The 72089-nt window shown below is 29.9% G+C and overlaps 7 protein-coding genes across 10 annotated transcripts; 3 read left to right on the top strand and 4 right to left on the bottom strand.

Annotated features, from left to right (window-relative positions):
• Positions 1 to 14739: 14739 nt before the first annotated feature.
• LOC112712788 (dehydration-responsive element-binding protein 3) lies at positions 14740 to 15835 on the bottom strand. Its single transcript, XM_025765706.2, has one exon. It carries the CDS (start codon positions 15776 to 15778, stop codon positions 14999 to 15001), a length of 780 nt encoding a protein of 259 aa, XP_025621491.2. The 5' UTR covers positions 15779 to 15835; the 3' UTR covers positions 14740 to 14998.
• A 23360-nt stretch (positions 15836 to 39195) lies between these two features.
• On the top strand, positions 39196 to 42822 carry LOC112709924 (uncharacterized). 2 transcript variants are annotated; one of them, XM_025761923.3, is made up of 9 exons: positions 39196 to 39474; positions 40100 to 40176; positions 40500 to 40728; positions 40839 to 40993; positions 41135 to 41180; positions 41287 to 41378; positions 41539 to 41635; positions 41874 to 41930; positions 42419 to 42822. In XM_025761923.3, the coding sequence occupies exons 1-9, from the start codon at positions 39328 to 39330 to the stop codon at positions 42590 to 42592; spliced, it is 1074 nt and encodes a 357-aa protein (XP_025617708.1). In that variant the 5' UTR covers positions 39196 to 39327; the 3' UTR covers positions 42593 to 42822. The 2 variants fall into 2 exon arrangements, with proteins under 2 accessions (XP_025617708.1, XP_072059898.1); XM_072203797.1 differs by having other exon boundaries at positions 39211 to 39474; positions 40095 to 40176.
• On the bottom strand, positions 42760 to 44511 carry LOC112709923 (pentatricopeptide repeat-containing protein At2g13420, mitochondrial). Its single transcript, XM_025761922.3, has one exon. The coding sequence runs from the start codon at positions 44429 to 44431 to the stop codon at positions 42878 to 42880; it is 1554 nt and encodes a 517-aa protein (XP_025617707.1). The 5' UTR covers positions 44432 to 44511; the 3' UTR covers positions 42760 to 42877.
• A 324-nt stretch (positions 44512 to 44835) lies between these two features.
• On the top strand, positions 44836 to 47104 carry LOC112709922 (uncharacterized). Its single transcript, XM_025761920.3, has 4 exons — positions 44836 to 45020; positions 45241 to 45329; positions 45638 to 45735; positions 46552 to 47104. Exons 1-4 carry the CDS (start codon positions 45011 to 45013, stop codon positions 46646 to 46648), a joined length of 294 nt encoding a protein of 97 aa, XP_025617705.1. The 5' UTR covers positions 44836 to 45010; the 3' UTR covers positions 46649 to 47104.
• A 671-nt stretch (positions 47105 to 47775) lies between these two features.
• Positions 47776 to 52073, top strand: LOC112709921 (uncharacterized). Of its 3 annotated transcripts, XM_025761918.2 has the most exons (14): positions 47776 to 47964; positions 48200 to 48602; positions 48683 to 48774; positions 48866 to 49024; positions 49124 to 49457; positions 49844 to 49962; positions 50050 to 50122; positions 50197 to 50417; positions 50564 to 50620; positions 50712 to 50886; positions 51138 to 51260; positions 51337 to 51507; positions 51594 to 51653; positions 51741 to 52073. In XM_025761918.2, the coding sequence occupies exons 1-14, from the start codon at positions 47921 to 47923 to the stop codon at positions 51864 to 51866; spliced, it is 2157 nt and encodes a 718-aa protein (XP_025617703.1). In that variant the 5' UTR covers positions 47776 to 47920; the 3' UTR covers positions 51867 to 52073. The 3 variants fall into 3 exon arrangements, with proteins under 3 accessions (XP_025617703.1, XP_025617702.1, XP_025617704.1); XM_025761917.2 differs by lacking the exon at positions 47776 to 47964 and having other exon boundaries at positions 47994 to 48602; XM_025761919.2 differs by lacking the exons at positions 47776 to 47964; positions 50564 to 50620 and having other exon boundaries at positions 47994 to 48602.
• A 564-nt stretch (positions 52074 to 52637) lies between these two features.
• Positions 52638 to 57672, bottom strand: LOC112709920 (protein MODIFIED TRANSPORT TO THE VACUOLE 1). Its single transcript, XM_025761916.3, has 5 exons — positions 56867 to 57672; positions 55437 to 56183; positions 55047 to 55202; positions 53599 to 54552; positions 52638 to 53090 (listed from the first exon to the last, which is right to left on the bottom strand). Exons 1-5 carry the CDS (start codon positions 57071 to 57073, stop codon positions 53049 to 53051), a joined length of 2106 nt encoding a protein of 701 aa, XP_025617701.1. The 5' UTR covers positions 57074 to 57672; the 3' UTR covers positions 52638 to 53048.
• Positions 57673 to 63301: 5629 nt separating this feature from the next.
• Positions 63302 to 64480, bottom strand: LOC112712787 (F-box/kelch-repeat protein At3g23880). Its single transcript, XM_025765705.1, has one exon. It carries the CDS (start codon positions 64478 to 64480, stop codon positions 63302 to 63304), a length of 1179 nt encoding a protein of 392 aa, XP_025621490.1.
• Positions 64481 to 72089: the final 7609 nt, after the last annotated feature.

The following is a 72089-nucleotide window of genomic DNA, read 5'->3' as shown; positions in this document are numbered from 1 at the left end:
TAGCACTACAACTACCAATTAATTACACGAATTCCTCATGCTATAAACAAATACTACCATGGTAGGGTATGAAACTATGAATCAGGAAGCTTTTTCCTAATTTATTTCACAACACAAATTATTGAGATTCAGAATCCGTATATATGTATAAGGAATTCCTTTACTATTATGTGTCTCATCCTTTCTTTTTTTTTTTTTTCCTTTTAACAAGATACTAACTTCATAAAAGATTTTTTCTTCAGTTATAGGAAATGGATTCTCTCTATTTTTTTTGTTATTGAAGAGAATAAAATGTAATCTTCCACCTTTAATTCTACAAGTGAGACAAAAAATAAATGAAAGAGAAAAAATGATAATAAAAAATAAAATCTTTCACCGAATACTATTCAATTTTTTTCTCACTAGAAAAGATCCACTCCCTCATTTATATACTTATATTTGTGTTGCTTTTTGTAATGTCTAGATCAATGGTTAAAAAATTAAACTAGTTAATCAACTTTCACCGTTGGATGCATTTAATAATATTGGAGTATAATTAGAATTAATTAACATTATTTAATATTGTAATATTCATGAGTAGTGACAAATTAACATGACATCATATGTTTAGATTATATATTTAGTTCTGGATTTTCCTGTATACATACATATCTAACAAAAAGTTAAAATTAAATTGACATGTGAATCTTATTTTTTAATTTTAACCCTCTCAATATCTTACTTATCTAGTTTATTTGTAAGTTTGTATATATGTGATCTTTTATTAATCTGACCTTAATATCTTTTAACTATTTTATGATCATATATACTATAAATAATATTAATTGATTTAATTGATTTTAATTGTATTTTAATAAATACAATATTAAAGATATAATTATTTATATTATTTTTTATTGATTTAAATTAAAAAAATATTTTGTGATATAATATTATAACTTTATCCTAAAGATTTAGAGTTTATCTTTGGTGAATACTAAAAAATAAAAAAATAGTATAAAATAAATAAAAAAAGATTTATGTAAAAATTAAATAATTTAATGTATTATAATTTGATATAGATAATTATATTTTTAATAGTCTAATACATAAATTATATTAATGTAGTTCAAAATTAATTTAGTGTATTCCAATTTTTCATATATAACTATAAATTCTCAAAAAAAAAAAAAGATAATGCCGTTTTAATTTGAAACGTGTTGAGATTCGGTCATCTAACCAATGAGTAGTGCACTAGTTTACAGTTTTACACTTTTCAAATTTTAAATGGTCCGTTATTTTTGTATAAAGTTGATATTTAAAAATTATTAGATAATTTAATAAGTTTAATTAAATTATTATCTAATAATTTTTATTTATAAATTTTATATAAAAACAACTTGTATTATTATTTTCAACATCTAGTGAAGTTTTTGTTTGCATGTTGTTGGATTTGGACAGCTCGATGAAGACATCAGACACAACAAATTTGAGGGGGAAATAAATAAATAAATTAAAATATTACTATAAGTGACTATTCTAGTGGAAAATTTTCACTTCTGTTTAATATAATTAAACTAAAATTTGATCTCCGAAAAAAAAATAGAGAGATAAAGTTGGTTAAATACTTAAGTTTGGATTACAAAATTTCCAGATCGAATTGGCTTTCATTCTCGTGGGTTGAAAAATTAATTATCTATAGTCAACGATAATTTTAAACTTTGTAAGCTTATTGACTTGAAGAAGTATTTACCAATCAAATTTCTTTTGGTTTATTTTAAAAAATACTAATTTAACAAATCAGTCTAGCACATGACCGTGCCATCTTTGCTTATTTCTTAAATTTTGATTAGTTTGATAGTTTAAACTAATCATATTTTTTTAATATATTGTACATTCATATAGAATAATTTTAAATTTATTAATTTATTCAAAGTTGAATTAAAGGAATAATTATATGTTATTGTGTATTAATATAATCATACATTGATCTTTTTTGTGACAAAAAACATTTTATGGATAATAAATAAAAAAATCATTTTTAATTTCTTAATCGATCTTGTGAAGATATTTCTTGCTAAACTCTTATTATAAATATCCTTTTAAATTTACATTTTGTTTACATTTTTTCGAAGATTCACTTAAATTGATTGTTCATGAATTTTAATAAGATAATTTTAACTCTAATAATTTTTTATTACTTTAGAACTTATCAAGAACTATTTTTGTTAGACAAATTAATTCTTTATATATCAACATTTAATAAAACTTTTAATATACATGTTAACTAAACAAATTTTTAGCAAATTTATTATAAAAATATTATTTTTAAAAAATGTTATTATAAAAAATTTTTACTCCTTTAATATAAAATCAATTTACATAAAAAATTATAAAATAATAAAAATTTGTTAAAAATTAAAATATTACATTCAAAATTTATTTTAAGTGTTTTTAAAACACGAATATTCTAATAATTTTAATTAATATTATATATTTTATAATTAAGATTAATAATTTAAATTATTAAAATATTAGTATTTTAAAAACACTTAAAATTCTTTTTAAAATTTATTGAAAACTTCAATTTCTCATGTTCTAGAATTCAGTGAAGTGTTCCAAATCTACGAGCTCTATCTAACCCATTTATTTATTTATTTTTATTTAAATTTAATTTTCTTTGTTAGGAGTGTTGTCATAAAGAATTTCGAAACATGATTACAACGGCATATTCCGATTGGGACATGCGAGTATGTGACAAATATTCATATTCAAATCCATAAAAAACCCAACGGCTCATTTTCCGAAACATAATCCCTTTTATAATTTTTTGGGGTTAGCTTTTCTGTCTTTGAATTTTGTGACATGCTTTTCTTTTTTCTTTATCTTTCTGTCAATCCTTTCAACCGAGCGTTAAAAAATTGTATTGGAATTTGTAGAAGAGTTGTAACGAGGCAATTAATTAGTCAAATATTGTGAATTGATTTGAAAAGGAAAATGATTGAATTAGCCAAATGCATCAGTTAAGAAAATTGGGAGAGATTAGAGATACGAACGTTATTGTTAATCACGTTATTAATCAATTAACAAGTAATATGGTGCCACGTGTATGTATATATAACACACATTACAAATATCTATATCTATATCATATCAAATCCATGAGAGAGGGAAATAGGAGCTAATAAATTATATACCCATTAATGATATATATGGAAATGATTTATACACATTAACGGACATATAACAATTAATTAATCATTTAATCATCATCACCAACATACTATAACTTAAATAGTATAATTTTTATTATACTCATTTAAAAATTATGAATTCAAATTTCACTCTTAATCCTAAAAAAAATATTATTCAATCTTCGTATATTTATATGTAAATATGTATTTAAATTATAATATATATTTTATATAAATAACTGATTTTTAATATACATATAATATAATTCTCCATATAATATAACAATAATCTAATAAAAATGAGTACATTTGAATAATAAGTCGTCTAATATATTAAAATTTTTAAATTAACTAATTTATTTAAAATTACAGTATACAAAATTTTAAAAATTAATATAGATACATAAATTGGTAAAAAAGATTTATGTGTAAACAATCTTAATATAAATAAGATATATAATAGAATATAATAATTTTGTTTAATTCATTTAGCCTATCCTATTTAGTGAAATAACGTTTTATGTTATGTTGTTGTAACGTAGAAGATAAAACATTCAAATAAACCAAAACCTTTTAAATATTACATAGGTCATCCAAATAAAAAGTCTGGTGTAAATGTCCCCATGCATGTCATCGAATGAGTTAAATTCAATTTGCAAATTACAATAGTAAATCAAAATGGAATGATTCGATTTACATAAAAATGTTGTCTTCGCTATAAATTGAATGAAACATATTCGAATTAGAAAAAATCAGAGTAAATCAAATTAAACCTATTTGATTTATATGGTACAAGAATAAAATAAACTATACAAATTCGATTTATAAATATTTGATGGCAATGGTAAATCGAATCGACCATTGTCGATTTATTATGCATTGAGCTATATGTATAAAACAAATTTGAAGATTCGATTTAGTATGAGACCAACGTATATAAATAGGAGCTGAATGTGAAATATTGATGATAGTGTAAGTCACAATGGTTAGTGATGATAATTTTTTAGTTTTGGTGCATTTTAGAGGATCGATTAAGAAAAAAACACGTTTTGAATTAAATTTACTAATAAGGATCCGCTTAGTATTTTTCTCAAAATTTCAACGAGTTTCACCAAATTTCAGAATACTATAATTCAAAAACTGGGGATACAAGGCGTGAAATGGGTAGAGAAATTATTCTACATAATTTTGATTTTTGTGTTGCGAGATGACATGAAGTACGATTCTTTCGTCATAGGCAACAATGAAGATTTGCAACTTCTGCTCCATTGTCATTCGCAATTTTTTGAGGTGAGGACCCCTGAGTTGTTGACCAAGCGTGTAGATGTGGTCTCTAGTTTAGGAGGTTCGAACCAAAATCCTCAGCTTTCAACCACGGTAGCGTGCTCTAGTTCGATGCCTATTGGTGCCTCTTCATATGTGCTCATGATTGAGCCTGAGATGGTTTTGATTGCCTCTCCTTCCTTCGTGATTGATTTAAACCGCACTCATGATGGAGAAGTAGGCGATACTGAACCCTTCGGTGATGTTACAATTGTGATGATCGGTACTCCTAATGTGGTACCGGATTTCCGACAGGGTGGAGCACCGGATGGTATGAAAGGTGTACTATAGGATGATGATGATAATGATGTGGAGCCCGTCACGATTGACGATGATAGCGATGAAGACATAGCAAGTAGTACTCCAACTGGGGTTGGTGGAGCGGCTAGTTCAGGAACTCAGCAATATTCCTCTCACTTTACAACTTTGGACTTGGATGCCATGAGACAAAAGGGGATAACTGGCGTGCTTGTCGGATTTGGGACCAGAGACACACAGGATACAGGAGGACTAGTTGAGTTTTTAGTCGGTCAGCAGTTTTAGGATAAAGAGGAGATACGCTAACCATGAAGACTTATAGCATCCGACGTGGGATTGATTATAAAGTGTTGGAATCTGATTATCGTAAGTACCATAGGAAGTATAAGGAATTCGACAATGGGTGCACAAGGTAGATTTTTATCAGTCTCTGCCAGTGTAGAGGTATTTGGGATGTAAAATGGTACAATAGACTGCATCCTTGTCTGGCCACTTCGATATCCAGTGATCATAGGAGACTTGATTACCATGTGATATCGACCTTCATACTGCCTATGATTAGAGCTGATGTTGCGGTGTTGATCAAGGTACTGCTGAATGCGACAGAGGTCCATTTTGGTTTTAAACTGACTTACAGGAGAGTTTGGTTAGCTAAGCAGAAAGCCATAGCTCAGATTTAAGGAGACTGAGAATAGTCATATAATGAGTTGCTGCGATGAGTGCTAAGTGTACAAATGACAATGCCAGGTAGTGTTGTAATGTTGAGAACGAGTCATGTGCAAGTGGGTAGGCAAGTTGATGAGTCGCATGCTTATTTCCACTATCTTTTTTGAATATTTCCACTTTGTATCCAGGCCTTCTGTCATTGCAAGCCATTGGTTAGTGTTGACAAAACCCACTTGCACGGCAAATACGGTGGTACACTGCTCATTGTGATTGCTTAGGACGGAAATTCTATTATCATTTCTGTCACATTCGCACTTGTGGAGGGTGAGAATGCGGAGTCGTAATCATTCTTCTTATCCCACCTTCGGCAACATGTAACGCCTCAACCGGCTATTATAGTTATATCGGATGGATACAACGGGATCAAGACTGCACTAGAGGCTCTTGATAGGGGTTGGCTTCTACCTACTGCATACCGGGCATTTTGTATCCAACACGTGGCGGTAAATTTCGCCCAGAGATTTAAGGGCAAGGATGCTAGGACGTTTCTAGTAAATATTGCTTATGCGAAGACTGAGGTCGAGTTTGACTACCGGCTTGACATCCTCTGCTCTGAAGACCATGCAATGTGTGATTGGCTAATCGGATTGACTATGTGAAGTAGACTCAACATCGAGATGAAGGTCGGAGGTTCGGGTATATGACTACGACGGTTGTCCAGAACATCAGGCACCTGATCCATATGTGGAGCCTGTCTTAGACCTCTTTGCAACGCCTCGGCTGGGATTGCGTTTGCTTTGTGGTCTCCGAAGAATAGCTCAGGCAACAAGAATTGCCTACCATACTGATGCCACGACTCTAAGCATGCATGAGAGGGACCTGGATCAGGAACAACACAAACCGTAAGACATGTTGCGCCCTGTTGGTCCAATGAGTGTGCCAACTCTGCAAGGTAATGAAAAACCACCGATCGCCACCTCTACCATCCTTTGACATAAAAAAATCAATGTTCAGTGCGGGTCGTGGCCGATGTTGTACTCCTCGAAGTTGTGGTAGAATTCGATCCACCAGATGCCACTCTATGATCAATGCCGTCACAGACCTCCATAACGCTGTGTGTCATGGCTCTAGTATCTCGGGATGCATTACCTATACAACATTCGGTGACTTGTACAGCATCCAAGCGAACTAAAGAAGGAATATGGGTCCAAAATAAGGCTTCAAGACCAGTAACGACACAAAATAACTGAAAAATAAAATGCTTAAGTGTCTGAATCTCACATCGCCAGGATGAAATAAATATATCCTCAGTCCGCAGTGGGCGACTCGAGATCCCTTCTCATTCTATGTCGGCTGATAGCCTGACTACCTGCCACCCAAGATATGTTATCAACAAGTAAAAAAATCGGATAAATAGGAACACAAAAAAAACTAGTAATCAATTGAGTACCTCGTCGCCAAGGCCCAGTAAAAGGCGTCAAACTCATCCGGCCTAAAACTCGGACACCACCAGAAGATCCCTGACTAGAGGGGCTGTAGTGGACCTGCCAACTTAACCACGTGCTTGTTGGCCACACGGCATAAGCACCTGTATAACCAGATCCCTAACTATATTTGCACGTGTCCTCTAACCTCGCTACATACAACAGCCACCTGATATGCATGCAGGTACTAGACTTGTCACCGAAGAGTTGTGTCGATAATAGCATCATGATGTACGCTCTCACGTACCTCCTGGTTATCTCCTCGTTTGTGCTATCGAAAAGGTCATTGAATGTCTCCAGCATCCAAGTGCACTTCATAGTGAACTTGTCGATGCATTCTGGTGGCAGCAACACACCCAACAATTCCTTGAACCTAACTGGTAGGCTACATCTTATAGTATAATTGTACACTCACAAAATGGCTAGTGAAATGTATGCGTCTCTCAACGCTATCTCTCCACAAACGCACTCACTAATGGCTCATCCAACCTAACTTGAGGTCGTTGAGCCTCGCGAGATGGGCTAGGCCAGCCTTCTGCATGTACAATATGATCCTATCGTCTAACGGCATATCATGCTACCTCCTTATACTCGGGATAAAGCGGTGGGCTGCATGACATTAAAAAAATTCTCGAATCATAACACTTTAGAAAACAAAATCACCTAAAACGGATAATTTTAATCGAAAAATACTTTAACCAGAATTAAATTAAATTATAACGCAACATAGTTAACCTACTATTTGGGGCACACATCTAAACCCTTTAGTATATAACTAACATTGTAATGCCTCGCTAATCTAACCTTTGATAATTCAATTTTTTAAATAAATTGAATCATTTTATATTCTTACTAATCTTATGCTACCCATATAATCCAAAGTTTGAAATCTAGATTAACTTAAATTAAGTTATATTAAATTAAACTTCATAAAATTTCTAATCTCCTTAAACTTGTAACAATGGAAAACTAAAAACTCTAACCAAACCTATTAAATCTACTCATTAACACACTTAGTTACTCTTTATTCAATATACATTTGTGATTTCAATTTTCTAAGACACTACTATCTCTATATCAATACTCTTACTACTATTCAAGGTTTAAAGATTCTAATAATGATAATATTTATGTTTTAGACAGTTTAATATCACTATCAATCTTCTAACATACTACTAGTCCTAAATGAATACTACTTTAACTGCTACTTGAAGTTTAGATATTCTAATAATTCTAATAATCAAGTTCTAAGGATGTGTTTATTTTTAGAGACAGGACAGAACATGACACTGAGACAGAGACAATAGGACAGAGACACTAAAAATTATTATTTGTGTATTGTGTTTGGATACGATGTACAAGACACTAATATAATGTTCAGTATTATGTTTGGATACACATATGGACAGAACTAAAATATTATATGAAATGACTAAAATAACCATATGATTTCAAATTTTTTACATCAAATACAAACTAATTTAATAGAGAATGAGAATACAACCAAACTTGAAAAAATGTTTGAAGAGACCAAAAATTTTAATAAAAAGATATATAATAGAATTTATATTAAAATAAAAATTATAAATATATTTATTTTATTTTTAAATTTATTATTAATATGTAGGAATACATAGTTAAGATCAATAAAAAAAATAGCTATGAGTTTGATTAAGAAAAAATTTTGTTTAAGTTAATAAGCCAAATTAATTTAAAAAAAAATCACTTTCAAAAAAGAATCCGTTTTTATATGAAAAAAAATTAGTTTTGCATATAAAAATTTATTTTTATTTAGAAAACTAATTTTTTTTAATCTAAAAACTTATTTTTCTTTAAATTATATAAAATCAATTACAACTTATAAATTATTTTTTAGCATTTTAAAAGATTAATTTTACCTTTAATAATATTTATCTTTCAAAAATTTTAAGACTAATTATAGGAAAAATAAAAAGGGATAATAGTGGAATAATAAAAAATATCTATGGACAAAAAGAAAAACAAAATTTATAAAAAAGTCCGTGTCCACTTTTCCAAATTTCGTGTCCATCATGGTCCTTCGTAAAAGAGTGGACACAAAAATATAAAAAACTGTCTCGAAGACAATATGTTCCGTGTCCATGTCTCTGCTTCCAAACACAATTTAAACATGTACTGTCCATGTCTCTGTGTCTTGTCTCGAAAAATAAATGCTACCTTAGCGATTTAATATCACTAACAATTTTTAATTTCTTAAAAAAATAAAAAAATAATTTTGTTTACTAATCTCTTCATGCACGCTACTAGCAGATTTAATTTGGATCATCTTTCATTTTCGCAGTATCAATTTTATAGTATAATTTGTCTTACTTTTTCTGAATTTTCGACTTTGGTGGAGTATAGTATGATAAAAAATAATTTGAATCAAGTGAATTTAAATTCTATATATATGAGTTTAAGTGTAAATCGAATGAGTGAGTCAATTTACATTGAAGCATGTATATATATAAATCAAATTATGACTCATAAAATTACATGGAAAGCACGTGTATATATATAAATCAAATTACCATTTGTCGATTTATTATGAGTAATTCAAATTTACCTAATTCAATTTATCATGTACAAAAATTATAAACTAAATCGATATAACTTGTATATTTATTATGATGATCTCAAAACAATATGCTCCCTTAATAAATCGGAGCTACTTGCATCAATTTACCTAAATATTATTAAATTGATATAGGCTAATTTGATTACAATTCGTAATTTGACAATGTTTAATTTAATTTATATAATAGCATAAATAGGAATATTCACGTAACATTTTTAATTTTAGGTGATTTATATAATATTTGTATGGCTTTAATTTATTTGAGTGTTTTATCTTAATGTAGATTTTAATTATCTTTTTAGTAAGAATAGTGCTAGAGAGTCAATGGTCTAAGCGTACAATGTGTATAATAGGCTAAATTCTTGGTCCATGAATAAAATGAACATCACTCATACTATCCAGAATAACCATCCGAGTACCAGGGATAATAAACATCTCATGTCATAAAATTACTCATTCCAAAAACTTAAGTTGATTTTGGAGTTCATCAAAGATTAAACCCTTGACCTTTCGGATCTAGAACTCTAATACTATGTCATGAACTCACTAATTCCAAAAGTGTAACTTACAGGATAATGTAACACTAATGGTCATATCTCTAATACTTCCAAAACCTCTATTGTACACATTATACGCTTAGGTCATTGGCTCCCTATACTTTTCCTTTTAGTAATACAACCTACATATAATTTACTCTATAATTTAATTTCATTAATTTGAAATATAAAAATAGCTTGGAAAATATGTAATTGAAGGATACTAGCTAGCAACGATTGCAACAACAATTTTAAACCAATTAAAAAACCTACTTACACGAGGATGTGGACTATTTTGGCCCTCATATGAATGAGGAAAAGTTTCCATTATTTAGTACATATATATGGGGTAGGATGGGAGAATGAGATCCCCACTAAATAGCCATGAATATTAATTTACTTAAATACCTAAATAATTAATTTATAAAACATATATATAAGCTCGGCCACATACACACATTGTCATCCACCCCCCCCCCCCCTTCTTTTTTTTTTTCAAAAATGTGTTATTAAATTATATTATAATATACCGTGTTCTTTTTCCTTTACTTGCACTGTTTTGTGTTTTTTAATAAAATCCTGTGGGCGTCCTTGTAGATTTGAACCCCTGCGGGAAATAAGGAATGTGGACCCATAATGAGAATGAAAATGTGTTTGTGGGAAAAATTACATTTATAAATGATTTGTGAAAAAACAATAAAATAACAATTTTACTGATATGTATGGATGATATATAAAAGAATTTTATACTTATTTAATTAAATGTTATAATTTGTAAGATTTTTACAGATATACAATCTAATTTCTGAACTTAACCACATTATCTTTATTTGAGATATATTTGTTAGTATTATAAATTATAGAGGGTATAAAGGAAAGTCACATAAAGTGTTATATTAAAAGGAATAAAAATTATCTATATTCATGTAATTAAAAATAGGTTTAATTATTCTTTCGATTTTTATAATTTTATCAAATTTTTAGTTAAATTTTTATATTTTTTTAATTAAATTTTTATACCATATTAGATTTATAATTAAGTCTCTATCATTGTGATAAAAATATTAAAATTAATAAAATATTCTGTTAAATAAATTAAATATATCTAATATTTGATTGAATATTCTATTTTATTTAAAAAAATATTTTATTAAATTATAATTTTTTGTTATAGTAAAAATGTAGTTATAAAATTTAATATGATATAAAGATTTAATTAAAATGAAAAAAATATAAAAAATATAATTAAAAATTCAGTAAAATTATAAATAATTAAACGTTAAAAATATATATATATATATATATATATATATATATATATATATATATATATATATATATATATATATATATATATATATATAATATAACGGCGTTACAATTAGTGTATGTGAGGACTACTTGAAGTGGTCTAGTAGGTTACTTTACCAAGCCAAAGATTGAAAAGGTATCTAAATTTTAATATATTGAAAATTTAAGATTTTAGTTTTTTTTTTTGTTAAGAAATATTATCTGGCCAATATATATTTTTTCGCTTGTATTTAAATTTTTTATTTGAATTAACATTAGCCAACTCTGTATTTTTTTAACTAAAAATATTAGTCATCTAGTATTCTCTGAATTTTTTTTAATCAGAATATGTGACATATGTTTATTAAATTTTATATATAAATATTTGGCAATAGAAAGAAACAATAAATAATTCTGATATTATAATTTATTCAACAAGTTATATTTTATTAAAAGCTTAGTTTTTGGTATAATTGATTAGAAAATGTATTATTTAATTTAGATATACCATTATTTGATCCCAAATGTTCGTTAAAAAAGAGGTTTTGGTGACACAACTTAACTATAAATTAAAATTAATAAATAATACAGTTGTGATATCAATTTTATGCAAATAGCATATTACTATGTTAAGAATACCGGCCAGCATTTATATCAACATATATTAATTAAGCTTCTTCAATCAAAACAAATTAAACAAAATATATAAAAATGAAGTTAATTAGACATATATATAATAGGCACCAACTATAGTGCATTATTATTAGTTAAGATTTTAATTAATTAATGTTATAGAAAGGAGTATGTTACTGTTTTAAGATTATATGGACATATCAAATCATGCTCAACTGTAAAGACAAATGAAGAAAATATAAAGAGGGGGAACTTGTAGACAACCAACAACTATCGTACATTATTTAGAATGTCACATGAATCATGTCACGACAAACTTTATCATATTGTAAATTAATTATGGCTTATGGAATGGAAAAATGTTTATATTATTAGGAATCTTCCTCAATGTACCATATACTACCCTTACCCGTTGAATGGGGTAACTCTTTCTCTTTTTTTCCTACCAAATGAAAGAAATTAATTAAAGATGTGTATACCGTGAGAAGGGGTCAATGATCCTTTGCTTTCTAATACGTTCTAGGACTTGTTATTATTATATATATTAAAGTAAAACTTTTGTTTATTATTAGTGACAATTCTTTGTTTAATTAATACTTGAATAAAAGGATTAGTTACCAATTCTCAGTACTTTAATTTATTCATTTTAAATAGTCTCTTCATCAATAACAGACATAATATATAATATGTTGAAACTCAGGTCGACTTTATATGGAGTTGATAGTTGAGAGCTGTTAAAAAAAAATTTAGTCAAATAATTTAATAACTCTCAGTTATCAACTTCACGTGAAGTCGACTGCACCTGAATTTCTACCATATAATATTATGTGATATTTAATTTTTTTTATATAAATCTACAGTGAAAACTTATGCAGTCGACTTTGATAACTCAGAGCTGTTAGATAATTTGATTGATTTGACTATATTTTTATCTAATAACTCTCAATTATCAACTTTATGTGAAGTTAACTGCACCTGAATTTTCACCAATAATTATGTTAAAATAATAAGAGAAAGCGTACTCATAATTATTTAGTTAATTTAAGTCTTGTCTTGAGTGTAAATATTTTGAAAACGTTGTGAAAAATGAGAACTGAGTTTCTAAAAGGTATTTTTATAAGGATTTAACTAACAAAAGGATACTTGTTATAAGGTGTTAAATATAAAAAGTTTTTAATAAAAAATTGAAAATTTTAAAGTTTTCAATGTTTTTGTACATAGTGCATTTATTGAAGATAAAATTAAAAAATATCTACTTTTAAGTAACTTCATCAATAAAAGCCCCTTTTATAAATACAATAGATGAAAATTGTGTGTCTTGCCGTTAACTTTTTGTTTTCAATTTAAATTAGTTAAATACAGAAATATTTAATAACAAAAAATAATTAATAAAAAATAATTAAAATTTATTTTATTTAATATTTATTAATTCTAATAATAATTAAAAATATGAAATCAGATAAGTTTTTATTGTTTTTTTTTTCTAATATTACCAAATTGAATATATATGTCTAAAAAGACAAGTTTAAAATGATGGTGAATAAGCATTTACATCAAATTAAATTTTATACACTTAGTATGTTAGATATGTGCTATAGATACAACTATTTAATTTTAATTTAAGTTTTTTTAAAAAAAATAATTTTATAATATGATATTAAAATGTTTACAATTCAAAATATTTAGAGTTTAATTTTTTTTAAAAATAAAAAAAATCAAATTAAGACAAATAAAAAACGTCTATTATGCAAAAATAACTCCTGATGTATATATCTCCTTTTATTATTAGTTTAAGTTTTTAAGAGAAATAATTTTGTCACAATATGAAAGGATGGAATTCAACTTGATTTTTTTTTCTTTCTAAAATTCGTTTACAGATTTTAAATGCAAATCAACTTCTGATCCAAAACTGCAAAACAACTTGTTCTTAATGTCAGTTGCTAGTTTGATACACCAAAAAACTGAATCACTGGCCACCTATCCAGAATAAATATTTAATTATTTATTTTCTATTGGTGTATTAATTTCATAACTTGACATAGTCATTGTTGAATGATATTAATATTATTTTCACATTCAAGCCATGTCTACTTAAAATTAATTAGCCCAATTAATTATTTCACTAACCTTCACTTTCACAGGTGGCCATTTTTTTTTCCTTCTAATACAATAAATCTCATTAATTAATTTTGACCTAATTCCCCCTCAGGCAATGAAAACTGCAAAATCTTTAACTAAGTAAAAAAGAAGGAAGCATCAACCTCAAAATAAAATCTGTACAAATCAGTACTACCAAATGTAGTTAAAGTAACAATAATAATTTATCGAAAATATTTGATAATAAAAAAAGTTAACTAAAAATAGTCAAAATTTATTTTATTTAACATTTATAAATATTAAACAAAATAAGTTTTGATTGTTTTTTTTTTTTGTCTTTCTAGTATTTTTGTAATTTATTCACCATTCACATCTTTTTTACTAGTATATAATAAAAGAAGCTACCAAATAATTAAATACTCTAATACTGAAAGAGAGAATAATAAATAGTTGAATTCTTCAACATAAGTTGCTAGAGTAATAGCTGGTAAGTTATGTGATATGAATAATAGATATATTGAAGTATATATTCACAGCCATGGAAGTGACCCTCCCATCAAATGTAGCCAAACACACCATTGAAGATACCTATCTGTTAATAATGGAACCTTTCTAATAATTTAGAAAAGAAAAGGATTAAAAAAAAAACAAATATACTAACATTAGAATAGAAAAATTAGAAATAGGCACAAAATAGTCAATTTTATTAAAAGTTTATATATAATCCAATTTAATAATATATATATATATATATATATATATATATATATATATATATATTTGTATCTATTATTTTTTTTCTTCTTATCCACATGACATTATGACATGATCATATATATCATATGGTTAAGAAAAGAAAAAACAAGAGAGGACTTACTCTATAGTACAATGACAGTGCCAAAAGTGGTGAAGCAAAGTGAATATAAAAAAAGATCCAAATTTTCAATCATCCCAAATGGGTATCAAAGAGTTACTATCAGCAATGAAATTTGCGCAGAATTCAGCACCCTCTAACCCCATTGGAGGATCATACACCCAACCATTGCAGTTATCGACCATGTCGAACCACATGAACTCGCTCCTTGATGACTCAACCGAGTCAAACCCTTCATCATCTTCAATGTTCGGAAGCTCAACTATCTCGCTCAGTTCAGACGAATCCGTCTCTCTAGACATTGACAATGATGACGATGGTTCTGCCTCTTGCTGCTGCGAGCAAGTCTCAGCATCATCAGACGTGTCTGGGTGGTGCTGAGGCTGTTCCGCAGCAGCAATAGAGTCAAATTTGACCATGGAGGCTGCGGCTGTGGCTGCAGCCTGAATGTCACGTGGGGAACACGTGACGGAACGAGGGAGTGTCCCGGCGAGTTCGGGGAAATTGAGGATGGCGGACTGGCCTTTGATGGACAAGGCGGCGACGTCGTGTGCTCTGGCAGCCATCTCCGGCGTGGCGAAAGTTCCAAGCCAAATCCTAGATTTCTTGCGAGGCTCGCGGATTTCGGAGACCCATTTGCCCCAATTGCGCTTGCGGACGCCATGGTAGAGGGGGTGCTTGCTGCAGTCTCTTGGTCTCTTGGGGTCCTTGTTGGCATGCTCTGTTTTTTGCTTCTTGGAAGAAGAAGAAGATGAGGAGGGTGAAGGTGAGGGTGGTGGTGAAATGGTGCTGGTAGTAGATGTTTCTGAAGAAGAAGAAGATGAAGATGATGAAGTTGTTTGTGTCATTGTGGAACTAGAAGAAGAGAAGAGAAAGAGTAAACTGAAAAGAGAGAAGAAGAGAAGGGTATAAGTAGTAGAAGTGAATAAAGGAAGGATACGGTATACGCTCTCTCTCTATAGTGACACTTAACCTACCAAGTACCAATAATATGTTTTTCAATTACGGTTCCGCTACGTTACCAACAGCATATCTACCAATTTCTGCCAACTCTTATTTATAATTGTGTTTCATGGAAGTGTGTTTGTGGATGTGTCCAATAAAAATGTCTTTTTTATAGCTGTGTTTAATAGAAGTGTTTTTATAGATATATTTTCTGGATGTGTCTCTTTATATATGTATTTAAAATATATTAATTATTAGATACATCCACGAACACACTTTCATGAAATATAATTATAAATAAGAATTGGCAGAAGTTGGCAGATAATATGTTGGTACCCTATACTTTTTCTTTCAATTTTTATACTCTTTCAAAGATAATTCCTCTGTAAAAATTGACGAAAATTTAGTCAAATGAGTCAAATCATTTAACGACCATTAATTATCAACTTTATATGAAGTCGACTGTATCTAAATTTTTACCTAATTCGTTATAGTTTTCATACTCGTTATAGTTTTCATATTCACGAGTTTGAGTCTCACTTCTATATTTACAAAACAATAAATCAATAATTAGCTATTTTTTTTAATAAATACTTAATCTAACTGATGTTTATATATATTTAAAAATTAATTATTAAATTAATTATTTATATAAAATATATATTAAAAATTAATTAAATCATATGAATATATATATATATATATATATAAATTTTCTTCTCTTAAAATGACTATTGTTAATAAAAAAAATTATGAATTATCCAATCTCTTAAAATTATTTTGTTAAGAAGCTTTGTTATTTATTTTTCATAAAAAATTATGAGAATTTTTTGTTTTTTTACTGTATCTTTAATTTCAACATATTAAATATTAATTCGTTCCAAATTTAAATTTTATTTAAAAATATATCATTGGCCAATAAATTAAATTGTAGAGACTTTAATTCGGTAAAAATAAACATGAATAATATTTTTAAGATTAATTTTTTTTGTGATTTGATGAAATTTATAACAAAAGTATTATTGTGTGTATATAAGAAATTAATTATTATATAGTTATATATAAATATATATTATTTAATTTATTTTTAATATATTTTAGGTTTAATTACTTTGTTGGTCCCTATAGTTTTACCAAATTTTTAATTAGGTCTTTATACTTTTTTTTTCTTTTCAATTGAATCCCTACACTGCTTTTAATTTTATAATTACGTCTTTTTCATATTAAAAATGTTAAAATTAACATAATATTTTGACCAAAATACATGCAGTCAACTATTTAATTAAGTTTTTACTTATAAATACCTTTAATTTGTGAAAAAAATATTCAATTAACTCTAATATTTTTTACACTAGAAAAGACTTAATTATAAATTAAAGCAGTGCAGGGATCAATTGAAAAAAAAAAAAGTATAAAAACATAATTAAAAATATAGTTTCATATATTTAATTAAACCTATATTTTAATATACATTTCATACTAAATTATTTTAATAACTGATTTTTCATATAACCCTAACGTTTTTGAATTTATAAAGTGAGATTGAAATTGTGTATCTGAGTGACAAAGTCTGCAGTGGAAGTTTGTGTGCATGGACTTATGTGCAGAGTGGAAAGCGATTTTGATTGTCTCCCTCTTTTCTTTCTTTTTCTTAATTCAAATAATCATTACTATTTTCCGTACATTAAATATATAACTTAAGTTAATTAAGAAAATGCCAATGATAAAAAAGAAAGCAATAAAAATAGTGGGTGAAAGATGATATTAAATTTTGACAAGTAGTGTTTATATGAAAGGGTGTGATGAAGGAATGAGTCACTAAGAAGAAGAGGGCCCCACAAGAGAGAAAATAGCACTGACAACGTTCATTAAATGCCACCTCATCACTTATTTGCCTAAGTCCACATCTCACCTTTCTTGTGTCCGTTGCCGTTGGCCTCAACCCTCAAATTCTCTTTTTCTTTTTCTATATTTTATTTTGGTGAAAATTAAGATAATTTTATATAAAATTAATAGTTAAAATTATTAAATAATCAGATAAATTTAATTAAATTATTATCTAATAATTTTTAATTATTAATTTTTTATAAAATTAATTATAAATAAATTTTTATCTTTTATTAAAAATAAAAATTTACGTGAAATGTTTAACTTCATATAAAGTTATTAATTAAAAATTATTAAATAATAATTTAATTAAAAATATTAAATTATTTAATAATTATTAACTAATAATTTCATATAAAAATAATTATGTGTGAATCTATTCTCATTAAATTAGTTGATATTATTTTGATATTTATTTTTTTAAATGTATTTTATGTATAAATAATGTTATTTTAGAAAATATGCCAACTAAATGATTAATGAGAAATTAGTGTAGTAATAAGGGTCTTAATTTATGAATTAGCTAGTGGTCTTAATATTATCCATCTTCAATTTGCTAATTTTTAATTGTTGAATTTAATTGATTTAAATGTAGATAATTCTATTTAAAAAACAAAATACAACACCGAGTTAAAACTCAACATAATTATTGTAAATAATCAGACCCTTTCAAATATTTGATCAATTTTGAGATATGAAATAAAAGGAGTAGAAATAAGACTTTAGCCCCCAAAAAATTTAATTTTGGATGAAAGTTTTCTAAAAGGAAATACGTGAATTTTATCAATTTTCTTTTTAAAAAATAATATATAACTTATCCAAATGATATATTTTAATTTTTTATTAGTTAATATTTTAAAAATATTAACAAACAAATTTCTCCCCCAACATACATATGTCTTTCACACTTTAAACTTTCTTATGTTTTTAGCTTCGTTATTTTCAACGGCAATCTATTTCATTCTTAAAAGAGAAAAGCCCACATAAAAAATATATTATAATGTAAGTTATGGAAGAGTCAGTTTTTTCTTTATCTTTTTTATTACTGATATTTATATTTAAATCCTGATTTTGGATTCAATCTTGTTTACCACTGTAGTTAATTAAATATCTATATATCATGCCTAGCTTTTTGTTTTGTTTGATAGAAAAAAGATTTGAAAGAGAGAAATTTGTTTATTAATATTTTTAAAAATTATATAATAATCTATTATAATAAGTTAATTATAATTAATTCTATTATAGTTAAAATATCCATTTTAGTTAAATTTAAGCAACTCAAGTTATAAATATAGTTAATAATTAAATTAAAATATTAACTAATAAAAAATTGACGCATTATAAAAGATAAATTATACATTATTTTAGAGAAGATTGAATAGGATTTATAAAAAAATATTGTAATTTCTGAAAATTTTTTATTTTTTTTTATCAAAAATGCATATTTTAGGAATAATTTCGATGTGTCTTTAATTTTCGGATGAAACAAATTTTTGGAGAGCACGATGTTATTTTATATTTTTAGACAATTACTTTATAATAGTAGAAATCTAACGTTGATTTATTTGTTAAAAAAAATCAAGAAAACCATATTTACCTTAAGATGAAAATTTACGTGAAGTTGATAATAAAAAATTATTAGATAAAAATTTAGTCAAATCAATTAAATTATTTAATCACTTTCAATTATCAAGTTCATATGAAGTCAACTACACTTGAATTTTTACTTTCTTTTAATGTTCAAAAAGGTAATTACTCACTTTTGTTATTAGTTGTAATAAAACATCCACAGCCAATTGGTGTTCCACAAGCATGGACAAAGACTAATACACCATTTGTCCTTGTCTTTGGTTTTCCTTGTCTTCCTCTTAGGTTTATTTTCTTTTTTTTTTTGTTTGCATTAATGTTTTAGATAATAATGACTTGTTAGGATGATAATGAAGGAATTAGAATCTTATCCTATATTATGTCCTTCTTTCTTATGAGTAATGAGGAATGAACATATCTAATAATAGGCCATATCTCTACCATAGGTAGCAATAATACTAGGAATGAATTTGATTGTCCAACAGACCCATTATTATTAGGGTCTTAATTATAGTTTCTTATAAAAGATGAAGAAAATTTCTACCATTTTTCTTGCTTGCCTTGTTTAGTTGTGTCATGTGTGTATTAAGAATTAATTATCAACTCAAAATAAAGCATTAATGTAAATGCTCTAAAGAGGCTTAGGAGTTAGAATTTAGGAACATAGTTTAAGGCTGTTAAATTAGTGTGATTTATTTAGGTCTGGTCCGTTTAAATTTATTTTATTTACGGACTATAATTTTTTAATTTGGACCGTTTATAGTCAGTTCGATATGTTAAACAGGTCATTCCGTTTATTCTTTTATTTTATCTTTTAAAAAATATTTTAATAAAAAATATTACTTTTAAGTCAAAAACCTTAAAAAAAATTTAGTTGATGAGTCGAATTTTTGAATTGGACCAGGAAAAATATCGGCTAAAAGTACAACTTTTTTTAAAAAAATAAACAGACCACTTGTTTAATTCGCGGGCTAATATGTTTAACTCGTCATTTTTTTGAGTTAATTGAATTTAGTCTGTTTAGTCTAAAATTTAAACGAGTTTAATTTTAGAGACAAAATCTACCTATTTAAATAAATAAACAGACTGACTCGATAAGTTTAATCCATTTTAACGACCCTAATATAGTTCTTAAAATGTATTATTAGATGTGACACTTCAACGTGAATTATTGTTTTGGCATTCTTGTATATAATGGAAGTTAAAATATCAAATTCACTATTTAATTTTAACACAAATTGAAGTACTTTATAATTAGTGGTTTTTATATCGTTAATTATTCCAAATACGCCACACATATGCATTACCACTTTAATTAGTAAACACTATATATGGTACAATAATATTACAAAATAATGTTTTTTTTTAATGCTGTGATTCAACCACTGACACTGACATGAACCATTGGCTTGTGGAATGGAAGTCTTATTTAATTGCTATTTTAATTTGGGAAAAAAAAAGACAAGTATTAATAGTTGTTGGGAATAAGACACAATTCCCCCTTGAGAAAACACCTTTGACAGAGAAATAAAATAGACACAATCACAACACAAGAATTTAACGTGGAAACTCCAATTACCGGAGAAAAAACCACGGCCGTTGTCAAATGACAACCAGAGAATATCACTATGTGAAAATTGTTACAACACATAGACTTCTTTCTCTCACCGGCACCCCAGTACACCCACACTCTTTCAAAGCAAATATCTAACTACACCTCACAACACTCTCTAATCAAAGAGTACAGAGGAAAAGAAAAATCAGATACAAGCTTAAAGTGTTTCTGACTGGTGCAAAAACAAATGGAGAACTTAGCCTCATATTTATAGCCTAGGCCACCCACTCCATTTGCTATCCTAAGCAATGTGGGACTAATTCAACCAAATCCTAACAATAGTAATAACATTTTATAATGGACCCCGGGAATATAAATAATTAGTAATAGCAAGTTTTCATTATGATTAGCATTTGTCTCACATACACATAATCATTCTCACGCCTCGAAATTACAAAAGGTATAGGACAAATCAAGAAAACTAGGAAGTTGTTTAATTATGACCAAGCAAAAGATGGATCTTCTTAATTAAGTTTCTAATAAAATAAAATGGGTCTAAAGAAATCATGGTGGCTAACATAAGATTCCAATTTGGAAAGACGATTTATAAATATATTTTAAAAAAATACTTGTTGAATTTTGAGATACATCTTAATTTTGACGAATTGATGGGTACCAAATTTTCATGTACAGAAATTATTTTTAATAGATAGTGTTTTATTTGAATATTGACAAATAAAATGTATTATAATATTATAAAAAATTAGAATATTATCATGTGTTCAACACACAGAAATGTTATCACGTAAACAATACGTTTTTATATGTTGATTTTTTGCTTACAAAATTTACCTATTTATAATTATAAAAAATAATTTCATTTTTTACAAAAATAATAATATTTTTTATATAAAAACAAAAATTAGCCTCACATGTAAGGGTGTTTTTTTTATATTTTTTTTCCAATTTGTCACTACTCTTATACAGTATGACATGTTTACTTGCAAAAGAAAAATAATTGAGCTGGTTTCTTGAAAAGTCTTTTTTAAAAAAAAAAAATAAAGAACCATCCTCATGTTTGGTTTCCAAACTTTCCATTATGTACCAAGCAATTGGCATGTCTTGAATATAAAATAGAAAGTAACCAACAAAATTGTCAAAAACAGTTTGAATTTAATTTATTTAATATTTATTAATTATTAATGATTATAATAATTAACAAATATTAAATAAAATAAATTTTGTTTTTTTTTTATCTTTTTAGTATTAACAAAATAGAAAATACACATTTAATATATAATTTTTTCAAAAAAATATATAAAATAAATTTACATAATTTTATATTAAAATATTATATGCATCAATAGACGCTACTTATTAGCAAGACCATGGTACTCATAAAGAAATAATATTAAAGGTCGTTACTTGAAAAGTCTTATCTTTTTTATTTTATTTTTATTTTTAAGGGGTTGGTTTCCATAATGCATCAAACTAACGTGGACATAATTTAAGAAAAAAAGATGGAAGATTCGATAGCCATAAGGCCTTTAAAAAATGAGAATCCAACACTGTCTTGATCACATGATCGATCATTTAATTTGAGTTAGTAAATGGTTAACTTAGGCAAGGGATTTCGATATTCTAACAGTTTAGATCTTTCATATTATCACGTGGTTGATTATCTTAAATAGGTTTGTTATGCACTGAGATACATACTTTTTTTTTTAATGTAAACTTGATAATTAATGGAATAATCTTTACCGTAATTGTTTATTTCTTACTTATTGACTAATAATTACATCATCATAATAAATTAAAGTAGCATAGAGAAAATTAATTAATTAACGTGACTTTTTTTCCCATTCTTATTCAAGTAGTATTTTAGCACTTGTTATTCTTATTCAAGAGTCCTATGGATTATCTCACTAACACTACCCTATGGAAAAGTTATTATTATTATTATTATTATTATTATTATTATTATTATTATTATTAGTCACTAAAAAAATATTTTTTTTAAATTCATTCTTAAAAGATTTTATCAATTAAATTAGTCTTTTAAAAGTTATAAATTAATTACTTTTGTCCTTCAGTCACTCACATATCAATTTTTGTCAACAATTGATGATATAGACATACATAACACCTAGCATATCTAATTAGATATTGAACAAATATATTTATAAAAATATATTAATTTAGTATCGTTAGATTATATTAAGAATATAGTTTTTCAATAAAAAAAATAGACTAAATTAATAAATTTTTATAAAAATATTTATTTAACATTCAATTCGACATGTTAAATATTATGTATGTTATCAAATAATATTTTATATCATCAATCGTTAACGGAAACAATTAATTAAATGACTACAGAAGGACAAAAATAATTAATTTATAATTTTTGAAAAATTAATTTAATTGATAAAATTTTTCAAGAATAAAATTAAAAAATAACTCATCTTTCGAAAATTAATTTTACCATTAACTCATAATTACTAAGATTAACATTAATTGTCCGTTTAGATAAAAGATATTAGCAGAAATTAAGCTTAGCACATTAACCAATATAAATTGTAAGAACTTTGTAATCATTTTTATTAGTTTGTAATTTTATTATATGTCCTTGAGGCACATGTTAGCTAAACTTTAATAATAATAATAATAATAATAATAATAATAATAATAGCAACCACTAAAAAGTACACAAAATTAATTAATTAATTATAGCCAATGTGATATGAAGAATGTGACGTTATAAAATTAGTAATATTGTACATATGACCTAATTAAATTAACTACTACAAAAATGGTCAACTCTTCCCATAACCCTTTTGATCAATTCTCACAAGCCACATACATATGGCTTATTAATTAATCATAATCTTCCATATTCATCTCTGCTAAATTATTCTTCCAAATTATTAACTCATGATCACATTCATCGTTTTCTGAATGAAAATCATTTCACCCCGTTTTTCAATCTTATAATTATTGGAGTAGTAAGCAGTTGATTCAATTCATTGACACGTTTAAAATATAAGATGGAGAAGGTGCAAAGAACATAGATTTTGAGCAAGTTGGGACATGAAATAAATGTTTCAATTTCGAATCAAACATCTCCGATGACTTCATCATCATTAGTCTTTGTCTACACTCCATGCTACAACACACACCACCGTTTCTTGCTTCTACAAAACCCTACATGCACACCGTCTTCGATCTACTCATTCCAATATCTATTTTTTTATATCCATATTTAATTTTTAAATTACATATATTATGCTTGTTTTATTCCAACATGGATTTGATTCAATCTGACCTTTAATAGAGAGGCTCTAGTCTGGATAATTATTTATGGAAAAGTATAGATAGACAATGAAAATATTAAAAAATATGAACAATAATAAATATATCAGATGTTTATTTTATTAGATGTGCGGATGATTATTCTAATATTAAGATTTAGGTGGGTAATTTTGAGATATAGTGTATTTTTATTTGATTGGTGGTTATTTATGTTGTTCAAAAAAAATCATTAATTAACTAACATTACCTATTATTTATATACTTTATATAACTAACTTGAATATTTTAGATAATAACAATATATATTTGAGTAATATTACGGTAAAGAATGTTTTTGAATGAACAATTAACGATGTTATTTCTAGCAATGCAACTTGCTATTCAACACTCTGAAAAACTTTGAATCCCCTTTTCACTCTCTCTTAAACAACGCGTAATGAATATAATACGAGCAATATTAGGGGGACAGCAATTTTTATGATTGTTAGCCATCAACTAGTCATCAATAATGATTTGATGGTGTGAGATTGATGTGAAATTTTATCCAATAACTCACATTTCTCTGCTGATTACATGCTGGTTAAAATTCAATAGAATTGCTGGCCCACTAGACTTTCCCATGTAATACTTTGTGGATGCGTGAGTGCCAATTTTTTTTCCCTCTTCGTTGATATGAAATACAAAATCAAATAAATAATAAAATGTCATATACAAATGTGATATATATGTTCAAGTCACTCTCGTCTAGCATGCATGGAAATCTCATTATATCGACAAGGAAAAGGACCGCAAAAAATGGATGAGCATATAGTAAAAAAAAATTGATATAGGTGTAATATATATGAAACAATTTTTTAAAAAAATTTAAATTAATACAAAAATATATATAAATGAAAGAATTTATTTTCAGTAAACAAAAATTGAACAATAGATTTTTATATTATCAAAATTTGATACTAATAAAATTATTTTTTTAAAAAATTTAAACTGATAAAATAGGTACTTGAATTATTATATATCTAATAATTAATAAGGATTTTTTTCAATTATAAAATAAAAAATTATTATTTTTTCAAACATGATTTTTAAATTTTAATTATCTAAATATGGTTTTTTTTGGGTATTTAAACAAGTTTGTTGGACCTTAGATAAACTCTATAAAAATTAGTAAGTTTCTCTAACTCTCGGCTAATTCTACTTAAGTTTTTTTGAAATAAGCACTTTTATGTCTAGAAAATAGTATATAAATCTACAAATAGTATATAGGAGTACATAAAAATACATGTACAACAAATATAATTTTTTAAAGAATTTTTTTATTTATAAATTTAAAAAAAATAAGATATATTTAACAATAGTAATTATTATTATGTCTCTAAAAATATATAGATACACCAAAATAAGCTTGGTACCTAATTAATAATATAAATACTTTATTTGTAATAGATGGTTAGCTTGGTATAGATGCACATGTATAGTTTGTGGTCGTTTTATAATTGTTTTCTCTCTGAGGTGTGGTATATATATATACAAAGACAGCCTCTAACAACAAAAGTTAACAAAGACAAAGACTAAAACAATATCTCGATCATTAATATCTTAATAGTTCTGGCGGTGAGCAATATTGGAACTTACATATAGGATTCACGAAAATGATTGAATTGTCATAGTATTGAATTTTTTCTGATTGGTTAATTAGTTATTAATTACTTATTACTTATTAGTGCTGTTTTCCATTATAAAGTATGAATCTGAGAGTTACATACATACAAACATGTCTTTATCAAAATTTCAATTCTCAGCTTCCGATCCCCAGCTAATTGCACCATATTCAAATAATTAATATATTATTATTCGGAATAATCATTCGAATACTAGAGATAATAAATATATGATATTCTACTTAATCGAATATTCCTATATTTTTATTGTACATATTATATAGATATTCTATCGACTTTCTATATTTCTTCTTAATATATTTTCTTTTTAACATTCGCTAAATTATTGCGATTTTAACTTATTTTGCACAGGAAAAAAAAATTGTCTATTTCGCAATTTTTTTATTGCGAAACTTGAATTAATTTTCGCAAAACCGAGACCATTTAACAATATACGTTATTGCGAAGTGATATTTTTTCAAACTACTTCCATTTTATATGTTTAATCCAATAAATAATATTATTTATAAATATTATTAAATAATTAACTTAGGTCGATGGAGTGATTATTAACTCATTCATTTACTTACGTTATTGACTACTACAAGTTCATAAATAGAGCTCCTATCAATAATAAAATAATCATTAGCCGCGTTTAGCCTATTTGATAGGAGATACCATAAAAAAAATTAAAAATAAAAAACTATTAAATAATTTTCTAAATTCCAATGAGGACATTTGCTTTAATATATATATATATTGACTTACGAGAGTCCAATGGTCGTTGTTTGATAGATGTTAGTTCTAGTCTTTCTGAAATTAACAAATTTGAGCAACTATATCTTTATGGGGTGATTAGCTGTAGTTTTTTTTTAAAAAGAATCTTTTTCTTTTATATATGCTATAATATTATCATCTTTGACAAAATCATTTTATTAATCTGCACTTGTTCTAACTTCTAAATAATATTATATAATTGCAAAAGTTGCTCTAAATAAGTGGCTTGAAAATAGAATTTTTCTTTGCTACAAACATGTATATACTTCATCATTCACACAATTATAATTAGGAACTACTTAAATAAAGACACTTAAAACATCTTTTTTTAAAAATATTTTTTTAATAATTAAAATTCAATACATATAATTAATTAAATCGTATCATTTTTATCAAAATTATATCAGACAAATTGATTTGACAAAAAAATCGATGAATTACATCTTAAACCAGTATAAATTAATACTGTTTTTATAAAAAAATATTATAATATCTCTATTATAAAAAAATACTAAAATGCTTTTCATATTATTATTATTATTATTATTTTGATAACTTAAATCCTCCTAACCCTTCTTTTCTCTTTATGCTGTCATGAGATTATGATTTAGGATTCTCAAAATTATATATATATATATATATATATATATATATATATATATATAAAAGGATTATTTTATTTATTTTTTATAATAGAGTTATTGTAATTATTTTTTATAAAAAAATAATTAATTTAGACCAATCAAGATTTAGTTTATCGATTTTTCAGTCAAATTAATTTATCTGTTATAATTTTGACAAAAATAATACAGTTTAATTAATTATATATATTGAATTTTAATTATAAAAAATATCTTTAAAAAAATTATTTTAAACGTTTTTATTTGAGTGACTCACAAAATAATTTATTTAAATAATTATATATCATCAACAGTAATAAAATACTATTGCCAGCGAACCCAACACGTTCTCAATAAATGGTCATTTAATTAACAAGGTGCCATTTGCATTTTTAATGTTTAAAAGGTGTTATTAAAATAAAGGTTGTATTCGGTTGTGAGAATATATATTACAAAATTTATATTTCCAAAATTCAGTACAAATTATTTGGATTTGTCTCCTTTAAACCTTGTAGGTGTAAATTATTATAAAAACTTAAGATTCTTTGTTTGGGTCAGAGGGAGATATTAGGATTTTGCAACATCATAGATAGATAGCATTTCCAAGAATAAAGTGTGTTTCAAGAACTCTTAACTCTAAAAATTAAAGTTAATAAGTTCTAACATTTTTTTTTTTGGATTTTGACAGGATACTTTTGTTGTCTATGATATTCTTTAATTTGACAGATAAAAAATTCATCTATCGTAAATTTAAATTTTATTTAAAAATTTATTATTACTCAATAGATTACTGTATATGTAAAATAAGATTCTAACCCTCAAAATTTTTTTAAGCGATGAGTGAGTTGGGCGTTAGCTTATGCCAGATTTGTATATATGCATTCATTTCATAACAGAAATTGTTTGGCCCGTTATTATGAAACAAGGAATAAAGATGAAGGCCCATACAATAGGCCCAAGATAAAGGAAGGAGTAAAGAAAAATGGAAACCGTTTGGACAACAAGTCTATACCAACTACTTTCAAAACTTGAAACCATTCTGGCAACAACAAAAAAAAAAAATCTCCCTGCCTCCCCCCAAAATAAAAAAAATATTTCAGACCAAAAAAAAAATATTGAAATAATGATAAGAGGAAACAAAAGAAGTGGTGTGTCAGTAGGTTCTTGAATTTTCAAAGTTTTATAGTCTTTATTGGATATAATTATAGGGATTAATGGTCAAATTAGTCTCTGAAAAATTGCACGATCGTCATTTTTGTTCTCGAAATTTTTTTTAATCAAATTAGTTCTCAAAAGATTTGACATCAATCATGTTTGTCCTTCTGTTTATGGGCTCACAGATTCTATTAATGACAATACACATAAACCATTAAGTGACATGTATGTTAATAGTTGTGTACCTAGTTGAAAACTGATAAGATATGTTCACTTTATTATATCAAAATAGTTTATATTCCCATTTTATAAACCTTAATCCCCAAATTGAACAAAAGCATTAATCCATTTTAAGGAGTGGTATTGCAGTGGTGCAAAAACATCACCCAGGTTTAGAAGCCACGAGGCGGAGTGCTGGTGGAGGACGAAGTGGTGGATTATCACCGTGATCGCTGGGTAATTTCGGCTCTAGCTCTTCCATTCGAAAAAAAGAGGATAAACATGGATAGAACCTATTTTTGTGGGCTGAAAACTGTGATCAAGAAATATGACACACCAGAAAATTCAAAAAAATTTTATACACTTGTCCAAGATATCAAGTGAGTTTAAATTGGTATGAACCATAGTCTCTTGAACCCCCTTCCCCTTTCACTATTATTGTGAGATTTAATTTTTTCACTTGACATGTGTAGAAAGGCAACCACTATAACTACTTTAGTTAGGTAGATGATAATGAATATGAAGTTTTTGAAGTTGCAAATGGTAGGGCAGAAGCATAGTTTGAAGTTGAAAGTGATTATGAAGATTGGAAAATGAAACTAGGTTGAAGAATGCGTAGTTTGGAAGCTGAATTCAGAGTAGTTAAGATGTTGCTTATTTTCATGTTTGTCCTAGTAATAATGCTTATGTTAGTGGTTGGAACCCAGGTTAGTGGTGTACAATTGATGGGCATAATCCCAACTCAGACTATATTATGCAATCTCATCTCCTTCAACAACTTTCCTAACTTTTCTTAATGTCCTGGTGATACATGTACTATTTAACCGTATGCTACATTTTCTTATAAATCATGCATACATCTCTTTGTGCTTCATTGTCAGGTGTTTTCTTAGTTTATAAACAAACTTCTTCAAAGTCCACTCCTGAGTAGCAGTCCTATTACTCCTACTCTTAGCATATGTATGTTTATCCATTAAAGTCTTAATTTGCCAAGATATATCAGACTTCTTTAAAACACAATACACTACCCAAGGACAATTTTCTTCCATACAAACAATCTTAACCCGCACATTATCATTCTTCTTGAAAACAACATTCCTATTTCACTGTATAGTACAACCCCTAGTGCCATTCATAAATTCAAGTTTTGTCTTGAAGATCATACCTACTTTAACCTTCAACTCTCCAAACCTGACTTACTCGTCATACGGTGGAGAAACCACACAGTCTTTCTCATCAGAATTCAACGCTTGATTCATATCTTCTGAGCGTCAGGATCCACAATCAGATTCACTATTAGACTCTACAGCTCTTTCTGATCCTGAAAAATTGATAACAAAAGGTATTTACTAATCAATTTCATAAATAAAATTTGTAACACAACACTATAAATAATATAACAAAGTTCATTGCATGTCACCTGAATTCGATATCTCATTGTCTTCAATATCCTCATAATTAGAGTTATCCGTATCAATTGCCTTATCAGTGGATCTGTGAGATGCAGGCCTAGACTTCTCCTTATTTTCATGTTTCTTTGAATATGAATTCTTGATAGCAACAACCCCATTATCACTATCACTAGAACTCTTATATCCATTTCCCAAAATGTTTGGAGGCTTATAGAGACTATCTTCAGTACTCTCGTACGAATCATGAGAATCATTATCCTCCTGAAGTAGAGTTGGGATAACAACTCTACCAGTCCTTGTCACATTGATTTTTTCACTGATTCTTTTTTAATCTCTAACAACATACTTTTTGAAAGGTGAGATTTTGTGGGTTAGCTGTGAGTCTTCAGTAGTTGGGACTGAACTTTCAAGGGTTGGGTAAAAGACTTTGATGGTTGAGATGATAATTTTAGGGGTTGATTGTGAAGAATAAATTGTGTTTCAGGCAGTGATTTGGGCTGAGACATGAGTGGTGATTTGAATTGTGATTTGAGATGACACATGGACTGTGTTTTTGGGTGGAATTTTGGCTGTGGTGGTGTATTGTTGGGCTTAGACATGGGATGTGGTTTGGGTTGAGACAGTGGCTGTGATTTGGGCCTTAAATAGTATCTCTTATTGAACTGGAAAGTATTTGTGGCCTTGGGTTTACAAGTGCTTGATGATTGGATTTTTGATGGTATAGAATTTCACTAATGAAATCTCGTTGTAAAGTATAGTTTCTAAACCAAACAATAATCCTTTCATACAAAAATTTGTTTGTCACAAGTACAAACCCCTAAAATCTATAAACCGAAGTATTTAAACCTCGGGTCGTTCTCCCTAGGAATTACAATAAAGTGTCTTGTTATTGGTTGTGAATTATTTTGGGGTTTTGATAAGAAGTATGAAAGATAAATGGCAAGAAAGTAAACTAAGGCCTAAAAAGGTCTTGACAAGGGTTGGTGGTCAAGGATCTCTATCCTAATCACTAACCACAATATGAGAATTGGCAAGGATTAATCTCATTAAATCATCCTCTAACTAGTTAGTAAAGGAAAGTCAAATGAGCTATATCAATCCTAGTCCATAAGTCCTAACTCTCCACTAATTCAATTAGTGATAACTAGAGTCAATGGCTCCCAATCATCAATCACTTGGACATTAGTAACTCAAGAGGTCCTAAGTTACCTTTCCAAGCCAAGAGTATAAAATTCTACTTTAAAATCCAACCAAGCATTTCATCAAACACTTGGAAGGCATAAAAGGAAAGCATAGTAAATTGATAACAAGAATAGAATCTAACAACAATTATTGAAATGAATTAACAATAACAATCAAAAGAAACACATTTATTATGAATTACCTTGATTGAATTGAAAGAGAGTAGAAGAAACAAAAGTAGATCTACAACAAAACACAAGAACAACATAAAGGAAATTACAACAAAGGAATGGGAGAAGAATGAATGTAACTACAAGGAATTGAAAGGTAGAAGTAGAAGAAAGTGAATTGAAATCTAGATCTAAGAACTAAGCCTAATCCTAATCCTAATCCTAGAGAGAAGTGAGAGCTTCTCTCTCTAGAAACTACTTCTAACTACTAAACTATGACTAATGATAACTAACATGTGTTTCCCTCTTCATTCCTTGGGTTAAATAGCATCAGAAATTAGTTGGATTGGGCCCACAAGGCTTTAGAATTCGCTGGCCACGTTTTGCTTTAAGTGAACCAGGTGGCAGCAACGGCGCGTGCGCGTACTATGCGCGTCCGCGCCACCATACGTGTAGCAACTATGGCAAATCTTATATCGTTTCGAAGTCCCGGATGTTAGCTTTCTAACCCAACTGGAACCGCATCATTTGGACCTCTGTAGCTCAAGTTATGGTCGTTTAAGTGCGAAGAGGTCGGCTTGACAGCTTTCTGGTTCTTTCATTTCTTCACGAGTTCTCCAACTTTTCATGCTTCTTTCTTCATTCCCTTGATCCAATCTTTGCCTCCTAAACCTTAAATCACTTAACAAACATATCAAGGCATCTAATGGAATCAAGGAGAATTAGATTTAGTTATTTTAAGACCTAAAAAACATGTTTTCACTCTTAAGCACAATTAAAGGAGAAGTTATAAAACCATGCTATTTCAATGGATAAATGTGGGTAAAAGGTTATAAAATCCCCTAAAATCAATACAAGATAAACCCTACAAATGGAGTTTATCAGTGCTCTAGGGTTCTAATATAACTAACTCATCATCATCCTTACTCATACACTCCACCATGTGTGGCTCTGAAACTCTATGCACAAAATAAATGTTGATCGAATTGTGATGCCTTTTACAATCCTTCACCATTTTCAACAAATCAGCATATACTTCTAGCTTCCTCAACCCAACTTCAAGCGATATTTCGGGTACTTTCCAGCAACAACTATCTACCTTTGAATATCCTACCTTCTTGTAATATCCTTTTTCGAAGAAAACATCTAGCATATCCCCTTCAACTCCCGCTAACACCTTTGTATTGTCTGGTTCATAAATTTTTGATCCACTTTCATCATTTTTAAACTTTCCACCAGGATGGAAAACAAATGTCATTAGATAATTTTTCATCTACAAATTAAAAATAGCAACAGTGAATCATGAGAGTGAATTCTGTTTTTCATTATTTTTATTTTCTTGTTCAATTTATTTATGTTTCAGCAACAAAACTCCAATCACTGTTTTAATCTAAAATGAACACCATTTCACTAAACCCTGCTTTTTACATGAACTAAACAAAACAAAAATTTTCATCTATCCACACACATTATATTCGGCCATATCAAAACAAGCATCCAAAATCTTTCAACATACAAAACATCTGAACCATTGCAAAATTCTAGCAACAACTACCCCTAGCACAAAAATCCTAACCTAAAATAAACCAACATTCAAAATCAACGAATATGATTCATACAAAAAAAAGAAAAAAAAGAGAAGGAATTCGCCACGCAAGAGAACTTACCTCTCACCGAAGATGGTGCCTACCATCGCAGAAGACTAGTGACCTTCAGACCGTGATGAGGAGGAGCGATCACAATGTGAATGGCGTCGATGTTTATTGCTTCCACGACTGATCAGTGCAGTTTCTTCTTCTCACTCTGTTTTGGTGACTCTTCGTTAGTTTTGGGTGAAAAAGAGAAAATTGTAAGTAAAAGTGAAAGGGAGAAGGGGAATGGGAGAGTTACTTCAGTAATAAGGATTCTTGCAATACGGTGTCGTTTTGGACTTACTTAGGTGTCACTTAACAGTCCACGTGTATTGTCATTAATGAAATATGTGAGCCCATAAATGGAAGGGCAAATGTAATTGATGTCAAATCTTTCGATGACTAATTTGATTTAAAAATATTTTTGGGACAAAAATGGAGTTAATACTCAAAATGGCCCCTGAAATTTGAAGACAGATTCAATTTGACCCTCGAAATTTCAATTGACTGAATTTGAACCCCCAAATTTGAATAAGTGATTCACATTAGCCCTTCTGTTAATATCCGTTAACGGCACGCTTATCTGAAATGTTAAGTGACATGTGGACTTGACAGGTGGCCTAATTAAACGTTGCTGACATAGAAAAAAAAATTTTAGACTCAATTTAGCCCCCCTTTTAATGAATATAAAATCCTAACAAGTGACAAATTCTCAAGTTGATATCGTTCTTTGGGTTGGAGAAGATGATGAGGAGCACCAGCTAAGGTTCCGAAAGCTGCAACAGATCTCATTCACATGGAAGTTTGGACAGGAATCCAAATCGAGCTAGATCTGGAAAGGTTCCACACTGGTGTGGTTGTGGAATGCGTCCCATTCTTCGTTGGTCTGGAACAGAAGCAAATTCAGAGAGGCCATTTTTTGGAAGTCTAAACTATAATGTGAGTTCTTGAATTGCTTCCTTCTTGAATTTACATATTCTTTTTGTAATACATGCATAATTTATTTTGTGGTTCTTGTTGTGATAAACCTCTGGAAATAGATGGTGTGGACTTTTTGTGTGGACAAATAGCGTGGAAGAAGAAGACATGACTAGCAGACATGAAACTGAAAATAGCATTGAGTATTGGAAGATGAACGTGGGTTGGAAGATTAGTGCAATAGAAGCTGAAATTAGGATTTTAAAAGTATGAAATAGTATTTTGAGTTTTTTTCTTATTTTGTTTGTAGTTGTAGCCATTGGCTTGCCTTAGGTGTAGGAAAGTGATGAATAAAATTGAATTAATGTCACTACAATTATGTCTTTTTTAATACAAATCTGTTTTGTAAATTGTAGGTTTTGACTAAACCTACAAATTCAGTAAGGATATTACAAACAGGTATGATTCTGTAAATTAAAAATTGTGACTAAACATGTAAAAGTAAAATGGTAAGAATAAACAAGAGACAGATTACAAATCTGCAAATATCAATAATAAACTAACTTGTTATTTATCTACCAAATCTCTAAATTGTAAAATAAGTTATACTAATAAATCTTGAATATGATTTCATAGGTCAACCATAGTCATAACAATGACCATTGTAACACATGATAAACCAAAAATGATGTCTAGAATGTCATCATCACAGTCACAAAACAAAAAGACTATTTAAAAGGTTCCAAAATAAAGCGCTAAATAAGACATGACAAAAGGCATAAACAACCACTGATACAAATTTTAGCCACAAAACAGCCACAAAATAACCTCAAAACACACACTTTGGATTACATTTATCAATTTATCCACAAAAGACAATATAATTTAATCTCTATCTCGGAGGGGGACAAATTTCATAAATTCTGTAAACTTTGACGTTGTCCCAGAACTAGCTCCTTGCATTGGTTCCACACTAGGAGTTGCTACATGTAATTAGAAATATTTGATAGATGATGAATAAACACATAATATTTTCGTAAATGTAATTAATTAATGTGTTATATAATGGTACCTACTTTATAATTTGTGGCTGTGAAATAGTGGGTTGAGTGATGTCAATCTCCGAAGTCTATGGAGCATCCACGGTTTGTATACCATCATCGGGTGCATTTGCATTTGCATTAGCTCCTTGTAGTAATTCCTTAGTGAAAATACATCCAATCTATCTTCATTTAGTCCAGTTAATTCATCCGTATTGTCCGTTTCGTAAACTACATTGCCATCATTTTTTGTAACAAAGTTGCCTCCGTGATGATAGACAATGGTTATCAAATCACCCATCTACAGATATAATTCAAACAATTAACAAATTAACTTCAACATCCAAGACCTTTCATATCATGCATCAGATGATTCTACATTAACATGCTAATCAATATTTTTTCAGAACAGAAAATATAAAAATTCATATATAAAATTTATCCGTGTAACAACAGCTACACAATTTTTTGTTATCCATAATTAACAGCTCCGCATTATCACATTGACAAGCATAATCTATTTACTCATTCATGAATTTCTCATTTTATATTTTCAGAAAAAAAGCTCAACTATTGAAATTATCTATAGGCAGAAACGGATACATAAAGAAGTGGTAGATTTGACTAATTTAGATATCTTTTCTTCTTTTAACACAGTTAACGTTAATCATAAAATGCTTGCGTTACTAACATTTTTTGGAGAAACAGTGGTGCGCAGATTCTTCTTCCTCTGCTAGCAAATGAGAATGCGTGCGACAAGCTTTGCCAATGCCCTACACTAATAACGACATTGATCTTCCACAATATGGTGCATGCAAGAGAATGAAGAAGAAGAAGAGTTTTCCTGTTTTGAGTGGTTTGATCATTGGTGTTGTTGAATTTTAACCTCAGAATGGAAAACATTGTCATTTGAAGAGAGATTACGCGCCAAGGAGAAAACGACGTTGTTTAATAAGCTCACCTGTCAAACTCACGTGTCACCTAACGTTTCAAGTAAGCGTGCCATTAATGGAGATTAACAGAAGGGCTAACGTGAATAACTTATTTAAATTTGGGTGTTTTAAATGAAGTCAATTGAAATTTCGGGGATTAAATTGAGTCTGTTTCCAAATTTCAGGAGCCATTTTGAATATTAACTCATCGAGAATTAATTTGATTAAAAAAAAAATTTAGGACAAAAATAATGATCATACAATCTTTCGAAAATCAATTTAACAATTAATCTATAAATATAGGTTTAATTTATGCTTTATAATTATCATATATGCATGACATTCATTTACTTATCTGACTAAACTTGCAGGTCTAAAGTATAATAGATAAAACAATGTTTTAACACAAAAAAGGGGTAAAAAATATTTTCATCGTTTTCAGTTTTTTTTCCCACAAAATTCTATAAAAATATAAAATATTAAAATGAAAACAAAAACCGATTATAACCTATTTTTCTTATTTTATTTCCAAAGTTTAAGCAATCGTCGTTCGGTTGTTTCAAGCAATCTTTAGTAGTAGTGTTCAAAATAAAGAAATATTAATGAATTGAGCTTTGAAAACATTCTTTTTGTCCTTTTATCACTAACCGGAAATATGAGTTGAGATCAAGAAATTATTTTTTTATGCATAACGACAAATATATATATATATAAAAAAAGATGTTGATGAATTTAATTGAATAGGATGTAAAAGAAAGTAGTTTTGTTAGTGAGTTTGATTACCTAAAGTCTTTGTTTCTATTCTGATGACCATCTTCATCTACCGTTTTCAATCTTATTTTTGGTACATTCTAAACATTGCCCTTTTAAATTAAAAAAAAATCAATAAAAATAGTTCTTTTAACACATTAAATCAAAGTCAACATGGCGTTGCATAAAATTTGTAAATTAGTTGGTCAAATGCATTACCAACATCACTTCTTAGTTCTTTCTATAATGATTTGGTGACTATTCTAAATTCTCCCCCAACGGCTCAATGACACCTTTACTTTCCTTTTTTTTTCTTCTTTTAATTGTCACTAGTGGTATATTTTGGAAAACTTACTAATTTTAATTTAAGATAAGAAAAGGGGGGCAAGGAACTTTGTTTATGGTTAGTTGGTTACATGTTTAATCAATAATATAATTGGAAGTTCTACAAAATTAGATAGAGAAGAACTTTGAAGTGCCCTTCACGTCTTCTTCAACAAAAATATTGCCAAATAGTAATGCTATGAGTTATTGAACTATGAGTTTATTATTCTGGATTATGAATATTTTAAAGATAACTATTAAAATTTTAAAAATAATACGTGTTTGTGTAAAAATAAACTCTTTTAAGCGTGTAATATTTTTAATACATACAGAGAAGGGACAAAGACAATTATACTAGACAAATGTTAAAAATTTAGGGTTATTAAATGTTCTAAAACATTTATAAAGTAATTTTTATTATTACTAATTTTTAGTATTTATAAATATTTTTTTATTGAGTAATTCTTTTATCAGTCTCTTCACTAGAATGATATCACCTAAAGCTAAGGGGGAAGAAGGGAGAAAACATCAATTAGGAAAACTTGTAAGATTGAATGTGGATAATCTTTTGATGAGTGGTAGTATGAATAACAAAAATATTATGTCTATTAAGTTGTATTTGTTTTTTGAGGATGAAATATAAAATTTAGTTTTGAAACATAAAATTTTAGTTCTTTTAATATCTCTAAAAAGTAGAGATACAAAGGGTTAAAAATTTTAGAAATTGTGACTAAAATTTTAATAATATATTTTTTTTAAAAGAACTTTTATTTAACTTTTTAAATTTTAAATTTATTTTTTAATTTTTATATTTATCTTAAACCAAACAAAATACTGAAATATAATTCAATCGAATATATTTTATATCAAATATAATATAAAAACTTAATTTAATTTCTGTTTTCAGTTTTTTATTTTTTTAATCTCTCTTTTAAATACAATTTTAAAAATTATTAGTCACTAAATAGTTAGTACAAATGTAATAGTAAATAACTTTTAGTTTTTACTTGATGCATTGATTACAAAATCACGGAGTGGTTTTGGTGCATGACTCCATTTTGCACTTGAGAATTAAGATAGTTACACTCACCCACTTTCTTTCCCTAAAACCGGGCCCATCAACTTTGCATTTTAGTAGTGCAAACATTTAGGCACAATAAATAACATGTGGCCAAGCTTAATTAATTAATTAATTAAACAAAATCAACAAATGCTACCCATTAAATTATACGGGAAGTTATCAACTTATCATGGTTTTGCACCAAGAAAGCCGGTGACGTACCACTTTAACCACAAAATTTCTAAGTACATTCAAAATAGCAATGATATATGTATTAAAAGTGGGTATTAAAGTAGACAAATTTTACTCTTTCTCTGACCAAAATTATAATCTTAATTAGTTATGTATATATGATACACCCCATAGCTCAAGTTAAAAAAAAATCATCTACTACATACTAACAATAATAATATTTGTTTTCTTTTACCAAAATAAATGTCACTACATAATGAAAATGATTTAATTCTAGAAGGACGATGAATCTAACTTAAATTGAACTGCAATTTTGATGTGCATATCAGCCTATGTAAGGTTTTTCCCACCATGCTATAGAAATATTAGGAATCAGTTTCTTTTATTCGCATATAATTTCAAAGTTTGTAAATAATATAATTTGATTAAAAAAATTAATTTTAATATATTAATAATATAAAATATTTTATACGATCATTTAATTTAATTTTTTAAAATAATATTTCATGTAAGAATAAAATTACTTTACACGGTTAAAATTAAATTCTTACTTAAATTTATGTATATTATTAAGAATAAATAATCATTTATACTTATAAAAGATGAAAACGCTGACATATGTATTCACATTAGATGGAAATTAAATTTGTATCTACATAAGATGTCTTTCGTATGACAAAAGTATCCTAAGTGGCACTTTAACCTTTTAGAAATAGGGTATTTTTGTCACACAAAAGTCATCTTGCATAGGTACAAATTTAATTTCGATTTAGTGTGGATACATATATCAGTATTTTCATCTTTTATGGATACAAATCGTTATTTATTCGATTAAAGAAATTTGAAAGAGAAAGTAAATAGTTTTGACTTTTGGCACATTTGAAATGGAAAGGTTTGAGACGTGTGCAACTCGCCGGCGTATAAATTGCTCACAAAACAACTCAACAAGAAGAAGCAGCAACTCTCTACACTTAAAAAAGAGTTACAAGACTGAAAACAAAACTAAACAAAAACCGAAATCGGAGAACCTTCGCCGCCGGCGGAGAAAGAAACATTTCCGGCAACGAAATGGCGAACTCCGGTAGTGGCAGTTCGGGCGTGAGATTGGACGAGTCGTTTCGTGCTGTGCCGACGGTGTACCTGACGTTCCTATCGATCTGGTTCGTCTCTGCATTCTCTTGGACAGCTTACACTTACAAGAATCGCCATTCTCAGGTTCCTCAATTTCGAACGCTCCTATTCGATTCTTCCTCAATTTCATTGAATTCTATCGATGACGATTAACGTTTAGTAGTTATGATCATATTGATGCACTTGAGTTTCCAGTTTTGGTAGCTCCGACTCTGTTTCGTTGTTCAAACTTTGATCTTGTTTTTTCCTTTTTAATTAATTATTTTAGCTCGATAACATAATTATGGTTAAATTTATTTAGGTGTGGTGAGAATTTTTGTGTCAATCAAGTATAAAAATTTCAATTATCTAAGTTTCGTTAGACAGAGACTGATGAGAGATCGAGACTAAAGCCTTTGTATTGTGCTTAGCATAAAATGTGCAAGATTGAGTTGTCTTAGTGCTTGTTGAAAAAGAAAAACGGAGTTATATTTAGAATTTGAAAAGTTGAACAAGAGAAATTTTGGAGGGACTGAAATTTTGTGTTTCAGAATTGAAATATTCGGGTTACTAAACAAAATACTGAGTCTCAGTCCTGCTTTCAAACTCTACCTTATAGTTTTTAGTAATAAAGTGTGTATTCTTTGAATTTGAAGAAGGTGGTTTTATTTTTTTTTTCTTCAGCTGTTTGTGACTGCTTTGTTTTTATGATATTATTTTGTTAGAGCAGTGCAATAAGTTGCAGTGGACTCTTACTTCGGTTCCATTGATGAAAGCATTGCAGCTCATGCTATCCTTTCTCTTCTGGTAAATGTTGGACTAGTTTATTTCTTCTCTGTTTCTTTCTTTATTATTTATTTTTCTATATGAGAGAAAAAAAAATTATACAGCTTACGGTTTAGAATTGCTCAATCTTGCATTCAGTATAGAGTATAGACACACACATATTATCTTGGTTGATAGCTCTAGACTTCTACGGATAAATTCATGTTCCATGCCAGTGGCGTGAGTATCAAGTATCAACCAAATAAAGAGAGTGGATTCATAGAAAATTTATTATCCTGGTAATTGAAATCTGTATTTGTTGTTCTCAAAGATTTAAGTAAGTTTTTTTTATACAATTCTTGCAGGTATCCATGCTACAATTTTCAAGCATGTTCTTTATGGATGTCATTTGGAGTGTATGTAACTGGGGTGCTATTTCAGACAGCTGCTTTTGTCTCCTTTTTGCTCATATCTCATGGTTACTGCATCATGTGTGAGCGTCTTTCTCTAAATGAACGGCGAACAACTGCGGCGCTGGCGTTTGTGTTTTACTTGACACTAGTTGGTTACAAGGCTTGTGTGCCATACTTCACTGTGAGTTTCTTACCTATTTTTACTCAATCTGCAATTTATCTTGTAAATTTATGTGTTTGTTAGTTCTAATTATGCTGATTTCTGACTTTTGTAATTGACCAAATGTACAGGTACTTCTGCTACTAAATTATTTTATTTCATTCTATGTGATTTTCCACCATATCTCCCAAAACCTGCTAGTGTTGCGAGAACAATTGAGCATTATAGAAAATGAAGATGTTCATACAATGCATGATGCCGTGTATAAGAAGTACACAATGTTCAAGTAAGTGCCAAAGTATCTCAATTATAAGTGTTTATTATGACTAATTTCTTCTCAAATATCATATCATATCACATATATACCTTAGCCCTTTTAGAAAAAACCATGCTTAATTATAGACACGCTTTCCTTTCCTTTGTGCAGGAAATTTCAGGGTGCAATGCAGATTGTAGCTATGGCAGAAATTGTGGTATATATATATATATATGTGTGTGTGTGTGTGTGTGTGTTTCACTCATAAACTTACATAAATATTCTGAATATAAAAGTGATTTTGACAAGGATATTAATTATAGATATGCATGAATGTGGACGACTCTTCGGAGAATTACTGGATTCGCATATTAATCAGAGAATGGGTGCAATTCTGCATCTTTTTGTACATAGGGTATGCATATATATCCAAAGATACAATACTCTCAATACCACTTCAATTCTCTAAACAGTACAAAATTGATCATCATTTTACTACAAAATACTAGAATACTATTCATGATTTATGTGTCCGTTGCTAACATAAAACTATTATTCTTTTTCTTTACCTGCAGATGGATTTTCAAGTCACAAGATTTGGCACCACACTTCTCTATTATGCCTGCCACAAAATGTAAAGGCGAGACTCTGGTGCCTCCCACCTACAGTATTGTAAGTTATCTATCTTCACGTTACTGAGGCCAAGAATGCCAACTAAAATGTTATTATATGTAAAGAACATTTGTAAGAAACTAAGTTGTAAATAGTTTAGATCTTCTATACGTTCTTCTATCATATAAGTGTAGATTAGATCACAAATTATAACCTTTAACCGATTTACTAGGCGTTCATTCCGTAATGAATAGAATAATGTCATTCTTTTAACCGTACTGAGTACACTATTGTGTAGGAAATGGATGCAGCAACTTTTAAAGAATTTAGTAGTCATGAATGGCACATTGGGGTGGTAAGTGCTGCTACTTTTTTTTTTGGTGTCCCTTTTTTCTTGGTGGTAAGTGTTGCTACTTGAAAACATAGAAAGTTGAATAGTCTTTTCTCTTATTTAATTTAACTTCATCAAAATAAGAATTTTATTCACCTGAAAAGAATTGCAAAGATATTCCAACAACATTTGCCTTTAAGAGGCAATGGCTTAATCAACTAAGATATCTAAAGGAATTTATACTCCTTCTTCCATCGTAAAGATCAGCAAAGAGTAAATTTCTTTAGTTGAATATTGCATAGTTTACTACTTCTTGAGTAGTATCTTGTTAATTGTTAAGCAATCATTCAAAGCATGGAACTATCTAAAAGAAGAAATAATTAATCCTCCTCAACATACTTCTAATTACTAAATGAATAAAGAATTGATTGTTTCTTATAATTGAAGACATTGAAAGTATCTCTGATTTACTTCATCCATCTTTTACTAACACAATCATTATGCTTGTGTAGCCAACTTCTAGTTCACATTATCAAAGCTCCAAAGATGAAGTTCTAGTAATCATTCAGCACCCAGGTGCACAGAGGTCAAGTAAAAAGCTCGATTTTTGTTCTCACAACACTGAATGTTATGTTGTATCAGATCTTCATACGAATTCATATTCAAATCAAGTAGAACTACACTGATTAATTGTACTTTGCATTTCTTGCTTATGCCTTTTTCTTGCAGTTGGCAAGGGCATGAATTATAGTATCTCTATATCCAAGATTATTACTTAGGACTAGGAATAGTGAGTTAAGGGTACAGCAATGAGGTTTAGCTCATTTACCAAATGTTAGAGATTAGAGGCAGCTGCAAATATGTATAAATACATTATCAAAAGCAATGATAAATGTGTATATTATTCTTGATCTCAGTGTGGCATTGTGTTTAACTTCTGCAACAATCATGTTTAAGGGTTTTGCCATAGTTTATCTCCTATATGGCTTTAATTTATATTCTTCAAACTCCGAACCAAATGTTATGGATTCTTCATCAAGCTTCTTCTTCAATCTCCGCCAAGTTCTCAACATATCAGCCTGTATTAGCCCTTTGTAAAGGCTCTCGAAAGTAACTTTCTGAGGAAGAAACCCTTTCTCTATCATCTCTACAAAATAATGGCAAGCCTCCCTCCAACGCTGTTTTGCACATAGCCCATGAATTAGAATGGTATACATATCCAAATCTGGTCCTACCCCAGTCTCCTTCATATCATTCCATATCTCTTCCACAACCCCAATTTTATTCAGATCCAAAAACATCCTAATCAGAATGCCATACGTATGTGAACTTGGCAAGCATAAACCATCACTCTTCATCTTCTTAAAGAACTTCAAAGCACTACCAGCATCCTTTCTCCCTCTATATTCCTTAAAGAAGCAATTGTATGTTGCAGCATTTGGAGTAACTCCATTCTCCATCATCTCATCAATCAAAGCCTCAGCATCTTCAAGCCACCCACAAGAAGACAGACACTTTATAACCGAAGTATACGTCGCCACCGTCGGACAAATACCTTTCTCCTTCATTAACCTCAATTTATCAAGGGATAACTGCGGTTTATGTCCCCTGCTATAAACATGGAGCACAATAGAAAAACTAGTCACATCTGGCTCAATCCCTTTGCTGCGCATTTCATCGAACATCTCATCTGCCTCCCTTATCGTCCGGTCAAACCTATCTTCAGGGTGAAGACTAGCCCTTCTACAAATCCCATTCAACAACACATTATAAGTAACAAGATTAGGCTCAACTCCTTTATCTACCATCTCACTAAATAGCTCTCTAGCCTTTCGAATTCTCCCTAACTTGCACCAACCATAGATCAGAACAGTGTACATTTTCACATCGGGTCTAAACCTATGCACATTTTTATTGAAAACTTCAACAGCGACTTTTACATAACCGTACTTACAGAGCGTGTCAAGAAGGAGGCAAAATTCTTCTGAACTAACTTTGTTCTCCGCGAAGGCATCGATATCATCGAAAGCACGAATCGCCTGGCGGGTGAGGCCGGCGGCGACAAGGCGGCGGATGAGGAGCAAGAAGGTGTTGGGAGTAGGGGTGAGGCCACGGCGGTCCATGTCGACGATGAGCTGCCAGGCGACATCGAATTGGCGGACCTTGGCCATGACGTCGATGAGGAGGTTGTAAGAGGCGGTGGTAAGAGGAGGGTTAGGGAGGGACTTGACGTAGGTGAAGAGGGAGAATGCGATCTTGGTATGGTGTCTGAGGCGGAGGAGGGTTTGAGAGAGGAGGTGAGGGGTGATGGTGACGCCGTGGAGTTGGAGGGAGGATTCCACGGCATGGAAAGGGTTGTGGTGAGTGAGGAGGATGCGGGAGAGTGAATCGGCGTCGTTTGAGGGTTGGAGAGTGGGGAGTGAGGATACGGCGTCGTTTTGGAGTGTTGACGCGAAGAAACGGCGAGAGAGGAAGTATGCATAGGTGTGAGGTGTTGATGGAGCTTTGGCAAGTGCCATGTACATGTTATGTAGCTTTCTTCTTCTTACGAGTGTTTCAGCTCAGTGAAGTGAAGCACACTTGAAGCAAAGTCTATTCACCGTGTTTATTTATTTATTTTTGAGAATAAGAAATTATTTTAGCCCATGAATCTGAGAATAATTTATTTATAAAGATATTTATTATTTATATGTGAATAATAATTAAAATATTAAGTAATTAAATTAATTATGTCGAATTATCGAATACTTCTTAATTATTATTTTCATATAAATATATTTTTATTTGAGTTTTTAGCTTATCACATCATTTTTATTTTCACATGACTATAACTCTTGAAAAAAGTATTTGTGTAATTCTAGAATATATTTACTAAACTTCCAAATTTTTTTTTTGTCCAATATATATTAAATAAATTCATATAATTCTTAATTTAAGATACCTAAAACAATGGTAAAGCTGAAACACACAAGAAGAACTGAAGAAGAAACAGTTAACACTTAACAGTGCCACTTTCTTCTCTTCGGACGGAGCTCCCGCGCTCAACACTTCAAAACTCCTCTCTCTCCGATTCCGATTCTGCGAAACCTTTTCCATTCCTACAAATGAGTGCAGGTACCATTTGCTTATTCTATTCCTCACCAACTTTATTATTATTATTAGGGTTTAAGTGGTTTATATAAGCACTAGCTGGATTTTAATTGAAGCACTTGAGGAATTTTTGCTTAAATTTATGTTTCTTCAAATATGAATTTTTTCTTCTATCGTTTGAATTTGGTGAAATAGTGAAGAACATGATTGATAGTTGGTTTGATACACTTATTGATTATAATAGGTGGCGCATTTGGTGGCAATAGAGGGCTCCGTCCAGTGCCTCCTGAAAAGGGTATTTTCCCATTAGACCACATGCATTTATGTGACCTGGTAATGCTTTCATCTTAGTTTCTCAATCTGCAACTGAGTCTTAACCTATATTATATCTATGGTTATAGTTGAATTTCGAGAAATAAGCCGTTGCAACTTGTGTATTTGTTTCTGGACGATTAGTTGAATCGATAATGAGTAAATGTTTCCTTAATGCTAATATTCATACAATCAATATGTTGATAAAATCGATATCTTAGAAAGTAATTAATTCTTCCTTTATTTGGTAATAAGGAAGATGTTTTCAGGGAATTGTTAGGGGGTTAAATTATTTCTCATCAATTTTGTGTGTGTTGCGTTTGTTTCAGGAGAAGAAAGAATATTTGGGTTGTCTGAAAACTGCGGGTCACCAGTCTGAAAAATGCAGGGACTTCTCGAAAAAGTACTTGCAGTGCCGAATGGAAAAGTGAGTCTGGCTTTTCTGTGTTATCAATATCATATTTGATTGACTGTAGTGTTTTTCTTTGTGTAGGTTAGCATAAGTTGAAATGTTTTTAGTGCACTGTTTCTTTTTTCTCTTCTGTCTGTTTTTAATCTTTGGAGCACAATATTGTGGTGTAACTCACTTAGTGTGTGGCATTCTAAAAAACTCATATTCAGCGGATTTGGAATAATCATTCTAAAGTTTTTGTGATCTGTTTGAGTGAGCATGCAGTTTTGAGAATGGGAAATGGAGTGACCGATGCCACTAATATTGATGTCTCATTGAGCATGTGACTAAAAAAAAGTAATAAAACAGCCACACGAATTTGCTAATTACCAATCTCCTTGATGACCATGTCCCAAAGTTAAAAGATTAGGGAGCAATTCTTGAAGAGTTAATGTGATCAGAAAAAAAATGTATATTAAGGCATAAGGTTATTGTAAGATGAGAGGTAAAACAACCAATAGTTTTGAAGAAGGTTCTCTCTTCATTGGATGCAAAATTGTTTTTCAGGCTCTTAAGACTCAGTTTTAGTTGTTCTCTTTGCATAGGAGTTTGACAACATGGGAGTCATATCCACACTCTACCAATTTGTGTAATTTTCGCAGAAAATTTTACATAGGGAAGATGGAATCTAACTTCACATAATCCAAAGTATTTTTCATGGTGAAATGTAATGTTTGGAAAGTTTTATTTTTCATCTTTATCTGTTTCCATGCTCAGCATATATTATTGATACATGATTACTGTTAGCATAATTTTTGGTATACATGGTTCTTATTCATTGGCTTCTTACAGGAACCTAATGGCTAAGCAGGACTTGGCAGAACTTGGTTTTAAGGAAAGAAATGGAGAAACTCCTGAAGGGAAACCCACTGAGAGGATTGATAATTGAAAGACCAATGAACCCAAAGATTTAACAATGTACATTACTTTTGGGATAAGTTTGGCAATGTCATTCTTTAGTTTGTCATTCGATTCCTCTGATGAAAATTTTACAAAACCATGTCATGCTCCAATTTTCACCTTTGATAGATGGAGCCAAGTATGGGACCGATAAAAGTATCTAGTCAGAGGTAAAAACTAACACATGATAAGGTCTTGTAAAATTTTCAGACGAGAGGATAAACATGTAAGTTAGCAATGGTATACCGAGGAGAGTGTGGCTGGGAACAAAAATTGATGGGAAAGAGTTTATCCCATTAATGCAAAGTGGTAGTTGATTTGAGGATCTTGCCCCTGAAAACTGATGTAGTCTGGGAAAGGCAAATGATGGGTTTTTTCTGAGTATCAATTTTGTACTTCAAGTTTAGAACAATTTTGTACTGAATAAGATGTGTTTCCAAACAAATTCTCTTGTCGTTATCCCGTCAACGTTTGTTCATAGAGGTAGTAGAATTCTTTGCACAATTGAAATCCATTATGAAATGACGTTAGGATTATTAAGTTGCTGCAATTTTATCATCGTTTGAACTAAGAAAATTACATGATCTGATTAACTAAATATGTCTTGCAAGAAGTTTTTTTTCTTATGGGTTTTCTTTCCCCTTTTTCTTTTTAGGGGATAGGAAGTGAAGCGTCAATAGAGATTATTCATATATTTTGATAAAGATTTTTTTTTCTGATCTCATAAAGATATGAGTTTGATTCGATGTGGATTGTGGAGTAAGAAAAAAGGGAAAAAAGAATAGCATACTCTTAACATTAGACAAATAAAGAAACAAATTTTGATTGGCCAAAACCATGAAAACAACAAACTCATAAGAATTAGAATATTGATTGACACCAAAGTCCAAATGGGTGTTTGAATTTGGAAACATGTTCATAGTTCACACATGAATCCTATGATTATCACAAGGTTACTAAAAACCTTAGCTAAAGAAAAAGGTAAATGTCAGGAGTTAAATCCAAAGGGAATTTGTAACAACAGCATAAGGTATGTTTCAAACTCTTGTCTTTTCTTGTACTTGTAAGCAAAATGATTATTTATTTGTACCTAACTATCTCTCTTTCTTTCTGTGCCTCGATGACATCGCTTTAATGCTTGCACTTATTTATAGTTCTCCAGAGAAGGGTGGTGTTTGTTCTCTTCCCTTATTTGTATCATTATCATTATCATTATTATTATTTATACCATTTTTCTTTGATTTTCCATTTTCTATCTTCCATGGCTACACCTTTCAATATGCAGCATCAACTGTTTCATCACTTGTAAGCTTCCTTTCTCCCTTTATGTTTTATTACCTTGTTATTATTCTTAATTGTACATTAGACACAGTGCATAATGATGTGAAGTTGAAGTGTTCCCTGAAACTGATTTTGATATTTATTGTATAACAAAAGTGTTGACCCCTTTATTTCTGATGTATATGATTTCATTTGTACAACTCTATGCATTTCTAACATGGCAAATCTACAAGTTCAAGAAGCTCATATCTAACTGCAGATCCTTCGGATTAGATATCAGAAAGAATTTAACTGTATATGCCCTTCAACATGCCAAGTTGAACAAAGTAGAGGGCTCTTTGAATAATGGCCTGTTAGTTGGGTCCTTGTCTAGATATTACACATCCTTAAGGGAATGCTCATCGCTCGCCGAATTAGTTAAGACTCATTTTTCTTGTATTGATCAAAGAAATGAAGTAGAGGAGGTTACTGATGTTCCATCAAGTAGTACTGAGGGAGTGGAGTTTAATAGAGTGGACTACATTGTTTCGGTATTGCATGAATCTGCTAGGAGCTTTTCTAAATCTGTTGAGTCCCTTGGAGTCTCAAGATGTGGTCCAGAACTCTCAATGGCTTGGATTGGAAAAGATGTTCATGAGTGGCATAGGCGAATTGCTTACCAGGTTAAGCACCAAAATTTTCTTTGATGCTGAAATTTGCAACTACTTAATTACAACAACTGACAACATGCTTGCTTACACAGGTTGCAGTTTATGCTTTGATGAAAACTGCAATTGATTTGGAGATATTGCTATCACATGAACGACACAACGAATTTTCCCCTGTTAGAGAGATGTAAGCTTTTAGATTTTTCTCTTGCATACTTTTTGGAAATGGTAACATCCATAGATATGTGATTAAGAGAAGTAACAAGCTGTAGTTTCAGTTTGAACCCTTTAACAAATCAGGTGGGAGAACACATTGAGCTTCAACTCCGAATGCAGCATCCGGATTTGGTGCATTGGTTTAGAGACACTGAAATGCCACAGATAGCAGCATACTTTATTCCTCTTCTGAAACAATGGTCTGTGGAATATGCTGGAAGGTTTGCCTCAAACAACCTTGTTTTTTCAGAAAGTTATGTCCAAACCATGGATTAAAACTCTTCTAACAGGTCCAATTAGCCTGACAGAAAAGCTTTCAGCGGCATTGCAGGTATAATTGTGGCTATAACCTGCTGTACTGCAGTGGTGAAATTAGGCCGTGGCCGTATCCGTCGCCCCATACCTGTTTTGTGTTTTGAGGATGTTTTGGTCAAGCTCATGGATTTTTCACTCAGTCTTGCTTCAGTGGACAAACTACACCAGTTAGCAACTGAGGCAGGATTTGAATTGAATTTCTTGTTGCATTTTGGTAAGAAGATTCTTCCGAGCGAAAAAACCGAGGAGCTTGAGTTTTGGATTGGTTTGGCACATAAGAAACTACAGAAAGCATTCTCTGAAGAAAGCATCATGTCAAACAAGAAAAGTGAACACAAGGTCAAGTTTGCAGACTCATTCAAAACTTTATGGATAATAACTTTAGTTGACTATAACATTTTCCTAAGAATTTATTCCATTCAGAGTGAATATAGTCACAGATTAAATCTACCATGTTCTCTTAATTTCCATTTAGTTTACTTATACTTTAGTCCTTATAGTTTGACTCATTTTAAGTTAGGTTCTTACAGCATTTCAATATGTGTATATGATTAAAACTACAAAACTATAGGGAACCGTTGAAAGTTGAGTCGAACAATAAGAACATGCTTTGTCAATGTCTTTTCCAGTTTTTTAGCATGTTAATCTTTTCATTTCATAGGTGCACTGATTATTATATTTATCACTCTTCATTGATCTAGTTTCTTGTACTGCAACTTTTACAGATTCCATCAGATACTTTGGCCATACTGGGACTTTTTGCATATCTTGGAAGAAGGACTAGAATATTTCTGTCAGCAATGGGAATTAAGGACCTTGATGAAATTGTTAAGGACTTACTTAGGTTGATCTCTTTGCTCGTCCGTTTCATTTTAGCCGTATTGATCTTCAAGATATCGATACTAATCATTCATTGCCTTTTCCCTCCAAGTTACTTGGAGTGTGGGATTCTTTCCATTTATCCAGATTTTTCCTGCATACCAGTTTATCAATGCTTCATGGAGGTTAGTTTCTGTGAACTTTACCAACTGCTATTTGAGATTAAATGTTACTAATTTTAGTTTATACTATCTTTCAGGTAGTAACTGATGAGATAGGATGGCTTGATTTTTATGCTTCATATGTCCAAATAAACTGCAAACAGAAAAGAAAAAAACACAACGCTCGCCAAGCAGAGAAGGAGATCATTTTATCTGTTGTTTTTACTGTGTGCTATGATGTTTTCTCTGGCTTTGCGCACTTCAATCGCTCGACTCAGCAATCGTTGGACACAGCTTCACTGTCATACTTGCTTCACTGGTAACTTTTAGTTTATGGAAAATGTTTCCAAGCCAGAAAATTTTCCAGAATCATGTGGCAAAATAAAATAGGAATACTATAAATTTGTTAATAATTCATGATTTCCATCAAACCACTTAAAAAACTGCCCCTTATAACATTTCTAGTCAAGGATTGCTAAGCAATTGTCTGCAAGATCATTGGGCTGCTTATGATAAATCAGGGTATGCTGGTTTTGTTGAATTCCTTTACACATTCTCTTCTTTCATAAAAGACAACTTTATGTAATATGACTTATATATGATCCATTTTCAGTGATTCACTAAATATTATGGACCATGCTGCATCTGACAACCATACATCATCATACATTGGAGGCATAAATGGAACTAAGTTAACTTTGCTGTTTGAAGGACAGCATAGGTCACAGGACTTAACTACCAAAGGATTTCCAAAGATTGATTCTCACAACAGTTCTGGATTCCCCAAGGTATATTAATTATGCAATGCTACTTGTAAGATCATTAGAACAACCTCAGTTCCAAAGTTAAGGAACTCATTATCTTGCTAAACAAGAGATGCAAAATTTTATGCCTGGTTATATAAGTAGCAATTACATTACTCTTCATATATGACATAAAGTAACAGTGACAGATAGAAGAGAACAGAGTGAGTATTCGACATGGTCTCGACTTGACATGATAGTAACCACTGTATTTCTTGTCTTACTTCAAATCACAGGCTCCAATTTCGGCAACAAACAAGGAATCATCATTCGGGCAAGTTTCCGTAAATGACAAGTCAAGTCCTCTGCATCAAAGTGTTATCAAGCGATACAGCACCAAGTTGGCATTGACAAGTGCGGTAAGAAAGACTTGTATGAGAATTTAAAATCCACATGCTTTTAGGAAGTGTGCAACTTACTATTACTACTCACTAGGACCTTTGGATGGGTACAAGGTTACTCTTCATGGACATCAAGGTTGCTTTGCAATTACTTGCAAAGCAAGCACATGGCTTCAAGCCTTCAAGAAGTCAAAGAAAGAGATTAGAAAGAACCTTGACTGATGTAATAGTCTTAATTCCAATGACAATCTTGATGCTACTTCCTGTAAGCAACTTATGCTTTTTGTTCTATTTTGATGTGTAAAATTAGAAATAGAGATACAAGTTTTGGCTTTCTCATTTTGTTAACAGGTAACAACAGTAGGCCATGCAGCTATAATAGCAGCCATCAAGAAATATATGCCATTCTTGGTAATAATTTGCTGCCTTGTCACTCATATTTTGCTGCATTAATTGATGATGTAACAACATTGATGGAGGTTGCTTTTGTATGTGTAGATTCCTTCCTCTTATTCTCCAGAGCGTTTGGATGTTGTAAAACAACTAAAGCAAACTAGAGAGATGATGAGTAAGAGTAACCAGTCATTGGAAAATCAAGATGATCAGCCACCAACCATTTCATGAACATGATTCTTTCTCAACTCTCAATACAATTTACATTTGGAGAAAGCAACTGTATATAGATGACAGCATTATTTTATGTACAATGTGAATGTGACAAACTTCCATTAGGGTACTCAATTGCATAAGGCCCTAAGCCTGTTGGATGTAATGCACATGCAGATTTATCCAAATCATTTATTAAAAAATGCTCCACTTTACAGATCTTCACTTCTTGTGTGATGCTACCCTAATTTGGAACACCTCACCATTTAGTGGTTAGTTCACTAATCCACTTAAACAAGTATCGGCCAATTTGAATCTTATCTTGTGTAAATAACAACTTTTTGACCTGTGACAAACCCTTAAATAAAGTTCAAAACCACAATAGACTAATTCTTTACCTACCGAATTAGGACTTAGCAAATACCGTAAAAAAAAACGACAAAAATATTCTCAAAATATTTAATGCAAATTGAATTTAATTTTAGAGGTGATAAATGTAATGTGTGAAGAATCAATGAGTTTCACAATTTAATTTGATAAAAGTAAAAGTTGGTATGTAATAAATCTTAATTTTATATGTAAAAGGTTACATTGTTAAAACTAATTGCACAACTATAATTTCTTAATCATTGTCAAATAATAAAAATAACGTTAATTTTAACTATATTTTTAAAGTATTTTCAAATCTGTATAACCACCGTAATCACTATAAAATGCACCTTCTAATAATTGTTTGTTTTTAGGGTCTGGTATAAATTGCTGCATACCAAAATACCTCTCATAACATGGTTTTTGCATAACCTAGTAGTTTATTTGGCTGTCTAATGCATACAATTGACTAAAAATAATTTAAGGCATACTACAAACACACCTCAAATAAGAGAAATTGTATTGCTCTTATGGCCTGAATTACAACTGCAAAATCTCAACTATTACCTACATACATACTCAACGGAAACAACTCCAAATAGACAAGAAAAGAAAAGTATAACACTACACAACATTCTGGTATGTTCAATTCTGGTAACAATTTTGAACTTCTTCCGTGTCCAAAACGTTTTCTCTTGTTTTATTGTGTTTTTGCTAACAAGAACATGTAGAATATGACCTGAAATGCTTCCATAACTGTAAGAAAATCAACCTCTTTTCTCATATCAAATCAACCTGAAAGCCACACCAATCCAACACAAGATCTATATATCAAATCACTCTCCTTGAATCACGGGCAGAAGCAATGTGGTCCTACAAACATGAAACGATGTAATCAAGTTTAAGAATCAAAAGCATCCAAGTCTCTTACTGAGAAATCATAAAATGATAATCCAGTGAAAACATAATCAATTTACAGAAAGGAGTAAACGAAAGGAGTCAATATAAGGAGAATTAATTAAAGGTAATTGTGTCAATCCTTAAATTTATCAAACAATAAGATGTTTTCAATCATTCTTAGATAGTTAGATATGCCTCATTAAATTGAGGACTAAAGCGAGAAGAATTTATGTTGGCAGCAATCTTTTGTTTGCTCCATGTTTCAACTATGAGTTCTTGTTTCAAGCTTATCATTCATAGATGAATATCTTGTTTCGGAAGATACATCAAACTTCGTTCAAGTTGTAAAAAGTCAACACTAAACCCGATCCCATACAGCAGTATATTCAAACAATGCTAAGATTAAATCGGCGATATACTGTCAAATAAAGAAGAGATTAAATCGACAAAGGTACAAACAGGGATTTACATCCAGACTTACCGAGATAAAGTCAAATGCTTTAGTATCTTCTTTCTTTGAATTGTTCATCAGTGAGGTAGGAGGTTGGTTTGAGAAATTTGGTTGAAATATATCGGGAAGAGGTGTACTTCCATTGGGTCCAGTCATTTGAGCAGCACTAGCATTTTGCATGTTGGCATTATTAAGGTGTTGGAAATTAGCCATTGTTGCAAAGAGTTGCTGCTGAGCCAAGAGAGTCCCCATGGCACCATAATTAAAGGGCTGAGAAGCATACGGGTGGTTCAACATCATACCGGGTTGCACACCATAAGGCAGCTGACCCGTAGGAAACATGGGATTTACATTGAACCCAGCTGTCTGGGAACCCAACATGCCACCTAAATTATTATCTGGAACCTGACTATTTAAACCTGAAAATAAAGATTCCGATTGCATTGTTGTCGCAGGGGGAGATGGTTTATGATTTGAACTTGAGGTATTTTCCTCTAATGACAAGCCACCCATTAAATCACCAACAAATTCTTTATGATTTGTTTGCTCGGGATTGGAAGCAAAGAGGTCAAAGGGTTGGGGATCACTCCTACTTGTCTGTCCACGACCTCCATGATCAACTGGTTTATCACCACCAACATCCATCCCAGAAAAGAGATCAGCTGCATGCTCTTTCTTCTCACTTGTATGAAATGACACACCAGCAAAAGGGTCGTCATCATTTTTTGGTTCATTAGTAGCTTCAACAGAACCACTAAAATCTCCAAATAAATCATCAACGAGAGGAGGTCTACATGATGTCAAATTTTCTATATTCTGATCAAGCACATTCTTTGTAGAATTCTCCATTTCGAGATTATCATTTGAATCTCCAGTGTCAATCAAGTCAGGCAACTCAACAGCAGTAGTACTTTCTGTCTTCACAGCCTTCTCCGAATTAATACCAGAGCTATTTGAGTGGCCTACACCTAGAAGCCCAATAACCTGTCAATCAAGGGACAAGGGGCAATGTACTAAATTAAATTACAAAGGTTGATCTTAGACTTTTCTGCTGACATTGGCTATAATCATTAGTGTTATTCAAGAGAAAATTACAAATGACACTCAGTTATCGGCATATGAGATAATTTATTTCTTGTGTAAGTGACTAAGAAAAAGAAAGAACTGAAATTACAAGGGTATGAAATGCATAAACATGCGTCAAAAGTATGTCAATATCCATACTTCCACAAACAACAATAAATGAAAATATCAATTATCTAGGGTTCTTCGCAATTTAGATTCAATTTATCAACTAGCATCCTGCCATATCCTACAAATTCTGCGAGAATCTCCAGTGCCACACAAGCCAAAATTTTCAAACCTTAAGAGAGAAGGGGAGAGGGATGAGGTTTGACCAATATTAAAATGTAATGAATAAGATGAAATTTCATGATTTCATGTGATAATCTTCTTTCAGATTTTGGTTATAAAGTTACCCTGACTGCCTTTTCCCGCAAAGAAGATTGGGGAGATTCTGAACATTTCACCACTGCATCACTATTTTCAGTGAAGTAAGAAAAAACAACTGAAAAATGATCATCATCCTTCTTTCTAAGCATGGCTTCGAGCACGCAAACAGCTTTCATGCGAACCTGAAAATAATATTCTCATAATAAGCTAAATAACATATAGATTAATATGCAGAAAAAATTTCAAATATTTAGCCCAATAAGATGAAAAAAAACAAAACCAATAAATGAATCATTAGTTTATGTGAAGCCTTTTTTTTAAAAATGTATATAATTATGTGCATTCCTTTGTAATTGATATGGACTTTTGATCAGTGACTTCATATTGTTGTAGAAACATTAACATCGAAGACATGCCTGCCACATGGGAGATTGAAGCTTTGGTTCAAGGGCATGACATAAAGCCACAGCATCCAACTTGGCAGCCTCTGTTAGGAAAACTTGAATAGCATCTCGAGTGGGTTGTAGCCGAATACCCCCTGAAGTTACAATTGTCTCCAGCAACCTATCCTCCCTTGTCTTACCTTCCGAATAACTTGCACCAGAATCACCATTTGATGTTTCCGTCTTAGTTACCCTTGAATCCTGACTCCAAGGACCACTGGACTTTGGAAGCTCAAAACTACTCTGATTTTCATTTCGGTATTTAACCGGTTCATATCTCTCACCACGTTCTTCTTCTATGGTCAATGACCTTCGAAGATTTGGACTCCTGTAGCTTCCAGTATCATTCTTCATTAGTGAATGTCCCTGTGTTAAGCTACTAAATCCTTGCTTAATTGATGCACTTCCAATACCGACTACCTCACTAATAAAAGATTTCTTATCTTCTGATGGTGGTTCATAGTTGGTATTCCCAAACCCTTGTATTCGCCTGTTAATATCTTCAGTAGGCGCTGCCACTGGCTTATTTTCTTCTGAAAAGATGGCAGAGATAGCCTCATGAGCCGTGTCTCGCACAGCCTTATTTAGTGCATCACCTTTCAGAGGATCCAACTGTCCCTTGTAATGAAACAATTGACGAACTGCCACCGAATGTCTCTGCATTTCCCTTCTAAACTCTACACCAGATTTTCCAACACAATACTTTATCAATCTTAAAGCCTGCCAACAATAATGGAAAAGAAAAATGAACTGAGTACACATAACTGACTTTAGACAAATAACGAGCCTATCATCCAAGTATCTAACAACAGAAACATTATAATCCTTTTCTTTCATATCCCTTAGTCAAGTTCCTGTAAACTAGAAGTTAGAACACATAACCATATTACAGAATAACACAATTTCAAGGACAACTAGAACAACTCATATTAGGATTTACCGTTTTAAGGATAATTTAGTATTGGAAACAAAAGATGGACATCGCTCACCTCACAAGCACAACATATATAGATCAGTGGATTACAGTATAGAAAGCTAAAGCAGCAAAAAGCACATCCTAACAATAGTGCCTAAATATTCACAATCACATTACTCAATCAACAACAAAAATTGTACACATTCCCTAGCCAAGTTAATTTAAGCTAATAAGAGATTCGTAGGCACAGTCTATCAAGTTCATCTATTAGCCTGTTAGGTACCCTAAATCATTATCTAACATGTGCAATGGCTTTGATAAAAAAAAACAAAAAAAAAAAAAAAAAAAAAACTGCTTTTAGAAACAAAAATATTCACCCCAAACAATAAATATTCAAACTTTGAACCAGCCAGATCCACCTCGTCCAACTAAAACATAACCCCGGAAAACCAGTAACAATACCAATTTTTCTTTCTTTTGTGTATACCTTCTGTTTCACAATTGGGCTCTTATGATCGAGTCTCTTCAACACAAACTCTGAAAGCTCTTTCACAATACTGACATGCGATGTCCTCAAAAGATCGCAGATTTCCTCCAATTTGTAAACCGGAGTGACCTTATCTTCATCCGAAGTAGCTGAATCGATCAACCTCGACCTCCAATACGACTCCACAGCTCTTCGACTCGATTCCATATTCCCCCAAACTCAATCAAATTAAAAACCCTAAAAGAACAAACTTTGCAAAGTGATCACAACCCCACCACGCGGAAACTTCCCCGATCAGAAACTAACCTAAGACCCAGAACCCAAAATGCCCTGAATTGGAAAACCCAACACTGTATCGAGGTAACTGTTATTTTTTCAGGGTGATGAAGAATCCAGGAAACAGAAATGCAAGCGCGACTGATTTAAGAGTTGTGAAAAAGGGGGATAAAGAAATGGAAAACGATGTCGAAAGGGGGGTAAAGATGCGAAAAGGAAGAGATTGTGTGAGAATTGGGGGGAATCTGAAACGGGTTGGGTGTCTGTGTAACTGTTTCTGTTGTGTAACTTTTGTGATTTGGGGATAGATTAAAAAAAGAAAAAAGAAAAAAGAAAAAAGAAAAAGAAACTCAGAATTGTATTGAAATTGAAGGATTAGAGAGAGAGAGAGAAAAGGTTAGAATGATTTGTGGCAGCAAAACGATGAAAAGAAGCATGAAAGGCGTGGCAGATGAGTGAATTAGAGTTTGATTTGTCTCAAGTCTCAACATAATTGCGAGTTCCCTGCGCACGTTAGCACCCGCCGCCGCAAGCTGCCAATCCACCTCCCTAGTTATTTTTTAAAAATTACGCAAAAAAAATTAAATCCTAAATCAATTAATATATATTTATCATTTAACTAAGTTAAAAAATATATTATTTAATTAATTTTTATGACATATTTTATATTTTATGCTATTAAATAATTTTTTATATATTAATATTTTTTTATTTTCGATTGAATAACAAAAGTAGGAATCTTATAGCAAAAAAACTGGAAAATTTATTTTCATTCTCAGAAACTACATCTATTAGCTATGATGCACGAACACGAGACACGACACGACACAAGATATACGACAAACGAATTTTAAAATTTTATAAAATACAGAGACATGTATATATATTTAAACGAATTTTATATATATATATAAAGTATTTTTTAAACAAATTGTAATAATATTTTGATATTTTATTTATATTAAAACATAAATTATTTTTTAAATTATTTTTAATGTCTTATTTATTTATATACAGTGTTTAAATTATTTTTTGTTTTAATAAATAATAATATCTATTATATCTAAATTTATTTCAAGAATATATATTAAGAATAAGACTAAACACGCTACCACGTGATGATATTTAGGTGTGTGCAAGCGTGTCCAGAGAATATTTTTTTATATTTTATTAAGACATAGTTGGACACAGCAGACACGCGTGTTGGACGAGTGTCGTGTCAAAAATGTGTATGACACACGAATACGACAACTCAGCAAAGTGTCCATGCCTCATAATCTACTACACATCCAAGCATTATTGTCATACAAGTTCAACCAAATAGACTCAACACCAATAAAATCACTCTCATTAAAAGAGCGTGATTATACGTGCTCACATCATTCTTGCAACCAAGTCATTTACGTTCACGCGCGGGACTTTACGTTATCATCGTCTCTTCTTCTTCTTCTTTACATTCCTCCTCTTTCTCCTCCTCCTCCTCCTCCTGCTTTTTCTTCGCGTTCTTTCTCCTCATCGTTATTCTTTTGTTGCTGTATTTTTTTTTCTTTTCCTCCTTTCTCCTTGGTAATTTTGCAGCATTATGTGCTTTTTCCTCTTTTTTGTTTGGTTTTTTTTTCTCTTTTTCTTGGTTTTATTTCTTTTAAGAGAGTGAAACAAGAAGAATTATAATAAAATGAAATAAGAAGAAGATCAATAAGAAGAAGATGATGATGATGATGACGACGAAGAAGAGTTTTGAATTGTCCAGAACAACGAAACCAAATGCACCTTAATTCACTCATACATGAACCAAAATTAAACTGAGAAATGAACCGAAATTTCTTAACGAATAAAAAATTTGGTTAATATTTAATAGTAGCATCAAGTAAACCTTAGTCAATTCACAAGTGAACTGAAATTTTTTCAAATTTGAAACAAAAACTAACTAAACAACTACACATGAACAAATTCAACAAATTCAAGTAAAATGAACTCAAATGAACCTATATTTAAAATAAGAAAGAGTAAAGTATCGTTTTTGTCCTCAACGTTCGGGGTAAATCCTATTTGTGTCCCTAACGTTTAAATCGTCCTATTTGTATCCCTAACGTTTGTAAAAGTGATTCAATGCTATCCTGCCGTCAATTACACATCATGAACACTTTAGTTTGAGTTTTAAAAAATATCTTCTTGAAGTTAGAATAAAAATATTTGGGATAGAATCGATGATTCACTCCGAAAAATAGCTCATCAAAAGTTGAAACTAATTCCTACAATATTTACATAATTCACTTTTCTAGGGACATAATTGAATCTAAACACAAATAGTGGGTATAATATTAAAATCGAACACATCCAAGTGAGACATAATTGAGAATGAATACATCCAAGTGAGAATAATTGAAAAATATAATCTGATTTATTAGTATAATTGATAGTAGGATAACATTGAATCACTTTTATAAACGTTAGGGATACAAATAGGACAATTTAAACGTTAGGGACACAAATAGGACTTATCCCAAACGTTGGGGACAAAAACGATATTTTACTCAATAAGAAATAAACTAAAATGTTTTAAGGAATAAGAAATTTGGTCAATATTTAACAGCAGTATCAAGTGAACATCAGTTAATTCACAAATGAGCCGAAATTAGTTTAGATTTGAACAAAACAAACTAAACAACCACACATGAACAAGTTCAGTAAATTTAAGTGAAACGAAACCAAATGAACCTACATTAAACTAAGAAATGAACCGAAATTTTTTAAGAAATAAAAAATTTAATCAATACTTAACAGCAGCATCAAGTGAAACTCAGTTAATTCAAAAATGAACTGGAACTAGTTCAGATTTAAACAAAAACTAACTAAACAACCACACATAAACAAGTTTTGCAAATTCAAGCGAAACGAAACTAAATGAACCTAAATTAAACTAAAAAATGAATCGAAATTTTTTAAGAAGAAAAATTGGTAAATACTTAATAGCGGCATCAAGTGAACCTCAGTTAATTCACAAATGAATCGAAAATTATGAACCGAAATTACTTAATGATGACGATACACAAACAAACTCATCTCAAAACAAGCATAGACCAAGTCAATTTTAAACAAAAACACATCTAAATCAGTTTTAGATCAGACAATGTCATCAATATGGTAAAAATTCAATGATAACGATAACAATAACGATGATAATGATAACGACGATACTTAATAGAAAAAAGACAACGACGATAACGATGATGATCATGATGATAATGATAGAGGAGGAGGAGAAGGATAAAAAGAAAGGAGGAAAAGAAATTCCAATAAAAAAAGAAGAAAAAGGAGGAGAAAGAAGTGATGTTGGTGACATTAGTAACGAGAAAAAAAGAAGATGTAGCATTAGAGATGAAGAAGAATGTGCGTGCGTAAATTTGAAAAAAAGTATGAAAAAGAACCGCGTAAATCTAAAAGATTTAGTTAGAATTTGTTAGTTAAATTACTTGAATGTGAAACTTTATTGCTCAAGAAAACTATTCTCTAATGGATTAAGATACTTGTTGCTTTAACTTAAGATCTCGATATCAATGAGTTATTGGTTAAAAATGTATTAATGAAATTTTTGCCTAATAAAAAATTTAAAATTTATTTAGTGGTTGTTATGAAATAAGAATGGAACTGAGTTGAATTAAATTAGAGTATACTCAGATTTTGTTTATAAAAATTGAGTTTAACTTCTGATTCAACTCATTAATAGTCGAATTTATTAATATAAATTGAATGTAATTAATTAGTATAATTAGAGTTAGTCTCAATTAATATAAATAAGTTTAAAACTCAATGCAATGACATAAAAATTATTTTATTTGTAATGAATATAATATATATTTCAGAAAATGAAATTTTTTTTATTAGGGATGTTTATAGATTGGATTTTATTTGCAAATTTACAGTATTTATCTATATTTAATTTGCAATTTGCAAATATGATCCGATCCGTAACATGATTGGATCGGATCGCATATGTCATATTTATATATATGGATCTGCGCCAAATAATATATATATATGTTGTATTTATGTTTTATTTTAATTAATAATTATTATTCATATGTGTTATATTTTTGTTATTTAAGAAAAGTTAGTTTAATAATATTTTAGAAATAAACATATTTAAAACAGTAAAAAAGGGATCTAATAGTGTTTTGGATCGGTCTAGTAGTTAAACCATTAGTCTACTTAAGCAAGTGTCGGAATTTGTCATTAATTAGTCCACTTAAATAAATATCGGGATTCGAATCCACCTTGTGCATCGAATAATCTATTGGTCAACAACAAATTCTTAAATAAATATTCACATAAGACTATATGGTAGATGTTCTACAATCAATCACTTATTTTTTTGCATATGACTTGATTTTTTCCTGTAAAACTAATAGATAGAGATATGGACAAACATTGTGTTCAGAGACACTGACTTAGTATATTTTGTATCCATCATGACAAAAAAAATATAAAGACACTAATAAAAGGCATAACTTATTTTTCATTTTTTCTTTCATTATTCTTGTTAGTTTTTTATAATTACATTTTTTATTATTATATTTTTCTTTTCAAATTTTTTGAATAAAAAAATGAGAATAAATTATATTTTTATAATTTATTTTACTTTATCATTAAATAGAACATAAAAATACTAAACATAAAATAATTTTGTAACTTTTATGAAACAATCTCATTATATATTTAAATTTTTTTAATAATTAAGTTAACTCAAATTTAATAAAATCTATTCACACAACATGCGCATGAAATCAGGTTAAAAAATTTTAATATGGATTTTATAAGTGTGGTTTACCTAAAAATAAAGATTTTTGGTGTATAAACAAGTGGGTAGACGTACTGAGTCAACACGTAACCAACGTGTTGGACACATGGCACAATTATACGCAACACACGTAGGTAACGTGTTGCCACATGGTGTACATCTATTCAATACGCAAGTAACGTGTTGGTCTACTTTTTTATACTTTTACAACTATGTAAAATACCTCAAATGCCCATATTTAAACAAAACACCATTCTTTTCTCTATATCAAATAATTTTTGATGAAATCATGTCATTCTTTTTCTTTGTGTGCCTTTTACTCCTTCTATTGGTGCTGGCATTACTGCGTTTTAAGAAAAGAATTAATTCCAATTTGAGACTCAATTTCATGATTTGAAATGACTATAATATATTAATCGGTAGAGTACTAAATTAGTCTTTATGTTTGTGCGTAATCCTGTTTTGGTTCTTAAGGTTTAAAATGTCATATTTAAATTCAGAAAAGTTTCATTTAGTTTCAATGTAATCCCAGTGTGAGGTCAAAGTTAAATAATTAACGGAATGTCATATATAACAGCAATACAAGAACAAGATCGATAATTTGGAGAATAAACACAAGTTTCAAAGGCACAAAATCAACCGTGGATGCACTAATACATTTATTTATCATTATCTTTGGTTCTGTAGAAAACATTTCATTTAAATTGTAAGAATAATGATAAATAAATGTATTGATGCATCTGCGGTTGATTTTGTGTCTCTAGAACTTGCACTTCTTGTCTAAATTATCCACCTTGTTCTTATACTACTGTCATTTAAATATTCCATTAATTATTTAATTTTGACTTCACGGTAGGACTATATTAAAATTAAATTAAATTTTTTTGAATTTAAATAGGACAGTTTAAAAGTTAAGGACCAAAACATATATGATTACGCACAAAGGTAGAAGACCAATTTAATACTTTATCCTGTATTAATATAATAGAATTTAAGTTTAAAGAGTAAGAGAGTTGATTAAGAAATCAAATCCCTTTTGGTTTAATTTACAATTGAAGGAAAGATGGAAATTAAAATTCTAGAATTCAAATAATTTATTTTTAGTTGGTTTAAAATAAAAAAAAGAATTTTTAAATAAATTTTAATTCCTAAAATTCTAAAAAAGTTCTTAATTTAAAAATGATTGTACGCTTTGACAAAAAGAAGTTGCAGAATTCTAATCATAAAAACCTAAACATAGAATAAGACAAGTAGTAAGTAGCCACTAGCCAGTGATAAAAACTCATGCAATTTCATGTAACTGAGAATCGACAAACAAAAATCAAAGAACTACATGTTACTCTGTAGTTTGTACCTAGTGTTTAAGAGGCAACGGGTTTGATGAAGTGGCTACTTGCAATAGCATAGTGTGATGGCGAAACTAAACTTTCATGATAAACATAAAAGCTCTTTGCATATGTAGACTGAGAGTATAGATAAAGATCATTATCAACAAAGCCGCCAACAATCATGGGGAATAATAAGGCGTATTTCACCTTTAAATCACACAAAACAATTCTGAAAGACGGAGTAATGGCGAGAAGAACATCATTATCCGAGATGTACAGGGGTCGCAAACAACGATCATCATTAGGATTAACCATTTGGTGTGGAATTAAAGGCAATCTAGTCCAAGATTCAGTTACTCCATACTCCTCCATCACCCACACAGCCCAATCACTTCTCTTATGCTCAAAACAAACTGCAAGACGGTTCCTCAACACCGATAATTCCACGCTAACTCTCAGATTATCTTTCAGATCTCTTTCAGGGAGAGAAAAATAACTGTAAGTCTCGTTCCCTAAGTCAAGGGAAAGAACCACGCCATTTCTCCCTACCCAATTAAGAGTGTTACTGTTACTGGAGTTAACAAATTCTCCGTCTCTGTTATTCACGTCGATATGACCAAGTAGGTTCAAATCCACATCCTGAATCGTTCTCCATGACGAATTAGGGGTAAATGTGTAAATTACAGACCTGCGTTTATATGATTCCAAATCTGTTAGGATCCCGAAGAGCTTGTATCTGTCACTGACGCGATCGTAACCGAAGCCGCAGACAACGAAGAAACCACCGATTTCTGGCGTCGGTTCGGATGTGGATCCGGTACAGGGGTTCCACAAGATGGCTTTCACGGTGTTAGGATGATCAGCTTCATCAACCAAACAGAGCAATCCATTGCAAGAGCCAATGACTCTGAAGTAGCGTTGTGTCTGGTGCTGGAAGCACGTGACTTGAGTAGGCTCACGAAAAGTGTTCTCGAAGACGGATCGTATTGAGAAGACTCCGATTCCTCGGTATTTGTAGTCATCGCCGTAATAAGCAATTCGTGGATGTGTCAAGGTTGGATCCACCAAGATTGATCGTCGAGCATGGTCCTGGGCGAATTTGGGGCTCGAAATTAGGGTTCTCCATGAGCGGCAGACGGTTCTTAAAGGAAGAAGTGAACTCACGGGAAGCCTGAGTAGAATCTCCTCCACGATTTCTTCGGGAAGCGACATGACAGGAACGAGAATACAGAATTGAATCACACCATACAAAGGGTTGGGTAAATATTGATTCAATCTAACTAACTTCAAATTTCAAATTTGAATTGATAAATTAGGAATTTCTTTTGTGAAAACACAAAATTTAAATCTTTAACATATTTATTTTTTATTTATTAAATAAAAATATTAATTAACCCAACTTGGGTTGGTCGAGTAGTCAGCTCACTCGTTCGCGGGAGATACTGTAGAAAAAATAAAAATATTAAAATATTTTATTAATAATAATTTTTTCATGTATTTTTAAGATATAAATTAGATAAATCGTTTAAATTTTAATTTAATTTAATTTAATTCCATTATTATGATAACTAAATGCTGGTTTTGATTTAACTTCCGTTCAAAACCGATATTGCCTTTGCATTACTATAGAGCATCAAAGATGTTTTCTCAAGTTGGATTGCTATTTACATGTGAAAAAATAATTACTTATCAAGATATTGATGTTAAATTGTTAAAATCATGTCTATATTAATATTATCTTCTTTTGCTTCTTTATTTATTTTTACATATGATGTGTAATATTGCATAAATTTAAAAAAAAAAGTTAGAAAAAAAAGAGTCATATCACATGTTTTATGAAAGACAATGATGTTAAGAATAAAAGCATTTATTTGTTCTAGCTATAGACATCTGAGATATTGACATGTGGAAAAGAAGTAGTACTATTGACCCAGAAGACGTGATAACTTCCATAAGCATTTTAGTTTGGTTAATTAAAAGGGAAAAGCTCTGCATACAAGCCATTAGGGCTTGTATGTTTTACAAGTTTAATAAACAATAAAATTAAATTACGTGCTGCTTCACGTATGACGCGCTACATCCCTTCTTCTTCTCCTTCTTTTTCAATCGTTCTTTTCTCCTCCTTTCTAATTGGTTTGTTCTTCGTCGTTGACGTTAGTTCCTCCACATACTGTTACGGCACGTTTTCATTGCACCTTCTTCTTCTTACTGCACGTTCTTCTTCCTCTTCCTCTTCTTCTTCTTCTTTTCTTTTGTTTCTTGCCTTCTCTTTCTCCTTCTTCATTTACGTGCTTTTCTCTCTGTTTTCTTTCTTCGTTATTCTCGATTTCTATTTTTTTTTACATCAAGCTCTAAAATCGTTTTTGAAAAAGAAGAAGTAGCAGAAGATGAGGAGGAGAAAGAGAAAGAGTTCTGAATTATGCATGATTTTGGGTGTATTTCTTTAAATCCTTTGGGTGTATTTTCTGTAATTTTTTGGTGTATTTCTATAATCGTTTGGGTGAATTCCTGTAACCGTTTGGGTGTATTTCTGTAATCTCTTGGGTGTATTTTATGTAATCGTTTGGGTGTATTTCTGTAATCTCTTGGGTGTATTTTATGTAATCGTTTGGGTGTATTTCTGTAATGCTTGCCATTTTTTCTAAAATGAAAAATACACCCATAGATATCAGTAAGATACACCCATAAATATGAGTCAGATACACCCATAGATATCAGTCAGATATCACTCAAATACACCCAAAGGGTTACAGAAAATACACCCAAATGATTTAAGAAAATACACCCAAAATTCGTTGAAGTACATCTTATGCATAATTCAGAACTCTTTCTCTTTCTCCTCCTCATCTTCTGCTGCTTCTTCTTCTTCAAAAACGATTTTACCATGAAAAATAAAAAAAAAACGAGAAAACAGAGAGAAAAGACGTAAATGAAGAAGAAGAAGAGGAAAACGAGGAAGAAGAACGTGCAGAAACGAAAGAAAAGGAGAAGAAGAAGAGTAAGAGGAAGAAGAACGTGCAGCAAGAAGAATAAGAAGAATTTCAGAAACTATGAAAATCGGAAAAAAAAACGAAGAAGAAGAAGAAGAGGAAGAGGAAGAGGAAGAGGAAGAGGAAGAGGAAGAGGAAGAGGAAGAAGAAGAGAAGAAGAAGAAGAAGACGAAGAGGAACCGTTTGAGTGGGGCGCGTGTAGTTACGCTCCATTCAAAATGAGTTAATGCGCGTGTTAATGAAGTTTGGGCTGATAACTTGTAAAACTTGTACGGCTTTTTTATTTATATGTGTAGCAAGGCCCTAATTAAAATGAAAAATTAAAACAAATATTTTTTGCCCATAAGAAACCTTTCAGTTCTTGTTTAGTGCAATAACTCTTTTGCTTTATCTGGCCCAACCGAAAACCAAAAATGCCCATTTGTCGTAGACATAGACATTTGCACACTTGTTACACATGCTCATCTAGTCATCTTCAACTTTGGGGGAGGCTCTTAGACTAATGGCAAATATCTAAACCTCCTAAACCACATTTTTAGGTTGAGTCTTAATAGAAACAGTAGATTAAGAACCCTTAAATCGAGAGAGTGTGAGAGTTATATGACCAAAAAAAAGAACTACTCTCACCTAAACTCCTGCATCTTCAACACCATGGAATTTCGGATTAACAATGACACCTTAAACAACCATTTACAATAGGGTATTTTTGGAGACAATCCTAACACGTGTACTTTCTAACTGTTAATGTATGAGTACTAATACATGCATGATATATCAAAGTGGCGGTGATAGATACTGGCTATTAATGGAGCATCATGCTCATGTGAACCGAAAACCATGAGAGAATATAATTTTCAGAAAGTTAGATGAGCAGTACATTATGTAAAAGATTGACAGCGGCTGCAACGACATCACAGAGAAACAAGAATGCAGAGTTGAATCAATTAATTCAATTTAACAAACTTCAAATTTTGAATTTTACCTTAATTTAATTCTATTAGTATATTAACAAAATGCTGATTTTGATTTAGACTCAGATAAAAAATAAAATTGGTTTTAAACAAGAGTTTTTTTTTTTAGGTTTATTTGATTTTTACATAAGCTTTTTTTTTATTTGTTTTATACTATTTTTTACTTTTGAAATTCAAGATCAAATTTTTTATTTTTTGGACATAGAGCTCAATTCTGATGCCATATTATAAAATTATTCATCCAAAAATTTAAGCTGATAAAAAAAAATAATATTAATAGTTATATCTCTAATGATTAGCCACGACACCTTAAACAAACATTTTCGCTTTCTTGGAATGGATACTAGCATTACGCCTATGTTAAGGAAGAAGGAACTTCTTCTCATTGAAACATTCAGAAAATAAAATTACGCTTACACCATGCGGTTATTTTTTAATTTCCACAAATATCGTTGCGGTAAAAATCTTTGATTTTCGCCCAAGGGATTAATTAATCAGCGTTTAGTATGTAACCACAAAGTTAATTTGACATTCAATTTTGACAAGCGTCAACAATTTATTAGAAGATTAGCACTTAGCCACTTATAGCCACCTTTAACTTAGCTACCATAATCGTCGCCTAAGTATACCGTCACCAAATTCAAAAGATAATGTCGCATTTTATAAATTAACTAATATTATGTTTAATATTGCTTAATTTCAATTAATTGAGTATACGTTATAGCAAAGATATATAAATTCTAATGAAATCCAAAACTCTTAGAGCAGTATTTTGTATATACATGGAGCATCAAATGATCAAATTGTTCTTCTTGAAATAGAAAGGCAGATACCCAAATATCATTTTGATTTTGATGTCTCCTATATATATATATATATATATATATATTCGGCTCCAAAATATCAGGCTGGCAATACAGAAGCAAGGCAATTTGGAAATAAAAGAAATGATCCATGCTATGTTCATATTGCATATTCTATAGTCTGACAAGTTTATAGTATCTTCTAATATAGTTGGCAGATAAGGATTCTAACTAATTAGTGGCTTATATATACAACCAACCATTGAGACAAATCATGTGCTGCTCAAATGAAATCATATGGTTTAAGACCTTATCTTCACATAAAAATACAGAGTGTACAAATTACTTCGATTAGCTGGTTATTATAAATAATTATTGGTATTAGTTTTTTAGCAATAAAACTTTATATCTAAATCATAAATCTAATTAAATTTAACCAAATATTTTAAATTCATGCGGGCATGTTTTACTGTCGTTACTTCTTCTTCTTTTTGTCGTTATATTTCTCTTTTGTTATCATCATTTTCAACAATTTTAAATTGAATGGAATAAAATAAAATCTAACATAATTAAATAAAGTGATAATGAATAATTTCATCCTTACTATTATGAATTTGAATTTGAATAAAATGCATTCAATGCAGGAGATTCTTAGTTTATAAAATGTACAAAGTTCGGTTCATTTGTTATTATCCAATAGTGTTGTTACAATAATATTTTGGTCATTTGTAGTTCAGGTGTGTTGTCGATGAACAATTTATTCCAAATATTGGGATAACTTTCAAGACAAATTGAATGGTAGGGGTGTTCTCGAATATTCGAATACCCATTAGAATTCAAACCGAAATAATTAAACTAGTTCTGAAATTAATGGGTAATCGAGTACAACCCAAATTAATGACAATCTCTATTAATTGGTTCAGGTAATGATTCTGGAAGTGCGAAACCAAACCAACACATAAACCCGAATCCTTTATTAATTAAATTAATATATATAATTTTTACTGATCATTTACGACAATGACTTAAGTATTTGACTATAATTGCGAATTATTATAGATATTTTGTTATTGTTAGTATATTATTGACTTGTTTATTGATTTTACATGTTTATTAATTATTATATTTACAGAATTTTTAAAATAAAATTTTAGTTTTTTTATTTTTTATTTTTATAAATTTTTGTTTTATGGGATACCCAATTATCCGAACCGAACCAATATATTCTTAATTCGTTTGATTTATTTTGGGTACACACAAAAAAATGTAAATTCAAACCAATTACAATTCAATTGGTTCCATCATAATTTCACTACTCCAAATTCAAACCAAACAGACCCATGAACACTCCTATTTAATGGAATCTAATGCAATTGAATAAAGTGATCATGAATAATTTAATTCTTCTTTACTAAAAAATTTTGTCAATACTAACTTCAATTAACATACAAATAAACCGAAATTAGTTCAGATTTAAACAAGCATTTAAAAAGACTCAATTATCAACAAAAATACATCAAATTTATTTTTGGATCCAAATGAACCTCAATTAAACTAATAAATAAACCGAAATTACTTAACAAAAATACATCAAATTTATTTTTGGATCCAAATGAACCTCAATTAAACTAATAAATAAACCGAAATTACTTAAGGAATAAAAAATTTGGTCAATACTTATCAACAGCATCAAATAAACCCCAATTAACACATAAATAAATCGAAATTAGTTCATATTTGAACAAGTAATAAAAAAGACTCAATTATCAACAAAAATACATCGAATTCATTTATAGATCCAAATAAACCTCAAATAAACTAATAAATGAATCGAAATTATTTAATGATGTTATCATAAAAAATCGAAACTAATAAAAATGTTAGCAAAATATTAGTGTTGTTAATGATGATGATAATGAAAGAAAAAGATAACGAAAAAGGATAAAAAAAAGAAGAAAATGCAATACCAAAAAAGAAAAAGATGAAAAAGAAGAAGAGTGATTTTTCATATTAAAACGCAAAGAGTAATGTTTATTTGATGAATTTTGAATACATATACACGCTTTTTTAACGAGAATATTTTTTGCTGATGTTAAGTTGTTTGATTGAATTTGAATGATAATAAAATTTGGAGGTATAGATCTAGTTCTTTAGTTAGTGGTATTGAGTTCAAATTTTGAGAATGAAAATACTTTTTTTTATAAACCTCTATTCTCTATACTATTGATGAGCCTGGGTCGTGTACCAAGATTTTATTTTAAATTGATGATATAAATAGTTTAATAACATAATTGAATGATTATGCATTTGAGTATTGCTGTGGACTGCTTATATTGCATACACTTATTGATGGTAAAAAATAGCATGAAGTAGTTTAGAAATATGTTAATTCATTTAATATAGTCGTTTAAGCTAGAATAGGAATGGAAAAAATATATAAAAAAATTGTGTAAAGTATTCTTTATTTGGATATATGTTTGACTTGTGATTTTGAAATAAATATTCCGTATACAAAATCTGAAATTAATTTTTACCACTATATATATAAAGGCTACGCTCATATGAAATCCCTTCCATTATTTATAAATGGAACTTTTTTTAAAATATGAATACAGATTATTAGGTTCATGTGATATTGTACTTAAATAACTTTCAAAGCCACCTACCTAATAAGTTACCCATATTAAATATTGAGGTGGCAAAATTAACTGTTGAAGTAAGATAAGTCACCTACTTCTTCCACCAATTAAATGGCATGGAAATCTTGAAAGAGGAAATCTTACCGATTTAAAAAAATATGTAAAAATACTTCACAAAATATAATTAGAAGACGAATGTTGACAGCTCAAGCGGGACAAAAAAAACTTAGATACTTACATGTTTAATCCATAGTTAGAATCGAAAAGTTGATGAAATCGATCAAGACATTGGTTTATTAGTTTATTGATTTAACTGATATCACTGGTTGAATCGATAAAATCGATCTCACGTAAATAAAAAATAAAAAATAATAAAAAATTTAAAATATATATCTTTACTAATATTCTATAAAAAATCAAATATTAAATTCTAAAATTAACTAATATAAAAAAAATAAAATTTTTTAGTACTACTACAATAGTATTTTAATTTGACACAATAAGAATAATAATTAATTCATAAAGTCTCTCATCTAACTATAATATAGTAAATTTTAATACTAGTATCAAAACAAATAATCTTAATCACAATACTAATAATAAAATATATCAAATAAATTAATAAATTTTTAATGAAAATTATATTTATATTATTAATGATACATAATTAAAATATAATTAATTCAGAAAATAAAAAATATAAAATTAAATTAAATTAGATATCTATAAAATATATAATTGAATATATATTATATAATTACTATTTGTCAAACATAATAATGAAAAGCATGATGGCTGAGTGACAAAAGAAAGATGTTTCAACATTAAAGTTCTTAGTTTGAACCGGTTTGGTTAGATCGATTTGTACCGATTTTAACCGATTTCTTTCGATTTACACCGGTTTTGTTTCTTGAACTGTTCAAAAAATAAACCGAACCAATTTAAAATCTGATTTACTAATTTTTCAGTCAAATCATTCAATTCGGTTCAATTTTTATAATTATTATTTAATCTAAATCAATGAATCTTCTACATAATTAACCAAATATAATTAGAAATTTTGCTAGAAATAACGATGATGGTTAAAATAAATAGTCATGATATTTTTTAATTTAATTTTAGTGTATAACAGTGTAAAATAATTTTACACGTATATCTAATTATGTAAATAAATTACCAGTATTCAGACGTTGATTACGTAATTAATCCTAATTACGTAATATTATATCAATAAAAATAACTGTCTTTTATATCAGTATAAATGATCATAAAAAAATAAATATAATTATATAACTGTATAAATATTCTCCAATATCAATACATCAAAATTAAACCTTTTTTTTCATCCAAAAGAGGATAATGCTAACTCATTTTGACAACAAAATTCTAGTAAAACATCCAGTTTCTTAGTAGTATTG

Source organism: Arachis hypogaea, chromosome 9, assembly GCF_003086295.3.
Source record: "Arachis hypogaea cultivar Tifrunner chromosome 9, arahy.Tifrunner.gnm2.J5K5, whole genome shotgun sequence".
Classification (NCBI taxonomy): Eukaryota; Viridiplantae; Streptophyta; class Magnoliopsida; order Fabales; family Fabaceae; genus Arachis; species Arachis hypogaea.
The sequence above is the reverse complement of the archived record's forward strand: the minus strand, read 5'-3'. Positions and strand labels throughout refer to the sequence as shown.

Excerpts from the sequence above, each read along its gene's own strand:
- LOC112712788 (XM_025765706.2), bottom strand. The coding sequence starts at position 15,778 with ATGACACAAACAACTTCATCATCTTCATCTTCTTCTTCTTCAGAAACA.
- LOC112709924 (XM_025761923.3), top strand. The coding sequence starts at position 39,328 with ATGGCGAACTCCGGTAGTGGCAGTTCGGGCGTGAGATTGGACGAGTCG. Across the intron at positions 40,729-40,838 it reads CTTGTGTGCCATACTTCACT|GTACTTCTGCTACTAAATTA; the intron begins GTGAGTTTCTTA and ends CCAAATGTACAG. Across the intron at positions 40,994-41,134 it reads AAGAAGTACACAATGTTCAA|GAAATTTCAGGGTGCAATGC; the intron begins GTAAGTGCCAAA and ends TCCTTTGTGCAG.
- LOC112709923 (XM_025761922.3), bottom strand. The coding sequence starts at position 44,431 with ATGTACATGGCACTTGCCAAAGCTCCATCAACACCTCACACCTATGCA.
- LOC112709922 (XM_025761920.3), top strand. Across the intron at positions 45,330-45,637 it reads ACATGCATTTATGTGACCTG|GAGAAGAAAGAATATTTGGG; the intron begins GTAATGCTTTCA and ends CGTTTGTTTCAG. Across the intron at positions 45,736-46,551 it reads TTGCAGTGCCGAATGGAAAA|GAACCTAATGGCTAAGCAGG; the intron begins GTGAGTCTGGCT and ends GGCTTCTTACAG.
- LOC112709921 (XM_025761917.2), top strand. The coding sequence starts at position 48,117 with ATGTATATGATTTCATTTGTACAACTCTATGCATTTCTAACATGGCAA. Across the intron at positions 49,025-49,123 it reads TCTGTGGAATATGCTGGAAG|CGGCATTGCAGGTATAATTG; the intron begins GTTTGCCTCAAA and ends AAAAGCTTTCAG. Across the intron at positions 50,418-50,563 it reads CTGTCATACTTGCTTCACTG|TCAAGGATTGCTAAGCAATT; the intron begins GTAACTTTTAGT and ends TAACATTTCTAG.
- LOC112709920 (XM_025761916.3), bottom strand. The coding sequence starts at position 57,073 with ATGGAATCGAGTCGAAGAGCTGTGGAGTCGTATTGGAGGTCGAGGTTG. Across the intron at positions 55,203-55,436 it reads TTCAATCTCCCATGTGGCAG|GTTCGCATGAAAGCTGTTTG; the intron begins GCATGTCTTCGA and ends TATTATTTTCAG. Across the intron at positions 53,091-53,598 it reads AAGCATTTGACTTTATCTCG|GACCACATTGCTTCTGCCCG; the intron begins GTAAGTCTGGAT and ends TCATGTTTGTAG.
- LOC112712787 (XM_025765705.1), bottom strand. The coding sequence starts at position 64,480 with ATGTCGCTTCCCGAAGAAATCGTGGAGGAGATTCTACTCAGGCTTCCC.